The 72,089-nt window shown below is 39.6% G+C and overlaps 2 protein-coding genes across 7 annotated transcripts in view; both read left to right on the top strand.

Annotated features, from left to right (window-relative positions):
• The window catches only part of LOC131138604 (FYVE and coiled-coil domain-containing protein 1-like), a 19,996-nt gene extending 949 nt beyond the window's left edge, over window positions 1–19,047 (top strand). The window contains exons 5-18 of one of the 2 annotated variants that reach the window (XM_058087672.1): window positions 3,941–4,047; window positions 4,746–4,889; window positions 6,573–6,666; window positions 7,366–9,702; window positions 9,776–9,868; window positions 12,732–12,850; window positions 12,976–13,137; window positions 13,235–13,375; window positions 14,384–14,598; window positions 15,467–15,593; window positions 15,770–15,874; window positions 17,188–17,398; window positions 17,463–17,572; window positions 17,660–19,047. In XM_058087672.1, coding sequence (XP_057943655.1) covers window positions 3,941–4,047; window positions 4,746–4,889; window positions 6,573–6,666; window positions 7,366–9,702; window positions 9,776–9,868; window positions 12,732–12,850; window positions 12,976–13,137; window positions 13,235–13,375; window positions 14,384–14,598; window positions 15,467–15,593; window positions 15,770–15,874; window positions 17,188–17,398; window positions 17,463–17,572; window positions 17,660–17,735 — 4,041 coding nt within the window. In that variant the 3' untranslated portion in view covers window positions 17,736–19,047. The remainder of the gene's footprint in view (window positions 1–3,940; window positions 4,048–4,745; window positions 4,890–6,572; window positions 6,667–7,365; window positions 9,703–9,775; window positions 9,869–12,731; window positions 12,851–12,975; window positions 13,138–13,234; window positions 13,376–14,383; window positions 14,599–15,466; window positions 15,594–15,769; window positions 15,875–17,187; window positions 17,399–17,462; window positions 17,573–17,659) is intronic. The other variant, XM_058087680.1, reaches the window with a different exon arrangement.
• A 26,739-nt stretch (window positions 19,048–45,786) lies between these two features.
• LOC131134359 (pituitary adenylate cyclase-activating polypeptide type I receptor-like) lies at window positions 45,787–71,517 on the top strand. 5 transcript variants are annotated; one of them, XM_058079551.1, is made up of 15 exons: window positions 45,787–46,002; window positions 49,866–50,017; window positions 54,954–55,050; window positions 59,438–59,548; window positions 59,624–59,724; window positions 59,796–59,893; window positions 61,256–61,388; window positions 64,795–64,948; window positions 66,112–66,172; window positions 66,262–66,331; window positions 66,415–66,506; window positions 66,737–66,820; window positions 68,911–69,040; window positions 69,171–69,212; window positions 70,688–71,517. In XM_058079551.1, exons 2-15 carry the CDS (start codon window positions 49,874–49,876, stop codon window positions 70,889–70,891), a joined length of 1,521 nt encoding a protein of 506 aa, XP_057935534.1. In that variant the 5' UTR covers window positions 45,787–46,002; window positions 49,866–49,873; the 3' UTR covers window positions 70,892–71,517. The 5 variants fall into 5 exon arrangements, with proteins under 5 accessions (XP_057935534.1, XP_057935524.1, XP_057935566.1 ...); XM_058079541.1 differs by having other exon boundaries at window positions 70,675–71,517; XM_058079583.1 differs by lacking the exon at window positions 66,737–66,820.
• Window positions 71,518–72,089: the final 572 nt, after the last annotated feature.

Genomic DNA, 72,089 nt, shown 5'->3' with positions numbered 1-72,089 from the left:
GTGCACGCCCACACACACACACACACACACCCGCACACACACCTGAGATGCAGCAATGGCGTGCAAGGCAAGTACCGACACAAATACACTGAGCGTATAATCATCTAACTAATCCTGTGGTCAGTCACTGGGCACCACACACATCAATTCATTCGGCTTCTTTCACCAACAACAACTCTTCAAGTGGTGAGCTTCTTCTCTGATAACATATTTCATAGAAATTTCATAGAATTCATCTTGTATTTTTTTAAGCTGGAACATAACTAATGCTTTTCTTGAGATTAAAAGCCGTTACGTTGTCATCTTGTTTATTTGCCCACAGATGATGACAATGACTTATATTTTGGAACTTTAAGTCAACATGGATGCCTCACTTTAAGGCAGTAGAACATTCAGTCAAGAGAGATAATGATAATAATGAAAGGATATATCATGATGCAAATATAATAATAAAAAGTTAGATTTCAGTGTTTACCCAAATAGCAGCCTGCCAATTTTATAACTCATTATAACTCGCTAATTTTACCTTGTTAAACCTATTGGTGTTCGACTTTTCTTACATCTATCTTTACACACTTTGCCTAGCTGTCATTGGCAGCAGCTCGCTAGCTAAAATTATCCGACTAGCTTTGCCTTCAGACTCCAAATATGACCTTTTACCATAACATTTTGTTTTTTTAGAACAAACAAGCAATGTGGTTAGTACAGAGATTGTTTTTGTCCATGGGGAAGTGGATATAATGTCCTCGCATGTGCTAACTTTTTCAAGTGTCACTGAAGCCTTTTGTTCTCTTATTGTGATTGTGTGTGGTTGTGTAATGAATATAAACGTGGTGCAGGACACGTATGAGGACTGTAAGACGGTGTTAAGATGTGCTGTAGGTGTGGCAGAAGAGTTCATGGTGGAGGTGGAACTGAATCAGGGATCAGCTCTGAGCCCCTTCTTGTTTGCTATGATGATGGACAGGCTGACAGATGAGGAAGCGGAACTGGAGGTAGCGGAGATGAGGATGCTGAGGTTCTCATTGGGAGTGACCAGGATGGATAGGATCAGGAACGAGAACATCAGAGGGACATTACATGTTAGAGGCCTTGGAGATAACGTCAGACTGAGATGGTTGGGACATGTCCAGAGGAGAGATAATGATTATATTATTAGAAGCATGCTGAATTTAGAGGGGTGGCCAAGCCTGCAGGGTGATTTAGGGCCATCCCTAGTTTGTTGTGCTCATATCTATTTAATGCCATTTTATGCTCTTAGTTGACCATTGAAACACTCTAAAATTAATATAAAATAACTAAGTAATCTCAAAATATGTTAAGGAAACAGTAAATGGTAATGGTTTAATTTTATTTGAACATGCATCAGGTTATAATGGAATGCATCACATAATCAATTCACAGTTCCACATGTCCAAAAGGAGTAGGAAGAAGCCAAGCTTATTAAATCCTACCCCTCCATCTATTACTTTTACAGTCTGTAACTGTTACATTTGTGATGTCACCATATAATGACACAATGGTTACCATAATAACCATCAAAATAGTGATATATAATAACAAACAAATAAACAGAACATGACTTGTTCAAGAGTCTTCATCCTTGTATTTTGCAAACGTCATCTGCTTGTATTGTTTCTTGAATTTGCTCATCCATGTGTCCATAAGTTCCTTACTCAATCCATTCTATAGTTTGATTCCACATAGGATTTACAGAAAGTGTGCAATAATTATTTAAACAAACGTAGGCATTTGCCTAAATTTGGGCGCGCTTCTTGTTTGAATACCTTTAGCTCTAATTATTGGAATGCAAAATTTGTTCGGCAAGCTCAGTAACCCTTGATCTGCATACACAAATCATGAGAAAGCATATTTCAGGTGGCCAATTGCAATTTGTTCTCCTCTTTGCATCATCATCGAAGAGTAACACCACGGTAGCCTAAAACAACTGCCAAATGACCTGAAAGCAAATATTGTTCAACATCATGGTTTAGGGGAAGGATACAAAAGCTAGCTCAGATATTTTAGCTGTCAGGTTCCACTCTAAGGAACATAGGGATGAAATGGAAGCCCACAGGGACAGTTCTAGTTAAGGCTCGGAGTGTCAGGCCAAGAAAAATCTCAGATAAGCAGAGGGGAAGGATGGTGAGAACAGTTAAACTCCAAATACCTACAACATGATCTTGGTGCATCCTTCAACTATTCAGCCATCCTGGAAAAGTCATGAAGAAGAAGCCTTTTCTGCGTACATGTCATACACGGAGTAGCTTGAGGTATGCTAAAGCACATTTGGACAAGCCAGCTTCATTTTGGTGATGTGGACCGATGAAAGTAAAATGGAGTTATTTGGACATAACAAGAGCCGATATGCATGGCGAATGAAGAACACAGCATTCCAAGACAAACACTTGCTACCCACAGTAACATTTGGTGGTGGTTCCATCATGCTGTGGGCCTGTGTGGCCAGTGCAGGTACTGGAAATCTTCAACTTGAAGGTGGCATGGATTCCAGTCAGTATCAGCAGATTGTTGCCAACAGTGTTCAAAAATCAGTGACAAAGTTGAAGTTGGGGCTGGATACTTCCAACAAACAAGACAATGACCCTAAACACTGCTCTAATTCTACTAAGACATTCATGCAGAGGAACAAGTACAATATCATAGTAATAACTATAAAAGCAATCTTCACTCTAAATGTACTGCAAAAAAGGTCACTAAGGATAATTCATAATGCCGCCTACAGAGAACATACTAACTCCTTATTTCTAAAATCACAAATACTTGCTGATATAGTTCATCTTCAAACAGCTAAAATAATGCATAAGGCTAAAAATAACCAATTAGCTAAAATGTCATCCAATACTTCTCTACAAGAGAGGAGAAATATGATCTCAGGGAAGAAGTACATTTGAAACACTTCTATGCTAGGACTACGTTATGCTAGCCATAGCATTTCAGTATGTGGAATCAAACTATGGAATGTGCTATATATATCACTATATTGACACTTACTATGGTACACATTATGCCATTGGATGCTCATATCACCTCGTACTTTGGTACAAGGTGCATTATTAAAAAAAAAAAAAAAAAAACCCTTAAACTGTATTATGGAAAGCAGGAAGTGAACAAATGTTAGTGATTGTAAAAGTACCAGATGGAGGGGTAGGATTTAATAAGCTTTGCTTCTTCCTATTTAAAGCGGGCTATCCATGCTCGGAAACCATCAAACCTGACTCAACTGGAGATGTTTTGGAAAGAAGAATGGTCAAAAATACCTTCAACCAGAATCCAGACCCTCATTGGAAGCTACAGGAAGCATTTATATCTGTAAAAGGAGGATCAACTAAATATTGATGTCATTTTTTTGTTGGGGTGCCCAAGTTTAATTATTGCACACATTCTGTAAATCCTATAAACTTCATTTCACTTGTCATCTATCACTGTGTTGGTCTGCTATATGATATATTTAACTACAATGGCTGATCCCAACAACCAGTCATTTATTAAGGAAAATCTTGAAAATGATCAGGCTTGCCCAAACATTTTCATACATACATATATGTTAAAATGTCTTCATCAGTTACTCTTTTGGTCTTCTTGTGTTGTGTTCCATCAATCACAAATTTGAAGGACTCTCCAGCTGGTGTCCTGAAAGGAGGCTGTCTTGTTCAAATCCCTCCATCTGCTAACGTGACAGAGACATCAGACTTCCAGGAGGACCTCGGTGCAGTTTTTTTTACATTGAAGGGATCTATTTTGCACAAGCATACATTTGCACAGTTTCATTTTAGATGACAGCTCACAGGCTTAGTCTGTTTGGATTACGGACAAAACGACATCTTGAATACGCCATCTTACAATCAATTGGGGAGACACAGCGTGTGAATATCCAGTCCATTATCTGTGATTAATTATGTTATTATTTGTATGTCCTCAGTTAAAAACGTCGCTGGGGAAAGGAAGGGCCTTCATACGCTACTCGCTCATTCACCAGCGTCTTGCAGACACACTGCAGCAGTGTCTCATCAATCAGAAAGTCACAAGGTCAGTAGAAAAGCATACACACACGTATACAATTTTGTTTTGTGCCATGCGACTGTTTTGTAGGGCTCCTTTCCCATGAAGTGTAAGTCCCTCTTCCTTATTTAAGTATATCTTAGTTCTTCTTTCGCAGTAGAAACATTTTCCCCGTTGACGCCTACAGTGAATACTTGCTTCCCAAACCCAAAAGCCCCAGTTCAATACAGAATAAACCACCATTCAATATGTAATCTACTGTCTGTAATTTGCTGTGGTTGTTTTCTTTTGTTCCATGTACTACAAAGTACAATACCATAACAATACAAGTTTGGTTGCACTAGTTATTCATTCATTCATTTTCTACTGCTTATCCTCACAAGTGGTGCTGGAGCCTATCCCAGCTGTCAACCATTCACACTCACATTCATACCTATGGAGAATTTGGAATCGCCAATTAACCTAGCATGTTTTTGGAATGTGGGAGGAAACCGGAGTACCCGGATAAACCCCACGGGGAGAACATGCAAACTCCACACAGAGATGGCCGAGGGTGGGATTGAACTCGGGTCTCCTAGCTGTGAGGTCTGTGCGCTAACCACTCGACCGCCGTGCAGCCCCTGTGCACTATGTAGTTATAATCACAATAATCAACATTGTTAAATTGCATAAGTAAAGTAGATTGTGTAAGTCTTGTTCTATTTTCTGGGGGTTATATTCCACAGTGACTGGTACTATGCCCGGAGTCCCTTCTTGGACCCCCGCCTCACCTCGGACATCATAAACTATTTGTACGAGCTCAACCAGATCCAATTTGACGTGGCGGCCCGAGGTTACGATCTGGACGTTGACTGGCCAGCTTTTGCCAGGTAAAGACAGGTGCTCACTCATGTTGATAGCGGGAACCTCGACTGAGGCATTGATGTCAATGTAATATGTTTTTTTTGAAAATAATTGTGAAAAGATTTTGATGTCAGTGTGTAAAGAGATGATCTCAATTTGGTGTAAATTAATTACCGTATTTTCTGGACTCGAAGTCGCACTTTTTTTCATAGGTTGGCTGTTCCTGCGACTTATACTCCAGAGCGACTTATAAATGAAAAAAGTGTTTATGTTACATAAAAACTGGACACCTTGTCTGTTCATGTTTATTTGTTGTGTAGCTGAATAAGCATTGTGTTAGCATATCTTACATCTATTCAGCCTGTTCTCTATTCTTTTATTGTTACAACTTGCCTTCCAAGAGGACGTAATATCTGTTTTGGTCAAGTAGTTTGGAAAATAAATTACCCGCAAAAAATGCGACTTATACTCCAGTGCGACTTATGTTTGTTTTTTTCCTACCTAATTATGCATTTTTGGCCTTGTGCGACTTATACTCCAAAGCGACTTATAATTCAGAAAATACGGTAATCAGGTTTTGTGGCTGTGTCTCAGGCTAGCACAGTAATAGACTTCCCTCCCATTCCTCCTTGCAAAAGTCAAGTTGCATCGGGTTTGGGAACAGCTCTTCAAGTCCAACCACCAATTCTTGATTGGGCTTTGATTTCACCACCGTAGAATGTTGCCTTTTTGTCTTTGAACTAGTTCTGTGTGGTGCTGTGCATCCATCCATCCATTTCCTATACCACTTATCCTCAGTATTGTGATATCTATCGTAGTGCAGAATAAAAATATCAACGATACGATATAGTCCTCTTATCGTTTATTTTGTAATTTAAATTTTTATCTGGGCTGTGGTTAACTCAGCTAATGTAACAGCAGCAACACTGCCACTTTGCGGTAACTGGAGAGTAAACCAGCAAAACCTGAGGAGGAATTGGTTCCAACTCCATTTTTTGGACCAAACAACATTGACCATTCATTCATTCATTCATTTTCTACCGCTTTTTCCTCACGAGGCTCGTGGGGGTGCTGGAGCCTACCCCAGCTGTCTTGGGGCAAGAGGCGGGGTACACCCTGGACTGTTGGCCAGCCAATCACAGGGCACATATACGTAGACAAACAACCATTCACACTCACATTCATACCTATGGATAATTTGGAGTGGCCAATTAACCTAGCATGTTTTTGGAATGTGGGAGGAAACCGGAGTACCCGGAGAAAACCCGCGCATGAGAACATGCAAACTCCACACAGAGATGGCCGAGGGTGGAATTGAACCCTGGTCTCCTAGCTGTGAGGTCTGCTCACTAACCACTCGCCTGCCATGCAGCCCACAACATTGACCAAACAACGATAATCTGTAAAACATATTGTGACCAAATCATGACGAGGGATTCGAACTTAAAGAGACAGCATGAAAAAGAAACCCTACATGATCAACCGGGGTTTCAGGCATACTAGCTAGAAAACACAAGACTAAACACACACTACCATTGCTAGATCTGGATCCTGCAGTTTTATACTCCACAGTCTGCACTTTCATACATTTTCCTGCTGCCCTCAGAACACCTTGTTCTCCTCTTTTGTTGTCAAATTGTAAAGTTTTATTTGATGTCAGGTTTCCTGGCACGAGTCAACTTAATTTCTTGCCTTTCTTCACATGGAAGACGGACATTATCATCCTCGTCATCCTTTCGGTGGAGGCCTCCCAGTCCTTGCTCCAGCGCCAACAGTCTGGTTGGCAGCCATTCCCACAGCCAGGTAGACACACAAACAGCAGTGCAATTCCAGTACCATACATATCATATACTATATCTTCAATTAATAAACATGTCAACAATATATGGCGTCTGTTTTGTGCTAATGTAAACAAGGGTTTCAGGATGTTCGCTGATGCCGTGGAAGTTTGGTGTAAATAATTAATGCTATAGGCTACGGCGAGGCAGGTTTATTCATGTCCACGGTCCGTCTCTATTGGCAATTGTCAAGACACCATCTCAACCCACACAACACACTTTGGGCCTTCAAAATAAGAGCACTGCGGGCGGGCTACATTATCTTTACTTTTGTTAACAAAATAAGGGTGACAAAAAATTGCTTACGCCAACGTCGAGGCAGCAAACAAAGTATACTACTTTTCAAAAGTAAACATCTGTTGTGAGAGTGTACTCCTATAAAAAGAAGCTCCATAACATTTATATTCAAGTTTATATTCTGTGAGAAATTCATAGTAAAGTTGATAAAAGTTAATATCATTAAAAAAAATCACGGGGAAGTTCATATATTTCATTCAGAAAGAACTTAATTAGGGGCCTTAATCAAACCATGCAAACTTTTAGGACCCTGCTTCTTAAAAGCATCAGATTTACGTATCGTTAGGATCTGAAGCAGAACTGTAATCGTTCAGATTTAAACAATGCCCCACTCTGATGAAGGTCCTATGTTCCATCTGACATCCAGGATCGGGGAGAAGTCTTCCCTTGCAGTGTTGCAGAGAATCTCCGCCTCAAGCTTGATCAATCTGAACTGAGGCAGCACAAGCTTCTGGCACGGGTGGAGGAACTGGACAAAGAGGCAGCGAAGCTGAAAGATGTCGTAAATAACCTTCATGGCCAGTTGGTAGCAGTTCAGAAGACCGCACCCCCCTCGCTCTCTACAAACATGGATGTTAGTAATCACTATCAGACATGTTGGGAAGGTAAAAGCAATGAGCTTCAGAATAGACTGACTGCTACTGAGAACAAAAACATGAAGCTTCTGTCAAACCTGGATGATGCTCTTAAAGAAAAGGGCAAACAAACAACAAGTTATTGCGACTCGGCCTGGAAGATTCAGGAACTTGTGGAGAAACTGAAGACGGCAAAGGAGGAGAGGCTGGAGGCCAAGCGGGAGGCTGATGACCGAGCCAGACATTTAGAGCATGTGTCTCAGGAGCTGAAAATGAGGGAAGAGGAGTTGAGAACCAGCACGGAGAAGCTGGCTGATGTCAAATCCAGGGCCCAGGACGAGCGTGAAAACACCCTCAAGCGGCTGGAGGAGCTCCAAGGCGCCGTGGGTCGCATTCAGGGAGCCTTGACATTGAAAGAGAAGGAAAGCGGAAACTTGAGAGCGCAGCTTCAGCACCTGCAGTCCTCATTGGAATGCAGAGAACGACAAGCGGAGGAACTGAGGAGGAGGCTGCAGGAGGAACGTGATGAGATTGAGCGGCGATGTAGCATCAGAGATAACCAGAATGAAACCCTGGGGGTTCAGGTGCTGGATCTGCGTAAAACCCTGAATAACAGAGAGCTGGAACTTTCCCTCAACTCAGAGAGGATTAAGCACTTGGAAGAACATCTGGAGAAGCTGAAAATCCAGAATGAAAGTCTCCTTTCTAAACCTGCTGAAGACGACATGTGCGAACAAAGTGGGAACCTTGGGAACTACAAACCCCAGGACTGCAAGCTGATGGAGTTGAACGCCACACTACTGCAAGCTGTTAAAAAGAGCGAGGAGAGCATTGTCGAGCTGACCCACAGCAGGGAAGCCTTGTTAGACCAGCTCACTGCTGTGAGAGTTTCCGAGAGGTATCTCAGGGGAAGGGTGGAAGCTGCTGAAATGTGCGTGGAAGACCGTGAGAAGAAGCTTCTAGATGAAAACCGCCATTTGGAAGAGCTTGTTCAGAAGCTTCTTCTTGAGAAGGAGCGATCAGGGACTCAACTGAAGAGTGAACAGCAGGAAAACGAGGAGCTTCGAGAGGTTCAGTTCTCTTTGAAAAAACAACTGGCAGAAGCCCAAGAGGAGCTGAACTTGCTTTACGCCAAAGTGTCCAATTTGGATGAGAACCTCACAGAGTCCCAAAGAAGTAATGGGGAGCTGCTGGTGAAGCTCCAAGAAAGGGAGGCTAAGCTCAAAGAGCAGACCAATAAATGTGATCTTCTGCATGGTCGAGCAGAAGTGCTTGAAAGCAGGTCCTCAGAAATACACGATGAAAAAGGAGCTGCTGAGAGCAATGAGAAAACGCCAAAACTTCATGAGGAACATCTGACGTCTGAGAGCAAAGAGGCTCCTTTCAGGCTGGTGATTGCTGAGGCTCAACTGGAGCTCAACCTGAAGGAGGTGCACCGGCTCAGGGAGGAAGTGGTGGATCTCAGGGCTGAGCTCCTGTCTGGAACGGAGGAGAGAATGAAAGCTCAGGCTCTACAGGAGGTGACCGAAGCCTCCAGAGAGGATCTTAGAGTCTTGACAGAACAACTCAAGGCTCAAGTGGAGGAGCTCAACCGGCGGCATGTAGATGAGATTCTGCGTTCTCGTGAGCGGGAGGAAATGCTGATTCGCGAGCGAGATGGCGAGGCCCAGGCTCGGGCGGGCCTGGCTGCGGAGGTGACCTCCTCGAGAGAGGAGCTGCACAAGCTGAAGCAGCGCTATGATGCAATGTGCTTGGAAAACAGTGACTCCAGGGAAGCTCTACACCGGGCCAACACTGAAACAGCCGAACTGGGAGTTTGCGTGTGTATGCTCACGGCCGAGAAGGAGGAGGCTCATCTGCGCTGGGAGAGCCTCTCTAGGAAGCTGCGAGAGCTGGAGGACGAGGCCTCCAAGGAGGAGACGAGGTTGAATGCTTGTACTGAGCAGCTCCGCCGGGAGAACCAACAGCTTCTCAGCAAGCTCCATCGCGAGGAGGACCTGTGGGCAACCATGACGCAGAGGCTGCAGGAAGAGCTCAGCGAGGCCCAGGAGGACAGGAGCCGTGAGGAGGTGGAAGCTCTCCGCATGGAGCTGAGCAACCAGGCCGTCATTCACAGCAGCCAGCTGCAGGTCGGACGAACACCTGCAGAGTGGTGGGATATCTTACAGACGAGCTGCATCATCATTTGTGTTGTCTTTTTAGAGTCTGAATGAAGAGTTGATGGATGAGCGATTACAGCTGATGTCCGAGCAAGAGAAAGCTGCCGAGGTGGAAAAGAAACTAAGGAGTTTAGAGGTGAGAAGATCTTTAATGTTCATTAAAGGTCCCATATTATAATATTATTAAACGTCTTAAGACAAAAGACAGATTCTAATTGTGATTGTAGTATTGGTGATCACCAGAACAGGGATTTCTTGTAGGCACAATCATCATTTCTGTCCTGGGGAATATATTTACTGTGACACACATGAGCAGGAATATTAAAGAGCCTTAAATGGCATGTTTACTTTTTTTATTTTACTGGCGAGAGGAAAGCCATTTAAAGCCACCATTGATAAGACTGCCACCGAGGGAAGTACTAAAAAGGAAAAAAACACCAAGGAACGACTAACTTGTGAGTCTGTTGTGTTATCTATGTCATATTTTCTTTTCTCTGATATCGACTGTCTACTACTATATGGTAATGGTAATGGTTTAATTGCATCACATAATCAGTTCACAGTTCCACATGTCCAAAAGGAGTAGGAAGAAGCAAAGCTTATTAAATCCTACCCCTCCATCTGGTACTTTTACAATCACTAACTGTTACATTTGTTCACTTCCTGCTTTCCGAATATAGTTTAAGTTTTTTTTTTTATCACGTACCGAAGTAGGAGGTGATATGAGCCACATTAAAAGGTGCATCATCCATTTTTGAGCAAATTGAAGAATTTGTGCGCCTTATAGTGCCAAAAATCTGGTACATTGATTATTAAATATGATTGCCATATATTATGATTGTAAAAAAACACATTGTCACATTATCTTACCACTTTTCCATGAATTAAAAATCACATATGGAATACAGGAAGTGAATTCATGTACTGCAAGCAACAGATGGGGGCTAGGATTTAATGAGCTCTGCTTCTTCCTACTCCCTTTGAACATGTGGAACTGTGATTTCAATTATGTGATGTAGTCCATTAAAACTTGTATGTAGTATGTTCAAATACATTAAAACATTACCATTGCCAATTTGGTATCAAATTACTATGCAAACCATAGCCAAGACAAAAAAGTGAAGGTCAAATTCAAGCCATTCAAACGGAAGAACGCCAACATCAGAGTGGAATAAACAATATGTAGCATGATTACCGGTATGAAATGAATGAACCAATTAATTATGTTCAATATTTCAAGTTAATGAAAATAATGTACAGCAGTCAGGAGAATGTAAAACATGGGTCTCAAACTCAATGTACCTGGGGGCCACTGGAGCTAGGGTCTGGGCAAGGCTGGGTCGCATCAGGTTTTCAAAAAAAAACAAAAAAACGCGTTTATTAAAAACAGAAAAATATACAAACTTTTTCAGTGCTTTGGTTCCGATTTTCTACAATAAAACCTCTGATAAAACATTCCACTGTTCTCAAATATCTTAATTTTTATTTTTCTACACAAAATAAGATGAAAAATGAATAAACAAATCAAGAATAAAGAAAATCAATCAATCAGTAATAAATAAATATAATAATAATAATAAAACGGCAAATAATAAAAACTTAAGAAACCACATATGGTGGGTAGACAAATTATTTTTTCCAGATTAAAATGAACAAAGCATTATTAGAGCCCTGTAGACATGACAAAACACAACTATAGTCACATTTATACTTTTTTTATTTACAACATATTGCGCAACTGCAGGGTCTTGAGACACATGCTAACTCGCAAACTAGAGAGCTTGCGACCTAAACGGTAGCCTTCAAGTTATTTCCTTTAAACTTAAATAGCCAAAAACTTACCACTTCCACACTGATAGGGAGGATAACTATTAACAGTTATTTAACCTTTAACATGAACATTAATCAAACGTAATATTTTTTTTCTGGGTAGATGATACCATACTTAGAGGTTATCACATGGTTTGTCTGGTATCAGGCCAGGTATCATGCCCCCAAGTGTCAGTATCAGCCCGAGACCGAAGTGATGATCTTATTATCACATACTATTTAATCATGAGCTTATTATCACGTACTTTCGTTTTTCCATCATGTAACGTGCCAGAGAGTTGAATTTTGATTTGAGAGAATCAGGCTCTTATTCATCCCCATTTTCTTTTCTGATTGATAAAATAATGTAGCGACCCTGACGTGTTCATGTTGACATGTTGTGCTCTTGAGTGTCTGACTGTTCCGGGTGACTGTGAATGCACCAGGGGTGGAGGTGTGTGTTGAGGAAGCACTGTTGCGTTGCTGGCGGTGGTTGCAACGGCGTGGTTACGGCCGACAGTAGCCAGTATTGTTGTGTAATAAAAGCTTGTTAGCGATCACAGTCGTGTCCTTTCCATAGCGTCGGCAACGACGTCACAATAAACATAGACACATATTTGTCTAACTCAGGCGGGGGAATACTTTCTACCAGTCTTCGTTCGTTCTTGCAGTTGCAGTCGCCCTTGGTTTTCCGACTTGTATTTGCATTTTTAGTTTTTTCGATCATTTTAAGAGTGTCCTCCTCATTAAAGGTGATAAAACGTTCAATTTCTAATATTCTGTTTGCTATTTTCCCTATTGGTCTTTCGCCGGGAGTGTCAACCGCTGACATGTTGACAGAGCACAGACGGCAGCAAAACAAACGCTCGTGCGCTGTTCTCTGTTGTTTCACGGGCACGATACCAGAGCAGCGCGCTCTGATTGGACAGCTACGGGGGCTGATACTGGACATGGTTAAACTCTATATTTTATCAGTATCACTGCCCTGGGCTTTGACACAGTATCATTTCGGACTTTTCCCGTATCATTCATGGGCGGTTTCTAGGGTACAGGGCCAATTAATACTGTAGTATGTGATAATGGTCATTATCATAATCAGATCCCCTTCAATACGGTGTACCTCTTATGATGTCACAGTAGTTATTTGCATAGAACCAATGTCTCTCTATGATGTCACTTACCGTTGCTAGGCTGAGGCAAAGCGATCCCGCCAGCAACTTGCAGAGAAAAACATCCAGATGACCCAGTCGGAAAATCTCATTCAGCAGCAAAAGGACATGCTCAACCACCTGAGAATTCTTTTATCGAGGTGAGATAAATATTGTTTGTATAAGCCTTTAATATCTTGTGTATCGACAGAAATGCTTCTTTAGGATCATTGTAGGGTTTTATCATTCCTTTTATTGTCACTCATGGATGTGTGTTTGAGTTTAGATGTAAAGAGGACATGGAAGGGCTTCAGGTGGCCTTTCAGGAGCTGAGGAACACTCTGAGGAGGCTCACACTGGACAAAGACAACTTTGACCCAAGTTTGTCCTCTGCAGTTGACTACTTGTACCACATTGCGTCCGAGGAGAGGATGGTGAAGCTCATCAGGTATACAGATAGCCTCCCATTGCTGTAATGTCACAATTAGCATGCCAACCACCTATGTTGCCACGTGTGATGATGTACTTAATGGTCCTCTCTGCAGGAAAATGGACGAAGTGCGGCAGAAGATGGATGCACTGGGGGTTGATAAAAAGCTGCATGACGAAGAGACGGAACGAGACGTCAACGTCTGTCAGAGCTGTCGCACTCCTTTTGGCTGGAGGCACCGCAAATACACCTGCAGGTCGAACACACACATCTAGCCATCCAACCACATTGAGTCAGAGTTCATGATAAGTATAAGCAGTGTACCAGGGGTGTCACATGATCTTGTGTCACAAGATCTCACAACATTAAAACATGACAAATTTTCTTGGTCAGAAAAATATGTTTTTCTGGGACAATAAATACCGTATTTTCTGGACTATAAGTCGCTCCGGAGTATAAGTCGCACAAGGCCAAAAATGCATAATTAGGTTTAAAAAAAACGTACATAAGTCGCATTTTTTGCTGGTAATTTATTTTAGCAAGTTCTAACAATAAAAGAATAGAGAACAGGCTGAATAGGTAAGATAATATCATGTTTTATATTTTATATTTTATATTTTATATTTTATATTTTATATTTTATATTTTATATTTTATATTTTATATTTTATATTTTATATTTTATATTTTATATTTTATATTTTATATTTTATATTTTATATTTTATATTTTATATTTTATATTTTATATTTTATATTTTATATTTTATATTTTATATTTTATATTTTATATTTTATATTTTATATTTTATTTTATTCATTCATTAATTTTCTACCGCTTTTCCTGGGGGAAATGAATGAATGAATGCTATTTAGAGGTTTAAAACCATTTAAATCATTTCAAGTAAGCAAGGCATTCTTGGAACAAGGTTGGAATAGCACATTACAAATAAAATAAATGTCTCTGATGTTAAAATTTTTTGCATGTTTTAGCATCAGCAAACGTGATTAATTAAAATAATAATAACGTTGAATGTACCACAGCAGTATGGTGCTGTAAAAAATAAATAATAATATCAAATATTATTAATAATATTAAAATATTATTAAAAATTATTTAAATATTTAAAAGTGTTACTAAAATTAATATGACAAATTAGAAACTACCTTTCTTTCTCCAGTATAATAAAATACCTGCCCTTAGATGTCTTTGATGAATGACATTGCAATCAATTCATTACTAATGACTATTCTTTTCTAACCAGATTCTGTAGCCTCCCATATTGCCAATATTGCCTGACCAGTGCTGGGATCCACCAGCACGGCGGCGTCAAAGAGCACTGCTGTCGGGACTGCTGCAATCAGCGCTGCATAGAGGCTGAGCGTCCCCTACAGGAGGATGTCCCCAGCACCAGCACGGCGCCGTCGGTCTTCAGTCAGCAGTTGCAGCCTTTGAGAGCTGTGACCAGCTTTTCAGAAGGTGTGGTGGAATTTAAATTAAATACGTTTGGAACATCCATATGGCGGCACGGCGGTCTAGTGGTTAGCACGCAGACCTCACAGCTAGGAGACCAGGGTTCAATTCCACCCTCGGCCATCTCTGTGTGGAGTTTGCATGTTCTCCCTGTGCATGCGTGGGTTTTCTCCGGGTACTCCGGTTTCCTCCCACATTCCAAAAACATGCTAGGTTAATTGGCCACTCCAAAATGAATGTGAGTGTGAATGGTTGTTTGTCTATATGTCTATATGTATATATATCTATATGTGCCCTGTGATTGGCTGGCGACCAGTCCAGGGTGTACCCCGCCTCTCGCCCGAAGACAGCTGGGATAGGCTCCAGCACCCCCCGCGACGCTCGTGAGGAAAAAGCGGTAGAAAATGAATGAATGAATGAACGTTTGGAACGGCGATAGAGTGGTTAGCACGCAGACCTCACAGCTAGGAGACCAGGGTTCAATTCCACCCTCGGCCATCTCTGTGTGGAGTTTGCATGTTCTCCCCGTGCATGCGTGGGTTTTCTCCGGGTACTCCGGTTTCCTCCCACATTCCAAAAACATGCTAGGTTAATTGGCGACTCCAAATTGTCCATAGGTATGAATGTGAGTGTGAATGGTTGTTTGTCTATATGTTCCCTGTGATTGGCTGGCCACCAGTCCAGGGTGTACCCCGCTTCTTGCCCGAAGACAGCTGGGATAGGGTCCAGCACCCCCCGCGATCCTCGTGAGGAAAAAGCCGTAGAAAATGAATGAATGAATGAATGAAGTTTGGAACATCCATACATCTATTTTCTAGTCCGCTAATCCTAAATTTTATCTGACATATTTGGAGTGTTTGTGTGTATTCTCCAGGAGCGGATGACAAACCGGAGGATGGCGTGTTTGACATTACCACAGAGAAATTGAGTGGAGTCTATGTTCATGGAGCTTTTACTACAGCCTGCACTGCTGAACATGGACAGCAGGGGGCAGCACAAGAGTAAGTATCACATTTGAGTTCACTTGTATTGTTCCTGATAAATACCATCTTGAAAACCTTTAAATGGTCCCTGGAACAGCATTAAATACATTACAGTTTCAATTTGAAGGCCCTACAAATGCACTATGTGGACACAAGTATTGGGACACCTGAATATTGTCTTCTAATCCTATCAGAAGCAGCACAAGCACAGGAGATGTCCCACCACACGCCACAGACGACCACCATGGTGGTGCTGTGCAGGATGCAGAAATATACCTGCTCAAGTCTGGAGAACTCACGTAAATGTTTCACTTTTATTTATTTATTTTAAACATATTGCAGTATCCCGCTCACATGATCTCTGTCACGTGTTTGGATGTGGACAGGAAGTTTTGGATAATATTAACATCAAAATGGGAAGTGAGACTTGAGAGGCATGTGAAGTGAAACACAACCCCAAATAGTGATAGGAGCTTTTTTTTTTAAATCAGGTTTTATGCACAGAATACATCACATGGCAGGATATGATTCATCACTGTACTGCCAAGTAAAGAAAAATACATTCACTAGACAATTTTAGATGGATCTATTAATGCATCCCATGAGGCAGATTATAAAAAATAAAGGAAACCAACACTCACCAGACAACTTTAGATACATTTTATTAATGCCATGAGGCAAATTTAGATCTTCTCATTAATTAGTTATGAAATAAAATGAAAGACTATCCAAGTTTCTTTGTAAGTATTTCAACTTTTAACATACATGCTGACAACATGACTTGCAAGTCAGATGTCTTAATCTGTAAAAAAAAAAAAAAAAATATATATATATATATATATGTATATATAATATGTACATAATATATATATATATATATATATATTTTTTTTACAGATTAATGTAAATGTAGATTAATGTAAATGTAATTTATTTATGTAATATAAATATTTTTTTCCTTTATAAGTCGCTTTGGAGTATAAGTCACAGGAACAGCCAACCTATGAAAAAAAAAGTGCGTCTTATAGTCCGGAAAATACGGTATATACTATATATTCTTATATATTATACATATAGCTAATAATGTGACACTTTTTCAGATAAAATTTAACAAATAATTCAAGGTGGATTGTTAGAATTATAAGCGTAAAATACTGTGTGTGTGTTAAATATATATTCTGGCCCCCAGGAAACTTTTGTTAACTCAACTTTTCTTTTGTACTGGACTATGTACGATACAATGACTAGTAATGAACTGGTTGCTCTTGGCATGTAGTTGGGTGCCTCAAGCTGGGTGAGGGTGGTTGGATGTGGGGTTTTTATTCTTGTAGACAAGGAATAAAATATGTTTTGTTGGGATGAGGTTGGAATCTGGGTGTTTAGGGGGGCGGGACTAGATAAGTCTTGACTTCTTCCCATTCCCTTTCGAACAGGTATTTTTATTTGTGTTGATTTATGTTTGGTTTGTTGTGCTTTGAATGATGTTCGAAATACAGAAGGAGAAAAAAATACATGGCCCATGTGTCAAAAAGTTTGCCCACCCCTGCCTTAGACTCTTCAACCATTCTGACATGATGGTACATATGCATTGTTTTAATGCCCTCTCCTTTAGGTTGGCATCTCCCTTCACGGTGGGAGACATCTCAGCATTCGCTGACTCTCCACAGGAGCTTTTCATCAAGGCCAGCTGTTACAGCACCGTCACCATCAGCACGGACCGGCCCGGCGTCACCGTCACCTGGACCTTCACCTCGGAACCTAAGGGCATCTTCTTTAGTGTGGTGTTCCGGGAGAGCTCAGAGACGCCCCTGGAGCAAGCCAAGGTGGTACAGACATGTTCATCTTCAGTTGCTTGTACACTTTGAAACAAATCTTCTTTTCTGTCAGGTTTTGATCCCACTGACTCGCTGTAATTCCCACAAGGAGACAATAAACGGGGAAATGAAAGTTAGAAATCCTGGAGAGTACACACTCATCTTTGATAACTCCTTTTCCAGGTGCTGGAATCACATCTTACACTGATGAATCATCAATAGCTGGAGTAGCACCTTTTTTTTTTTTTAATGTTTTTTCCTGTCATGTAGGTTCATCTCCAAGAGAGTGATGTATCATCTGGCGCTGGACAAGCCGGCGGCGTGTAACAGCAGCAGCCTCTTGTGAGAGGAAGCATGTCAGACAGGTGTAGATATCACCTACATCAGTCAGTGCGGTCGAGATGTTAAGGTAACAGGAGCAGAGTCTACTTGATGTAACGAAACCTCGGATGAGGGACCTTCTGAGCACTTTGACAGCCACAAGAAAGAAAAAAACAGTGAATCAAAATATAATCCAAGAAATAAACATCTAGAAAACTGCATATTTTACAGCATCGCTGCGCAAGTCAACATTTTAATGCTATTTTATACGTAAAAATGCTTAACGTAACAGCACTGCCATGTGTATTCAAACATACAGTAAAGTCTCGTCATATCGATATTGTCGGGAGTCGGAAAAAATATCGATATAACCGGACTGTCGATATATCCGATCCTGCGCCGAACTGCATTAAAAGTGGGCAATAATGCACTCGACATTGTTCTATAGTATAGAACAGGGGTGCTCATTAAGTCGATCGCGAGCTACCGGTCGATCGCGGAGGTGGTACTGGTCGATGGCTGGTCGATCGCGGTGTGACATTAAAAAAATATCATCCCAGCATCAATGCCGTCACTTGATTGATATACAGGGCAGCCATTCAGATGACAACTGAATGTTGCCCTTTGGGTGACCAATCAAATCAAACAACGTCTCTAAGTGCAGCAGAACTTACGATGTCAGCCTATCATCCATCCCCGTTACTTGATTGACATACAGGACAACCAGTCAGATGACAACTGAATTTTGACCTTTAGGTCACCGCTCATGCGTAAACAACGATGCAAAGTGCTAAGCTAGTCGGCGAATTGCGAGATTTTAAGCCCTCGCTAAAGTTTATGGTCACTAAAATGAGTGAAGGAGCTGGACCAAGTAAAAAGGCAAAAACTGGACCAAGTAAAAAGGCAAAAAACATATCACTTCCATACGGATATGGAATATTATACGGATATTATGATACGGATATTATCCATGACTGATAAACATTTGGAAGTGTGCTTGAGGCTGGCTATCAGCAGCTACTGTCCGGACTATGCATCCCTGGCTGGTTCAATTCAGTGCAAGTCATCAAAGTAAACTCAGGTAATTACAAAAAATGTTAATAGTTAATTATGTGTGTTTTGCAATATTGGCTCATTTGGTTATGTAAGGTACATCAACATACATTGTACGTACAAATAATCCTCAATACATTTGAAAATAAATAGATGTTTTGCATTTTTGTAGTGGGTAGATCATTTTGACTCGGTCATTTTAAAAGTAGCTTGCATGCTGAAAAAGTGTGAGCACCCCTGGTATAGAACAATGTCGAGCAGCTTAAATCAATCTTTGCTTAAGGATTTCAATACCAAAAAAGAACACGGCGAACGGCTGCTTCCAGTCAACTTTATTTTTCACACTTCCACCACCAGAGCACAGCACACACACCGATTCCCGCACTTCCTGGTTCACAGGTCATGCTCAACCCACCCCACATAGCTGGCCAAACACATGCCTGCAACAGAAGAACCAACTGCGTTCGTGGTTTCTCTCGTGTGTATAGAATCTATACACACGAGAGAAACCACGAACGCCAGCATGTACATATGAAAAACAGTGATTATTGCAAGCGATAAAAAGATATCTGAATTCAACACAATTAAATACATGTATTTGTACGCTTGTGTCTTCGTTGGAATAGGTGTGTATGCTATGTCAGTTGGTTCTTCTGTTGCAGGCATGTGTTTGGCCAGCTATGTGGGGCGGGTTGAGCATGACCTGTGAACCAGGAAGTGCGGGAATCGGTGTGTGTGCTGTGCTCTGGTGGTGGAAGTGTGAAAAATAAAGTTGACTGGAAGCAGCCGTTCGCCGTGTTCTTTTTTGGTATTGAAATCCTTAAGCAAAGATTGATTTAAGCTGCTTTTGTATCGATATAAGCAGACCAAATTGGCTGGCGGGAGATGAAAAGGGCATTGTAGTAACCGGATTATCATAATAACCGGGTATCGTACTAACGGAACTAATTATATCATAAAAGACTAGAAATTTGCCGGGAAATGAAAATAGTATCGTAATAAGCAGTACTTCGATATAACCGATATCGATATAACAAGACTTTACTGTAATGGTAACGGAAATAGGGACAAAGATGACTTTTCATTCATCAGAGACAAAATTTGCAATATTATTGCAGCATCTACTGTATATCTTATTCAGTCTGCAGTTATCAAGTCGCTGTAGCATGCTATGATAGGCTGTGATAGGTTTACTAACAGTATATACTGTATACTAGATCAGTGGTTCTCAATTGATTTGGCTGTGGGACCCACCATCACACCTTCGATAACAAGCGGTGACCCAAACTGTGGACATTTTTAAACTCGAATATCTTACAGTATATGTCAATGGGCTGTTTGCAACACAGACATAGCAGTGGTGACGCTCTTTCTCTCTTAAGGCGTGCCCTTATCCTGCAGATAGTTCAGACAAGAGCACAAGGTGTATTCTGCTCAGACAAAGAACTGCGTAATGGATTGAGAACCACTGCAGCAAATACCTGCCTATTCATATCCGAATACTTGCGGATTACTTGACTTAAAATTGCAAAGAATTTGTCTTTTTAATGGTCATTTAAATCGAAAGTCATCGATGGTGCTATCTGCTGGTGAAAAAGAGTGTTGTAGCTACGAATACAACAGAGGGTGCCATCTTACAAGTCAATTCATTCAATATTTTCCAGCAAGACGAAGCTTTGACAAGGCGTGATGTTGCATAATTGCATGTTGTAGTACAATACTGTATACCTGTTATAGTTTCCTAATGTGTAAAAATGTATTTATCATGTGTTTGATAACTGAAAACTTTGGAGTAGTATTATTTTGGGGGGGGGGTTTAACAGATGGACTGTTATTCATGGTCGTTCCTCACAATATTGTGGTTTTATTATCACTTCCTTGTTATATCGCGTTTTTTCAGAAATTATATAAATGATCGCTGTTCTGCGGTAGACTGTACTCTATAACAAAAGATTATAATATCATGAAAAAGTTAAATCAACCAATGAACTCAAAACACCTGCAAAGGTATCCTGAGCCTTTATTTAAATGGTTTCTAAGTCTGGGTCAGACGACTACACAACTCCTATAGAGCAGCTACACACAATAACCAGCACAGAAAGTTTTCTAGGTCTAGTCTATTCCAGCTGTATTGTCCAGAAGACAACCATTGTCAGCCTCCACAAGGAGGGAAGGCTACAAAAGGTCATTGCTAAAGAAGCTGCTTGTTCAGAGTGCTGTATCCAAGCACATTCATGGAAAGTGGAGTGGAAGTGTGGTAGGACAAGTTCCATTCAAGAAGCTGGCGAAGTTCTAGAAGTTGGATTGAAGCTGGACTCAACATATCAAGCGCCACTATGCACAGACAAATCCTAGACATGGGCTACAAATGTTGCATTCCTGCATTACTCCTGAACCAGAGACAATGCTAAGGAGATAAAGGACCAGACTGTTGCTCAGTGGTCCAAAGTCCTTTTCAGATGAAAGCAAATTTGGCATCTCATTTGGAAAAATCAAGGTCCCAGAGTCTGGAAGAAGAGTGGAGAGGCACAGAATTCATGTTACTTGAAGTTTCCACTGAGCCATGTCATCTGCTGGTGTTGGTCCACTGGTCAACACAGCCATCTACCAGGACATTTCAGAGCACTTCACGCTTCCTTCTGCTGACAAGCTTTATGGAGATGCCCATTGGTCAGAAAACTCACCTGATCTGAACCCCATAGAGAGGTATTGTCAAGAGGAAGATGAGAGAAACCAGACCCAACAATGGAGATCAAAGCAACATGGGTTTCCATTACACCTAGGCAGTGCCACACGTTGATGGCTTCCATGCCACGCTGCGTTGATGCAGTAACTCATACCCAACCAAGTATTGAGTGCATGGAAATGAACATACTAAAATATATAAAATATTCTTTTTTTCATTGATCTTGTGTAATATTCAAATTTTCCGAGACATTGCATTTTGGGTTTTCATTATCTATAAGCAACAATTATGAAACTTTCAAGAAATATATGTTTGAAATATTTCACTCAGTGTAATGAATATGTATAATACATATATGGGTTCACATTCATGAAATGAGTGACAAAAAAATACATCATGATATGATGTGCACTATCAACATGATTAATGTTCACACATTAATTGACGTGTAACAGAGTACCTTGCCCTTGATGCCCCCATTGGACTTCCTCCAAGGATGCAGAATCAGGGAGGTCCAACAAGACATGATGTCTGTCTCATGCCAATGTAAGACGGGGTTTCAGGATGCCTGCTGAAGTGGAAATTCAGTGTAAATAAAGGACGGGATTTACAGCTCTCTGGTCCTTACAGTCATGGGACCTTCTCAACCCACACAGCACACTTCTGGACTACAAAATAAAAGTCATTAAATAAGTGTTATCATAATTAGCTTACACAAACCATGAGGCAACCAAGTAAACATTCATTTATTCATTTTCTACCGCTTTTTCCTCCCGAGTGTCGCAGGGGTGCTGGAGCCTATCCCAGCTGTCTTCGGGTGAGAGGCGCAGTCCAGGTACACCCTGGACTGGTCGCCAGCCAATCACAGGGCACATATAGACAAACAACCATTCACACTCACATTCATACCTATGGACAATTTGGAGTCACCAATTAACCTAGGGGAGAACATGCAAACTCCACACAGAGATGGCCGAGGGTGGAATTGAACCCTGGTCTCCTAGCAGTGAGGTCTGCGCGCTAACCACTTGCCCGCCGTGCCGCCCACAAAGTAAACATAATATTTATATACAAGTTCGGTTTGATATTTATATGCTGGTTGAAAATAACCCTGAAAGAAATTCATAGTAAAGTTGATAAAAACATCATATCATAAATAAATTAATGGAAAACTTCAGACATTTTATCGCAAAAAAAATTTGGTTAGCACCTTAATTGCACCCTTATGCAATATTATATTATATCGCCTTTTAAAAGCATCAGAATCAAGATTTGTTATGAACCAGAATGGAAACAGGGAATTCATTCATTCATTCATTCATTCTCTACCGCTTTTTCCTCACAAGGGTCGCGGGGGTGCTGGAGCCTATCCCAGCTGTCTTTGGGCGAGAGGCGGGGGTACACCCTGGACTGGTCACCAGCCAATCACAGGGCACATATAGACAAACAACCATTCACACTCACATTCATACCTACGTATGGTAGGTTAATTGGTGACTCCAAATTGGAAACAGGGAATGTACTACCTTATGTGACATTACCTTAACAAAGAAGTCAGCCATAGCATGTACGACAGCATAGAGTCAAAAACATGTGTCCTACCATTATGTGTGGAAGTGGTACGTTTTTGTTTGGGAAGAAAAAAAACTGATTCTAACTCGTTAGCTTGCTAAATTGCTAGCTAGAGGCCGTCTCAAGTTTATAAGAGTAGCAATGTGTTGTAAACAATGAACAATTAGAACGTGCTCTCAGTAATGTTAAAAACATATTTAGACAGTCATGAACATAAACAAATTTCTATGCTCTAACTACAAAAATATAACATTTTTGCAATGCCATAGGATTATGTTCTACTGAGAATACTCATTTATTGTATTTATTTTATTATTATATTATGGTATTTATTGTTCCACTAATATGATAATGTAACAAATCCAGCAACTTAATTTGCTGTCAAATCGATGCCGTTCATCACATTGATGCATAAAAAGCCTTTACTTTTGGATAAACTCTCACTAATTGTGTGTTTATATAAAATGTATTATTTTATATATACATACATTGTTGCCTTTTATAAGGTCAAAACTGACAGGAAATGGCTGTGTTATGATGCAATAATCATTCAGAAAATATTACGTTGAAGAAGCAGCACTGCAAAGATGCTGTAATACCATACATGTGCTACACTGGCTCTTTGAAAATACCGTATTGACCCAAATATAAGACCACCCTCTTTTCCCCTTGATCCTTCTTTTTTGAGACCTGTTGTTGGACAAAATCCAAGACAATTTTTTGAAAACTTTTATTCGACATTGTGTTTAAAGGGGACCTCTTGTGCTCATTTTCAGTCCTTTGTATTGAATTGTGGACTCCTATAGAACAAGCTACACACAATAAGCAGCACAGAAAGCTTTCTAGGTCTTCCAGAATCTGCACCTATTCCAGCTGTATTTCCTTGGATTTCCAAAACAGTCAGTTTTAATTTATTCAACCGATGGCCGGCCTCCGCTCCACCCACTCCGCCGTGATTGGTCCCATTCAGTTTGTACAGCCAACAGCTTGTACCCAGGCATGCCCATATCAGGAAGTCCTGGCTGGATGTTGGAAAAAAACGCTCTGATGCACAAAGCTCACTATCTGAAACTTTGGCATCGTTTAAAATGAGAATACAACATTCTAACTACATTTATTGGTCAGAAAAGTAGATTTTTCTACAATTGTTCGATGCTGCTGCTTCATTGATCACCTTTTGTCTTGAAATTAGCATTATAACTCTTCCTCTGTTGTTTGCTAACTTTTTAACAACCTTTGAAATATTTTTTTTCAAACATGTCGTTGCTTCTTGTCTCTTGTTTGGGAGTCGAAATCTCGGGACCCCCGGATGCAAGACAACCAGTCTTGTTTCAGACATTTTGTGTAGGGAAACATCTTCTTACGTCTTATACTTGGGTCAACGTGTGTTTATCATTTGTATGCTTACGAATACTAAGAATGTGAGTTGGGCTAGGAAGTTAAAGAAGGGTTTATCAAAATGTGCTTTCATTTTATGTACTGACTTATTTTGAGGAGAAATTTTTCCAGAAATGGGACATGCACTACTTTAATTTCAGTTTAATTTCAAGTCCTCATTGATCATGGACCCTCCATACCCCACTTGGGGTTTAGACTACGCTGCCATGCAGGTCATCCAAAGCGCTTTAGAGGAAGGGCATTGTGGATAAGGAACATAATGTTCTAAGGTCCTGGGAGGGCGGTAGAGGGCAATAACAGATAACTACAGCATAATGGGCTTTCTAACTTAAAACTACGTTCACATTAGAATAAATAGAATACCTTTATTGTCACTATACACATGTTCAATTAGATTGAGAACAGCTCATTTAGTGCAAACATAGAATAAAAAAGGAAAGATAAAATACAGTATAGATAAATAATTCGAATTATGGTAATATTTTGCATCTAATAGTGTTTCACAGTACGCAAATTCAATGTATATTTTTGTGTACTGGCTCAAATTACTTTACAAATAGAACCAAAATATATACATTTCGATATGTTCAGGTACTTTTTTGAGGAACCTCTTTTTGTACACTCTCATACGGTGACATATTGCCAAATATATTGGGAAACACATGAAGCCGATTTGTATTGAAAGGCTTTCCATGTTATTTTTAAACTCACAGTTGACTGTATTTTTCCTCTTCCTTGGTTTCCTTACACTGGCTGTGGGAATTATTTTTTAAATTATTGTTGACAATGTTGTACTGAAAATGTTTACATGTTGAATATGTATGGTAGATTATATAAAATAAATAAGTTTGTGTGATAGTTTATTGTGATTTGAAAGTTTTTATAATTCATTCATTATTATTATCCATCCGTTTTCTATGCCGCTTATCCTCACTGAGGTCATGGGGGTATGCTTATTCATCCATCCATCCATCCATTTTTCTATTCTTCCAGCATCTCACCAATCTATCCGATTATTCATCCACCCATCCATCCATCCATCCATCCATCCATTTTCTATTCTTCTAGCATCTCACCAATCTATCCGATTACTCATCCATCCATCCATCCATCCATTTTTCTATTCTTCCAGCATCTCACCAATCTATCTGATTATTCATCCACCCATCCATCCATCCATCCATTTTTCTATTCTTCTAGTATCTCACCAATCTATCCGATTACTCATCCATCCATCCATCCATCCATTTTTCTATTCCTCCAGCATCTCACCAATCTGATTATTCATCCACCCATCCATCCATCCATTTTTCTATTCTTCCAGCATCTCACCAATCTATCCGATTATTCATCCACCCATGCATTCATCCATCCATCCATTTTTCTATTCTTCTAGCATCTCACCAATCTATCCGATTACTCCTCCATCCATCCATTTTTCTATTCTTCCAGTACCTCACCAATCTATCTGATTATTCATCCACCCATCCATCCATGCATGCATCCATCCATTCTTCTATTCTTCCAGCATCTCACCAATCTGTCCGATTATTCATCCATCCATCCATTCTTCTATTATTCCATCTACTCGCTAATCCAACCAAACATTCATTCTTTCATCATCAGGTCATTTATCATACAGCGTACTCATCTACCTGAACATCTATCCATCCCTCATGGACTCACCCATTCAGCCATCATCAACTCTGTCCTTCCATCCTTCATTCATTCATTCATCTGTTCTTCCATCAACTTAACAGTCCCTCTGATCATTCACTAATCCAATCATTCACCCATTTCTTCACCATCTGACACATCCATTCATCCACTCATCTATCCAGGAAAGTATCCATGAATCATTGACTCCCATGTATAGTCATCCATCCATTCATAGTGTTTCATTGTGTAGTGTGTGCTTTCAATAAGCCCCTGCATCTTTCAAGTACTGAATAAAAAGAAATGTACGTTATGTACACATGGGCGTGTGGGCGCATTTATCACCGCATGCTTGACTCTGCGTGTGTGTGTGTGTGCAAATGGAACTCTGGTATTACCCACACGGACACGTATGTGCATGTGAATGCAGCTTCCACCAAGGCGTCAGCATTAACGGAAGAGGAGCGACGGATGTGATAGTGACATGATTTACAATGACATCATTAACCTTGAGAAACCGGAGCGGCGTCTGCGACACAAACACGACTTCTCAGGTGGACAACACACAACACCCCAAACACACAAAATAGGATAGGACAATAGCACATAGGATAGTATAAAGCACTGGAAGCGTATTACATAATGTACAGCATGTGGGGGATTTATCTTGAAAGTGTAAAGTGGGCATCAAGTGGGCTTAAATCACAAACAGTCTGTCCAAGATTTACTAAAAACATCCAAGGATGGAGCTATTTTGATATTTAAAATGTTTATAAACTGGCTAAAAACAATCCAACATACATACTGTATGCTAAGACGTTTTATACGTATATATATGTTAAAGAAAAACAGCTCCCATTTCAGCTTTGTGTGGTAAAACGTTCTAAGGCAGGGGTCCCAAACACGCGGCCCGCGGGCCAAATGTGGCACGCAGGACACTAGTTTGAGGCCCCCACCTTGATATGAAAGTTTAATGTTAGTGCGGCCCGCGCAAGTTTGATATGGATGCTGTATGGTATCATGTACCCAGAAAAAATTATTACGTTTGATATAACTTGGAGGCTACCGTTTAGGTCGCTAGCTCTCTAGTTTGCGAGTTAGCATGTGTCTCAAGACCCTGCAGTTGCGCAATATGTTGTAAATAAGAAGAGTATAAATGTGACTATAGTCGTGTTTTGTCATGTCTACAGGGCTCTAATAATGCTTTGTTCATTTTAATCTGAAAAATGCTCTGTGCCATTGTGCCATGCCATTGCGCCGAACATTGCTCCGTGCCGTTGCTCCGTGCCGTTGCGCCGTGCCATTGCTCCGTGCTATTGCTCCGAACATTGCTCCGTGCCATTGCTCTGAACATTGCTCCGTGCCATTGCTCCATACCATTGCTCCGTGCCATTGCTCCATACCATTGCTCCGTGCCATTGCTCCATACCATTGCTCCGTGCCATTGCTCCGAACATTGCATTTACTGCAGTGTTACTTTTATGCCAGATCTAATGGGACAGACACCGTCCAAAAAGCTTTTGTTTCATCAGACCACAGAGTATTTTCCCATGGGTCTTGCAGATCATCATGATGTTTGCAGGGAAAAACTGAGATGAGCTTTCATCTTCTTTTTGTTCAGCAGTGGTTTTCGTGTTTTGCCCAGTGTCTTTCTCATGGTGCCGCCATGAACACTGATGTTAACTGAAGCAAGTGAGGCCTGCAGTTCTTGTGGGGTCTTTTGTGACCTCTTGAATGAGTTGTCGCCCGATCGTGGGATAATTTTGTTTAGGCCGGCCACTCTTGTGAAGGTTCACCACTGTTCCGACACTTTAGAATGTCTTTAGAACCTTTTCCAGACTGATGGACTCAATGAATCTAACTTAAGTTATGTTTTAACAGGGGGTCAATCACTTCTTCACACAGGGACATATAACTTTGGATTTTTTTTCTTCCTTAATAATGAAAAGTTTCATTTAAGAAACACATTTTGTGTTCACTTTTGTTGTCATTGACTAAGATTTAAGTGTGAGAAATAAGAAATCAATTTTTAGTCTATCGACTTTTTCCCTTGCAAATCCCTCCATCTTAACTCCGAGAATAGAAAACGGTAGGGGTCACAGTTCATGACGGCCTGTCTTCTATCTGGAGGTAAATAATGAAATGGCTGCTTTTAATGGCCACTGTTTCCATGGCGACACTGCAACAGAATCATCAGTATCATCAGCAGTCACAAGGATGCTTGGATGGATGGGTGGATGAATAATCGGATAGATTGGTGAGATGCTGGAAGAATAGAAGAATGGATGGATGGATGGATGGAGGAGTAATCGGATAGATTGGTGAGATGCTGGAAGAATAGAAAAATGGATGGATGGATGGATGGATGCATGGATGGATGGGTGGATGAATAATCGGATAGATTGGTGAGATGCTGGAAGAATAGAAAAATGGATGGATGGATGGATGGATGGAGTAATCAAATAGATTGGTGAGATGCTGGAAGAATAGAAGGATGGATGAATGGATGGATGGATGATGGATGGATGGGTGGATGAATAATCGGATAGATTGGTGAGATGCTGGAAGAATAGAAAAATGGATGGATGGATGGATGGAGTAATCAAATAGATTGGTGAGATGCTGGAAGAATAGAAGGATGGATGGATGGATGGAGGAGTAATTGGATAGATTGGTGAGATGCTGGAAGAATAGAAAAATGGATGGATGGATGGATGGATGGATGGAGGAGTAATCGGATAGATTGGTGAGATGCTGGAAGAATACAAAAATGGATGGATGGATGATGGATGCATGGATGGATGGGTGGATGAATAATCGGATAGATTGGTGAGATGCTGGAAGAATAGAAAAATGGATGGATGGATGGATGTATGGATGGATGGATGTATGGAGGAGTAAACGGATAGATTGGTGAGATGCTGGAAGAATAGAAAGATGGATGGATGGATGGATGGATGGAGGAGTAATCGGATAGATTGGTGAGATGCTGGAAGAATAGAAAAATGGATGGATGGATGGATGGATGGAGGAGTAATCGGATAAATTGGTGAGATGCTGTAAGAATGGAAAAATGGATGGATGGATGGGTGGATGGGTGGATGAATAATCAGATAGATTGGTGAGATGCTGGAAGAATACAAAAATGGATGGATGAATAATCAGATAGATAGGCTCCAGCATACCCCCTGTGACCTTAGTGAGGATAAGCGGCATAGAAAACGGATGCAAAATAATAATGAATGAATAATAAAAACATGCAAATCACAATAAACTATCACACAAACTTATTTATTTTATATAATCTACCATAAATATTATAACATATTATAACATGTAAACATTTTCAGTACAACATTGTCAACAATAATTTCAACGGTAGGGGTCACAGTTCATGACGGCTTGTCTTCTATCTGGAGGTAAATAGTGAAATGGCTGCTTTTAATGGCCACTGTTTCCATGGCGACGCTGCAACAGTATCATCAGTCACAGCATCTGAAAAGATCAGGGATGTTATTTTTAAGATCAGTGGCTATTAAAAAATATACATACTGTATATAAATGAGTTACAGTGTGAGTCCAGGATGAGGGAATTCTTAATGTAAACGTTTGAACAGATCGATACAGACGTCTGATATGAACTGTTATGATATTACAGCAACATATTTTCAACATGTGTTTCCTTTATTGATATCTACACATAATATTTGATGGATGCCCAGCTTGTCGTGATGTCATCACACATAAACCTCTTAGCCCCGTACTCCTCACACCGGGGGGGCGATAGAATTCCAATGCAGGCTCCTCAACGGACAACATTTTGCAGCTTGTGTTTCCACGGCAACCCTCTTCGCTCGCCCACCCCTGCGGCTCATGTCATTGACTACAATTAGCGCAGAAGGCCATTTTTGAACCAGAAGCACATACTTACGTACGTAGAGAGCCACCTCAAACCCAAGTGGAGAGGAGGATAAGGAGGAGACGCTCGGTTGGGGTCCGTATGTGGCGTTCATGGAATTATGAATAGGAGGACCATATCTTCATTATCTTTGATGCTGCAGGTTTACTGAATGATGCCTGATCATTTCAGTACATTTAAAGTATACCTCCTGTGTATGGATAGGGAATTGATATATTACCAAATATTATCTATAACCAAAGACACAAGTTCCAACGAGAAAATGAAGAAAAAAAATGCACAATGGTTTTGGAATAGAACCAATATTTTTTTTAGAAAAAATGGATGATTCAATTGGGCAAGCACCAAAGGATTTACGGCAGCCTCTCAGGGATTACGTCACATGCAACAGAGCGCCCTGATGCCGCTCAATTTACGTCCCGATGTAAGTTTTCAAAACAATAAAAATAAACCCAGGACGGCCATGACAGGATGTGAAACCTGCAACGTTTGGTCAGCCTAATTGCTAGGAACCTTCCAGCAGTTTTGGTACAGTATAGTATATCTATTTATTTCTTTATCTGTTTTAAACACCATCTTAAGTTACCCAATTTATAGTTCACATCCACATAAAGCGGGTATGTCCAAAGTGCGGTCCAGGGGCCATTTGAAGTTACAAGTACAGATGAAAAAAATAGCATAAGTAGGGAAAATATGAGTGAAATGGCATAAAAACCAATAAAAATACACTTTGTCACACATAACATATAGCTGGCATGAAGGCTGTGTTTTCATGAAATAGATATATCTTTATTCTTTAGCCTATTTACAAACTAAAATCACAACTCCATCCTTTTGAATCAGAATCAGAATGCCCTTTATTGTCTTTTTACATATAGTAGAATGAAATTTAATTATCATTATGATTATTATTATGATTATTTCTTTTTCTCTTTTCCAACGATTACAGTTTTGACCTCATGTGCCCTCTTGGAACATATACAACGAACGATACAAACGATATACAATCCTCACTCCCCACAAACGTAAGGATAAAAAACGCATTCAATGACATTAATGAAATGTAGTATCCTACAGAGGTCACTAGGGGTCAGTAATACGACTACAATGTTCGGTGAGAGATGCGAGAACAGGGGTGGGCAAACTTTTTGACTTGCGGGCCGCATTGATTTAATAAAATTGACGGGGGAGGGGGCAGACTATATATTTTACAGCTAACAGTCAACCTGGTATTATTGTATCTGTAAAAGTGTCATGCAATCTGCTTTTATTATTTTATATTTATATTTGAATATTTTATCTTAAAATATTTCATATTAAAATATTTATATTAAAATATTTTTATTTTTAATATTTTCTATTTTCTATTTTCTATTTTCTATTTTCTATTTTCTATTTTCTATTTTCTATTTTCTATTTTCTATTTTCTATTTTAATATTTAATATTTTACTGCTTGTCCTCACAAGGGTCACGGGGGTGCTGGAGCCCATCCCAGCTGTCTTTGGGCGAGTGTTTCAGACCCCCCCCCCTTAGCCTTGGCAGAGCACATACTGTACGTATATGTTTTGTTTTTTTAAAAATAAATTAACAAACTCTTATTCTCACTGCCAAAGTCTTGCACTTCTTGAACGATACAACTGGCCCTTTCATACATCCCATTACATTGCATTTCCTGTTCTATGGTTATCATCACACTTTTTCCTGTTTTTGTACTTTACAGGCCAAAGCGTCAACAGCATCCCTGTTTCGTCTTGAATTTCCCAGCTCCGGCCCCCGTGTTGCCAATCAGAAGCATTTACAGGCAAGGTGGCAGGATGCGCCTTTAAAGTGATTTAACCTTGGCTCATCTCATTACAAACACGCTCCCTGGCTGCACAGCTAATTACGGCAAACAGGTGCATCGCTCAGCCACATCGTCACAGAGTCACAGATTTAATTTAGAGATGCTGCCCGGGATATTAACCTTGCTAATTGCAACAGGAAAGCTTCCAGTCTCAACCGCTGGGATGGAGCAATGCGGACCAGGGGGGGCACAAAAGCACACAATTACTTTTTGCTGGAGTCTAGGGGGAGTGCTGGTGGGCTGGATGTGGTGTTAGCAATGCTCGGAATATGGAGTAATCATTCATTCATTTATTCATTTTGTACCACTTTTCCTCACGAGGGTCGCAGGGGGTGCTGGAGCCTATCCCAGCTGTCTTCGGGCGAGAGGCGGGGTACACCCTGGACTGGTGGCCAGCCAATCACAGGGCACATATAGACAAACAACCATTCACACTCACATTGGTACCTATGGATAATTTGGAGTAACCTGGATTAACTTAGCATGTTTTTGGAATGTGGGAGGAAACCGGAGTACCCGGAGAAAACCCACGCATGCACGGGGAGAACATGCAAACTCCACACAGAGATGGCCGAAGGTGGAATTGAACCCTGGTCTCCTAGCTGTCTTATGTTATGTTGTGTCATGGTATGTCGTGCGTGTGTTGTCTTATGTTTTCTTGTGTTTTGTTAGTGCTAGCAAGATGGAATACATGTGTGTTAATGGAAGTGTATCATGTGGAAAGGAAGTGTGAGGAAGGGGGAGGAGTTTAAGTACTTAAAGTCTTTTTACTTCCTGTTCTGGACAGCGTTGTTATTGTCTCATTAATATAACGATAATGCTACCAAGTGACCAGTGTCGGAAACTACATATTATTACTAGGTCTTTGAATGTGTCTTCTGAATGCCTGGTAGTTAATTTAGCCATTTTTATGTTTGAAAAAGCTTAATATGAGTACAGCATTTGCAGAATTTCATGACATTTACATATTATTTTAATAATAATTGGCCATTTTCCGCCACAAAATGAGTGAAACTGCAAAACTCTAAGCAGGAAGTGGCGAGATATTGCCGTATGTGGACCGTCATTTCATTTTCGGCCATTTTTTGACTGACTATATGAGCTTTGATGTCCTGTGTTGTTCTTTTCTTCATCCATTTGTCGTCCCCGTTCTTCTTTTTTCTTCTCCTCACTCCTCGCCTCCGCACCAGGGAGCTCTGCATCTGACAGGTCTCTCTGTAAACCACCAGCTGGAGTGACAACCAAAGAATAGTTTGTGTGTGCTCGGGGGGGGCAGGAGGAGAGCGTGGGTCACAATGTGCTGACGGCGGCAGCTTCCCAGCCCAGCAGATGGTTACAACAAGACTGGACCATCACAATGTGACCTTTGAGCTGTCGACGGTTTTGAGGACGTTCAGGACTGCGATGAGATAAGGGGGCGCAATTGTTACCGTACATGTTTTCCTTCATCATTCCTTCATTCCCCTTTCTTTCCTCTGTGTTGTTTTCTGGCGGTTCTTTGAAGGAGTCTTGATGGTCTTTGACCGGGTTTATTCCGCATGAAACAACAATATATATATATGAGTTCTGCGTCTACTCTACGAGTTCCCTGCCTCTCCTAGTCCACATCGGCAGCATGAGTGCACAAAAGCCGAGCACATGGTACACATTTTACAATTTTCTTCACAGTTGATGCAACAATGGCATCATACCTGCATGAAACACAACATATATAAGCTGTACGTACCTCTACAAGTTCCCCGCCTCTCCTGGAACTAGAAGGAGAACATACTAAATACAATGCCCGAGTGCCGACACAGAAGAACAGGCCGCTAGCCGACCTGTGTTAACGGAGCTAGCTTCCACTTGCAGGCTATCGTTACACAGAACACCAAACAACAATTCATTCATTCATTTTCTACCGATTTTCCTCAAGAGGGTCGCGGGGGAGCTGGAGCCTATCCCAGCTGTCTTCAGGCAACCTGGACTGGTGGCCAGCCAATCACAGGGCACATATAGACAAACAACCATTCACACTCACATTGAACCGTTGTGGAATTGAACCGTGGTGTCCTAGCTGTGAGGTCTGCGTGCTAACCACTCGACCGCCGTGAGTAATCAGTCATTTGTTCATTCATTCATTCATTTTCTACCGCTTATCCTCATGAGGGTCGCGGGGGATGCTGAAGCCTATCCCAGCTGTCTTCGGGCGAGAGGCGGGGTACACCCTGGACTGGTGGCCAGCCAATCACAGGGCACATATAGACAAACAACCATTCGCACTCACATTCATACCTATGGACAATTTGGAGTGGCCAATTAACCTAGCATGTTTTTGGAATGTGGGAGGAAACCGGAATACCCGGAGAAAACCCACGCATGCACGGGGAGAACATGCAAACTCCACACAGAGATGGGCCGAGGGTGGAATTGAACCCTGGTCTCCTAGCTGTGAGGTCTGCGTGCTAACCACGCTGTGTAACGTTATGTTATGTGGTGCTATGCTGTCTTATGTTATGTTGTGTTATGGTATGTCGTGCGTGTGTTGTCTTATATTTTCTTGTGTTGTGTTAGTGCTAGCAAGATGGAATACATGTGTGTTAATGAAAGTGTATCAGGTGGAAAGGAACTGTGAAGAAGATGGAGGAGTTTAAGTACTTAGAGTCTTCTTTTTACTTCCTGTTCTAGCATACTAGCGTTGTTATTGTCTCATCAATATAACATTAATGCTACGTATGTATGTTATGTAATAGAACACAGACACAGGCTGCACAGTGGTTGAGTGGTTAGCGCGCAGACCTCACAGCTACGAGGTACATTATTAAAAAAAAACAACAAAAAAACCTTAAACTGTATTATGGAAAGCAGGAAGTGAACAAATGTAACAGTTAGTGATTGTAAAAGTACCAGATGGAGGGGTAGGATTTAATAAGCTTTGCTTCTTCCTACTCCTTTTGGACATGTGGAACTGTGAACTGATTATGGGATGCACTCAATTGTAATCTGATGCATGTTCAAATGAAATAAAATGGTGAATATGTATTCAAAAGAGTAATACATTTGCATCATGTAAACACTGTGCAAAAAAAAAGCCCTCCAAATATCAAAATCTTTGACTATGCCTAGCAGCTTGTAACTGTTTAAGGTCGCAATTCAAAGAGCTCTTGACAGAAAGTCATTATGCATGTATACCTGTGAATGAAATAATAATAATAATAATAATAATACATTTTATTCGTATAGCGCTTTTCAAAATACTCAAAGTCGCTTTACAGAAAAAATGGAGTTGAATAAAAGCAAGTAAACAGTAAAAGATACATTAAAATACAACATTCATTCATATGAAATTGTCGTTGAGTAAGTCATCAGGGACTCTGACTGCAGATATTCTGGACATAAGGTACATGTACATGCGTCATCTAACAAGAGTCACCTATATTTCCTGCCTTTTCCATGTTTTTAAACACACACACACACATCGCTATGGCTCCATGTTGCCATGACAATGTGATGATGAGGCTTTATGATTGAGTGGCGAGGCTGCATAGCTACCGCTTTGATTCTCATGGACGCACTGCAGGCACTATTTTTCTGGGTAGGTGGATGATGATGGAATGAAAGTTCAAGCAGAAGAAAAAGGTGTGGTCAGCCACAATGTTAGGTACACCTGCAGTACATACTTGACTTTACTCAGTATAATACATTGAATGTGTACCTGTGTGTGTATATCGTATGAGATTCAGAAAAACTCACATATGCCAAGCAGTTTTGATATTTTCAGTGGTAGTGTTGCATAGATTTTGTGATTTTTGATTTTTGATTTTTGATTTTTGATTTTTGATTTTTGATTTTTGATTTTTGATTAGATTAGAATAGATTCAACTTTATTGTTATTGCTCATGTTACAGGTACAGGGCAACAAAATGCAGTTAGCATCCAACCAGAAGTGCAAATTTATAATTACCTTCACAGCAAATTTCTAGACTTGAAAAATCTGGAGTTAAAGTAAAAAGAGTGAAAGAGTTGAATTTTTGGAGTTGATTTTTTTTTAACTCTGACTACCATATGTGTTCAGGACTTTGTGAGTAACTGTTTTTTTTTATATATATATTTTTGTATTACCCGCCGTATGTGGCTCACAAAAGAAGCTCTAGTTGCATCTGGTAAACGGTTTTTGCTTGGTTTGTTGACAAAAACGACTAACCACCTTTCTGTTCATCATTCACTGTTCCTGAAAATGTTTATTGTTCTTGTCGAAAACAGTAAGGAAAGAAACAATTTCAAGTAGCACCAACGCGGTTATGTGAAAAAGCTTTCTTTTTATAAGTAATGGTAATGGTAATGGTAATGGTAATGGTAATGGTAATGGTAATGGTAATGGTAATGGTAATGGTAATGGTAATGGTAATGGTAATGGTAATGGTAATGGTTTAATTTAATTTGAACATGCATCAGATTACAATTGAGTGCATCCCATAATCAGTTCCCAGTTCCACATGTCCAAAAGGAGTAGGAAGAAGCAAAGCTTATTAAATCCTACCCCTCCATCTGGTACTTTTACAATCACTAACTGTTACATTTGGTCACTTCCTGGTTTCCATAATACAGTTTAGGGGTTTTTTTTGTTGTTGTTGTTTTTTAATAATGCACATGTAATATGTACAGTAGTGCAATGAAGTGACTGGAGGAGGTATTGGGGGGGCAGAGTTCAGCAGGGGGGTGTGAGTAGTGGAAGGGGGGACAATGCGGGGCAGAGTTCAACAATATTTCCATGATGGATGGACGGACGGACAGACAGACAGACAGACAGATAGATAGATAGACTTTCTTTATTGTCATTGCACAATAACACAGCAGTGAAATTGTATAATAATAATAATAATAATAATAATAATAATATAGAATAATAGAAAAATAAGAATAATCATGTGGAGAATAAATAGATGACAACAAATATGAACAATGTACAGCGTAAACAGTAATTTGTACAAATAATTTAAACAATTTTGAATAAATAATAATAATTATATATATATATATAATTATTAAAAATATATAACTATATATATATAATAAATTATAATTTAAATAATTTTGAATAAATAATAATTATATATATATATATATATATATATATATATATATATATATATATATATATATATATATATATATATATATATATATATATATATATATATATATATATATATATATATATATTATATTATATATATATAATATTTGAGCATTGACAGCAGAGCCTTAGACTAGAAGATGTTTGACTGCTGTTTTGTTTGCTGTAATTATTACTATATTAACCATTTGGCAATGTTTTGAAGGGGACCTATTATACTCCTTTTTTGGCCCTTTTTACCGAATTTTGTGTTGACATAATATACAAAGAGTAATAACAGCTTTAATGCATTTCTGATGGAAAGCAGCTCATTAATAAGCTTTCCGTCAAGGCTTCTGTCCGAACTACTTTACAAAAACAGCTAAATGTTTGTTTCCTGTTTTTAAAAAAAAATCATTGGAATCATTTCAATGTTTCATCCACTGGTATTTGTTGTTTTGAAAATTTCAAAGCCAGCCAGTTGGAAAAATAGATTTTTATGGAGGACCAGATGAACACTGTGACATTTCCCCAGGACTGCGTTAGCCTTTAGATTGCTGCTAGTCATCAGACTGCTTATATTGTGCATTTAATGCCACAATTCTAGAATATACTATTGGATGCCGCGCCTCGCTGTGCACAATACATGAACACGGTCATTAAAGTCAGTGTCGACTCGCCCTCTCCTCACTCTGAATCCATCGTCACCCTTCCGCTTCTCCAAGACTGGCCGAAAGGGATGCTGGGTGTCCGCATGTGTCATCCGTTCCTGAACATTTCTGTTTCTGTGACAACCTGCAATTCCATCAGCTCGCAGTCACAAGCAGCAACTTGGCATTAAAGCCAATCAGTCGCTTTTCAAAAGACTGACTCACAGCACTGTGGCGTCACAAAGACCCTCATAATGACCCACTCTTCATGTGTTCCGGATCACAACTCCGAGACTTAAATCTTTCTAGATTGACCTTCATCATTTAGCCCAGGGGTGTCGAAATTACACTGGAACCCGTTTAAGTCGATTCCGTTCATGTTGGTCGAAGTCAGTGTTTCTCAGTTATTTTCTGTCATGCCCCCCCCCCCCCCCCATGTGAATATGGGCTACCTCATGTGTCGAGCCAATCCGAGAGATGTCAACATAAACAAGGTCCCTGTAATTAATTATTCATGAGATAAAGTGTTACTAAATTTATAGTTTGGGATTGCTTCCCAAAATAGCCTGGAATAACATCTGCAAAGTAGCCTTCATTTTTTGTTTTTACAGTTCTATATGTTTTAAGGCAGGGCTGCACGGTGGTCGGGTGGTTAGCATGCACACCTCGCCCTCGGCCATCTCTGTGTGGAGTTTACATGTTCTCCCCATGCATTCGTTATTATATGTAATATTGTTGTTTGGGGGCTGCACGGTGGGCGAGTGGTTAGCAAGCAGACCTCACAGCTAGGAGACCAGGGTTCAATTCCACCCACGGCCCATCTCTGTGTGGAGTTTGCATGTTCTCCCCGTGCATGCATGGGTTTTCTCCGGGTACTCCGGTTTCCTCCCACATTCCAAAAAACATGCTAGGTTAATTAGCGACTCCAAATTGTCCATAGGTATGAATGTGAATGTGAATGGTTGTTTGTCTATATGTGCCCTGTGGTTGGCTGTACCCCGCCTCTTGCCCGAAGACAGCTGGGATAGGCTCCAGCACCCCTGCGACCGTTGTGAAGATAAGCGGTAGAAAATGAATGAATGAATGAATGAAGGTTTTAAGGCTGTAGAACCCTTCACCATATACTTCATATACTTTTCCCAGACAGGCATTAACATTTTCTCACATTTTTCTTTTGTTTAAAACACTCTCAGATTTTGTTAAAGCTTTACTGATCAATCTACTGGGTTTTTAAAGTGGACCTATGATGCTTTTCCCACTTTTCTGACCTATAAATGTAGTTATAATGTTGTATTCTGGTGTTAAACCATACCAAAGTAAGTAGTTTCAAATGTACTTCTTCCCTGAGATCATATTTCTCCTCTCTTGTAGAGAAGTATTGGATGACATTTTTAGCTAATTGGTTATTTTTAGCCTTATGCATTATTTTAGCTGTTTGAAGATGAACTATATCAGCAAGTTGAAGTATTTGTGATTTTAGAAATAAGGAGTTAGTATGTTCTCTGTAGGCGGCATTATGAATTATCCTTACTGACCTTTTTTGCAGTACATTTAGCGAGTGAAGATTGCTTTCGTAGTTATTAGCCCATATTTCTACACAATATTTTCGTCTAGATGTTTCCTGCTGTTAATCATCCAGCCATTGAGCTCAACTTAAGATTTGGCTCCTGAAGTGTCATAGATTATGGCATCTTAGTGGACCATCTCAGGGTTAAGGTTCTCTTTATCGTAAATTGACAGACAGGGGGACCCCCCCCCCCAAACAGCATCTTGCCCAGAGCGCCCCCACAAATCTTGAAACGGCCCTGCTCAGTGGGAGATAGAACAGGTCTCTACCAGCCCCCCCACTTCACCCCGCAGAGATTGCTTAGAGGCGAGGTAGGCGGGCAGGTTCGGCGCTGAACCACTTGATGCTTTCCTCCCACATTGTGTCTAAGAAGAGACATGACCTGTTGGTTGTAATAGAGGCAGCCTGGAGGGGGGGGCCTGAGTGGGCCCGTTGAGAGCCTCATTGAGTGGAGATATACCGCCGCTAAAATGTCATTTAAGTATCACATGCGAAATCTGAAGCACATTGATGTATCAGCTAACTAGAATAGCGCAGACAACCGCCAAGGAAGCCAAGAAAAAATAAGGAAGCCTGCCCCTCTGTGACATCACAAAGGGGCAGTTTTACCACGCCTTCTGAAACCAAGCGTTTTTGAGGCATCCCAAACTTCTTTCAGGGCTCACTTTCAAATACACAAAACTCATTATCTGAAACTTTGGTATTGTTTAATATGAGACTACAACATTCTAACTACATTTATAGGTCAGAAAAGTGGAAAAGCATAATAGTTCCACTTTAAGTCATTTTTGAAAAACACAATCTGTGCGAGGAAGCGACAATCAAACTGCAATATGACTCTGTATATAAATATATGTAAATATAAAACAAAACTTTGTTTTATTATTAGTTATTAATATCATTCCAGCTTCTTCTCTTTACATTTTGCCTTTTTGCTGATCTAGAGAATTAAGTAATGGTAATGGTAATGGTTTTATTTCATTTGAACATGCATCAGATTACAATTGAGTGCATCCCATAATCAGTTCACAGTTCCACATGTCCAAAAGGAGTAGGAAGAAGCAAAGCTTATTAAATCCTACCCCTCCATCTGGTACTTTTCCAATCACTAACATTACATTACAACGTTACATTTGTTCACTTCCTGCTTTCATAATATAATTTAATATATATATATTTTAATTGTTTATTTTTTTAATTGTTTATTTTTTTAATCGTTTATTTTTTTAATTGTTAATTTTTTAAATTGTTTATTTTTTATTTGTTTATTTATTTTTATTTTTATTTTTATTTTTATTTTTATTTTTATTTTTATTTTTATTTTTATTTTTATTTTTATTTTTATTTTTATTTTTATTTTTATTTTTATTTTTATTTTTATTTTTATTTTTATTTTTATTTTTATTTTTATTTTTATTTTTATTTTTATTTTTATTTTTATTTTTATTTTTATTTTTATTTTTATTTTTTTTTATTTTTTTATTTTCATTTTCATTTTCATTTTCATTTTCATTTTTATTTTTATTTTTATTTTTATTTTTATTTTTATTTTTATTTTTATTTTTATTTTTATTTTTATTTTTATTTTTATTTTTATTTTTATTTTTATTTTTATTTTTATTTTTATTTTTATTTTTATTTTTATTTTTATTTTTATTTTTATTTTTATTTTTATTTTTATTTTTATTTTTATTTTTATTTTTCAAATGCTTGTATTGCTCATCGTTGTGCATTGTTTGAGGTCCTTACTCAATCCATTCCATAGTTTGATTCCACATACTGAAATGCTATGGCTAGCATAACGTAGTCCTAGCATAGAAGTGTTTCAAATGTACTTCTTCCCTGAGATCATATTTCTCCTCTCTTGTAGAGAAGTATTGGATGACATTTTTAGATAATTGGTTATTTTTAGCCTTATGCATTATTTTAGCTGTTTGAAGATTAACTATATCAGCAAGTTGAAGTATTTGTGATTTTAGAAATAAGGAGTTAGTAGGTTCTCTGTAGGCGGCATTATGAATTATCCTTACTGACCTTTTTTGCAGTACATTTAGCGAGTGAAGATTGCTTTTATAGTTATTGGCCCATATTTCCACACAATAAGTAAGATATGGTAGAACCAGAGAGCAATAAAGAGTGTGGAGTGATTTCTGATTGAGAACAAATTTTGCTTTGTTCAATATTGAATTATTTCTGGCCACCTTATGTTGTATATTTGTAATATGAGGTTTCCAGATCATATTTTCATCTATTGTGATCCCCAGAAATGTATTTTCCTTCACCCTTTCAATGTCTACACCGTCTATTTGTATGATTTTAGTTTTACTTAAGTTCAAGGACAATCTATTATCATCAAACCATCTTTTTTAGTGTGACCATTTCTTCTCTGACCTTTCTAATGATTTCTAATGTCATAATATTGCAAGAATAAAATTGATGTCTCCAGGTAATGCTTGCGTTCCTGTAAGTAACCAGGCTGCCAATCACCAGCAGGAGGCTGCAAAACAGGTTCTGAGGGGGGTTAGTAAAAACTCAACATTGACACTATTTTGGAGTTGCTGTTTTTTCCTTATTTCCGTGGAACTTCTACAGGAATTGGCTGTCCAAATGCGGCACTAAAAAGTGAGTCACGCTCATCGAGGACGCAGTGCAATTTGCACCCAGCAGGGAATCGGACTCTGTGCCTTCTGGAGCGTCTGAGTGAGAGGAGGATATTAAGTTTGTGCGATGTTAGTGTGAGATGGTGAAGTTAGTAGGGTATGATGATAATGTTATGTACTAATAATGATGGCTGTGCTTTTTTTAGTGGGACCTGTGGATATCCAGGTATAGTAATCATGTGTCCCATGCACCTTCACACACACACACACACACACATATTTTGCCTTTTGCACGACCCCAACCTGAAATCAATTCTTATGTCCCACTGTCAGTGTCTTTATCTTTTTGTCTGTCTGCTTATATGTCTTTATTTCAGATCCTGGATCTGTTTTTCTGTTTGATCGTCTCCTCTGCCTGCCTGCCTGCTACTTTGTTTTTCTGTCTGATTCGCTGTTCCTTTGATAGTCGGTCCATTTGTTTGTCTGTCAACCTGCTGTTTGTCCATCCGGTTTGTCTATCTGCCCTGCTTCCTTACTCTTTTTCTGCTTCTTTACTCCTAAGCTGCTTTTCTGTCCATCTGACTTTTTGCCCTTTTCTATGTCTTCTACCAGGGTTTCAGTCAGGTTTACGTCTGACCATACATTGGTTGTGCAGACAGTGAAGTTGTTTTAGTCCATATGTCTATTGCGTCTCCGTGTAACCAAGTAACAAAGCTTTATGTGCTACTCCCAGCCGAAAAACTCACCAGCCGTCACTCCATTACTGAGTGATTGACAAGTCACTCCCCCTTCCCCTCACAATTTGCATGCACGTCCTTGAGGCAAGTCCCGTCAGTGTGAAAAACTTCCCGTAAAAATTAAAAGGACATGAACGTCATGGTCTTCATCCAATCACAGCTTCTCTTTTTCTTTTTTTTTTTTTTTTTTTTTACTCTTGATACAATTTGATGGCTGTGTTGTCCCGAAGGCTCTTTTCTATTTCCTGTTTGCTTCTCCTGCAGTTTATTGCTGTTATTTTATGCAGCACTCATTGATTTATGGCCGAACCATCAGAAAGCATCAGCTGCCTTTTTCATCACCGTCTATGTGCATGTACACTGTATGGGCAAAAGTATTGGGACACATCCATGAGGGCTTTTTGTGCATTTGTTCATCCCAGGGGGGCGGCACGGTGGGCGAGTGGTTAGCGCGCAGACCTCACAGCTAGGAAACCAGGGTTCAATTCCACCCTCGGCCATCTCTGTGTGGAGTTTGCATGTTCTCCCCGTGCATGCGTGGGTTTTCTCCGGGTTCTCCGGTTTCCTCCCACATTCCAAAAACATGCTAGGTTAATCGGTGACTCCAAATTGTCCATAGGTATGAATGTGAGTGTGAATGGTTGTTTGTCTGTATGTGCCCTGTGATTGGCTGGCCACCAGTCCAGGGTGTACCCCGCCTCTCGCCCAAAGACAGCTGGGATAGGCTCCAGCACCCCCGCGACCCTCATGAGGAAAAAGCGGTAAAAAATGAATTAATGAATGAATGTTCATCCCAGGTGTGTCTTCCAAGCACATCTTTATGAATCGTCATTGTGTGTCCCAATACTTTTGTATGCATAGTGTAAAAAAAAGTGCAAAATATCAAAAATACTTCCCTGCATTTTCTGTATATGGCCCAAGGTGGAAAACGTTTGGCTAATGCTTCAGGGCTGTGATGCTGTCCGTGGTGCTGAAAGTAAACAAAACAATATCACCTCCAATGGATGCCAGCCTCGATGCAGTCAGGCTAGGTGTTGTTTAGCAGGAGGACACGCAAAGGCAGGCGTTCATATCCAGAGAAAGGTGAGTCACACACCCACTCAGCACCTCGTGGAATTGTACCCAGCAGGGAAGCAAACCTGCTGCCTCGTGCACGGGGGCGCTTGGTAAATGTCACCAGCAGCCGAGTGAAGAGATTTTTATCAATGGTTGCCTTCAAGACATGAAGACATGAAACATTTGTGTTTTTTGTAGAGTTTAATAGAATTCATTTGAAACATGTTCAAAAAGGAGTAGGAAAAAGTAGATCTTAATTAAAGGTGGACTCAAAGGGTGTCACAAGACATGTCAGGATTGTCAAATTAATATTGTGCTGATGAATTAATTCTGAGATCAATTATAATGAACTCAATCATTTTGTCAGCTTCCATGTATGTCATATTGTCATTTTCCTCACCTCTTGAATCCAAACAGGCAGGAAGACGGTTCACTCTGTGGATTGGTTCAGGCCCCTACATGCTTAATAGAACATTGGTGTTCCATAAAACAACGGCAAACAGAGTGAGACTTCTTATCAGTCATACAGTCACTTTGTCTCCAGGGGAGGAGGCGGGTTGTCCATAGGTATGAATGTGAGTGTGAATGGTTGTTTGTCTATATGTGCCCTGTGATTGGCTGGCCACCAGTCCAGGGTGTACCCCGCCTCTCGCCCGAAGACAGCTGGGATAGGCTCCAGCACCCCCGCGACCCTTGTGAGTATAAGCGGTGGAAAATTAATGAATGAATAAATATAACACAATTAGGGCCCTGTGATTGGCTGGCCACCAGTCCAGGGTGTACCCCGCCGCTCGCTTGAAGACAGCTGGGATAGGCTCCAGCAACCCCCACGACCCTCGTGAGGATAAGCGGTAGAAAATGAATGAATTAATAAATATAACACAATTAGGGCCCTGTGATTGGCTGGCCACCAGTCCAGGGTGTACCCCGCCTCCTGCTCGAAGTCAGCTGGGATAGGCTCCAGCATACCCCATCCATAACCTGCCAACATTTCAATTGTACTTTATTTCCAATGATGAATGACATATAATAATTGAGAATCACTGCCCTAGAAAGTCACTGGAGTCAGGCAAAATGTGTAAACAAAGATGGTAGAACAGTAGAACTTGGAATACACACGCTAGCATGGATAGACTGCGACAGCTGGTGTCAACAGACTACACATTTCAAATGTGGCTATTTTTCATTGTCACGGTAAAAAGGGACGTCCCTGGTCAGGTCAGATCTGATTGCACAAACACAAGTAGATTAGACCCAGACTCAGTGTCAAACTGTGGGACCTGCATTGTTTTGTGATGCAGTTCAATGAAATAGGTGGTTTCTATAACCATATTTTTCTTGTGCTTTTCTTAAAATGTATGCTTGAGGGCTGCACGGTGGTCGTATGGTTAGCACGTAGGCCTCACAGCTAAGAGACCTGCATTCAATTCCACCCTTGCGTGGGTTTTCTCTGGGTACTCCGGTTTCCTCCCACATTCCAAAATCATGCTAGGTTAATTGGTGACTCCAAATTGTCCATAAGCATGAATGTGAGTGTGAATGGTTGTTTGTCTATATGTGCCCTGTGATTGGCTGGCCACCAGTCCAGGGTGTAGGGTGCGGCTGGGATAGGCTCCAGCACCGACTCCGTCACCTTCATGAGGATAGGCGGTAGAAAATGAATAATGCTTGAAAAATAAAGAACAAGAATGAATACGAATGCATAATAAGTAAACATATTATTATTATTATTATTATTATTTAAATAAAAATAGTAATAATAACAGTGAAATGATCAAAATCATTCATTCATTTTCTACCGCTTTTTCCTCACAAGGGTTTCCCAGCTGTCTTTGGGCAAGAGGCGGGGTACACCCTGGACTGGTGGCCAGCCAATCACAGGGCACGTATAGACAAACAACCATTCACACTCACATTCATACCTATGGACAATTTGGAGTCGCTAATTAACCTAGCATGTTTTTGGAATGTGGGAGGAAACCGGAGTACCCGAGAAAACCCACGCATGCACGGGGAGAACATGCAAACTCCACACAGAGATGGCTGAGGGTGGAATTGAACCCTGGTTTCCTAGCTGTGAGGATCTAAATCATAATATTAATATTAATATTAATTCTGTATGTTATTCCAGCAACATGAATCTAATATGCTTTTTTTCACGAGTTGACCCCCCCAGATCCAGAAGGAAGTGACACCCCAACACGCCCCCCCCCCTCCACTCCACCCCCTTCACCATCCTCCTCCTCTTCCTCAGCAGCAGCAGCAGTAGACGTGTTGTGAGTGCAGCAGCACAAGCAGAAACGGCACCTGTCATTTTATTAGGAACCCTCACCGTAGCCATTTGTTTGTAGATTTTGGGAGGAGGGAGGGGGGGCGGCAAGGACCTCGAAGATCCACACAGTGCTGCACACCTCATGGCGTCTTGTGCAGAATCTGGCGGCTGTGAGCGTTACGCGTCGGTAAGTTCCTGTGATTTTTTTTTTCTCGCCCCACAGCGCGCCTTCACTGATGTAGAAGATCAATGAAGACTGACGTGGAAAAAAAATGCTTTTAGCATTCATGTGAGTGGATGTGCTGCCGATTGTATTTAATGATAAGGTCACCAATGATCATTGACATACATGCAAATTGTCTTTTCTGCTGCTTGTGGGAGCTAATGGATTCGAACTCATGCATGTACACGGGATTCCAGTGGAACCAAAACCCGGAAAAAAAAAATATCCCTGCAGGGTTTCTTACTGCATTGGATATCCAGTTATTGACAAGCTGCTTCTGTTCGGATTTGAGCTTATCCTTGCAAATGTGCTTCCCATATGGCCCATATTAGAGTGTCAATCAATGATGCTCGGGTACTTGAGTACAATAGCATCTTATAGTATATATATAATATAATATATATTATAGTGTATATATACAATAGTATCTTTTCTTCATTTGAAAGACTTTATCCCACAGTGAGTCACTTCTTTCATTCCTGCTCCCCTCCCTGAAGATGCTTCTTTTTTAAAATCAAATTCTTAAAGAGGCGGAACAGAGAGAGGGGGGTGGGGGGGGCAAACAATAGCACTGACATGGATGGTGACACTTTTGGCTGAAAGACACGGAGACAAAGCCCCCCGCTTCCTATGCGTCATGTTGCTACCATTTGGATGTATTTTTTCTCAGCATGTCTTCTGGGGTTTCATATTTTTGAACCCTCAACCTCTTCCTCCGTCCCTTGACGTATGAGTTGGTGAAACATCTGGGAGATGCTACAGTGGTAATTGGATTGGCTATGAGAGGGCGGGAGAGAAAGAGAGGGACATGGCGTGGAATTTGTCTGCATGTGCATGGATTATCTCATGAGGGAGATGCAGTCCGTGTGTGTGTGTGTGTGTGTGTGTGTGTGTGTGTGTATGCACTGGTACTGGCAAGTGTGTGTTTGTGCTTGCAATGATTCACTGCTGTGTGGATGAGTAAGACTTAAAGAGGAGGCAGGGGCGGGGGCGGTTCTTTTATTTATTTATATAGTTGATGTTTTCTGTCATTGCGATCCTTCCAAATGTCTTGTTTTTCAATGTTGTCATTGCTTTTATTCTGTGCTGCTTGGATTCAAAAGCATTTTTTCCTTGATTTTCCCAGAGATGACGTCCTGTTTTTGTAGCAAGATGCTCAAAATATCCAAGAAAATTGATCAAATAGATTAAAAATTAGATGGGACTAGATTGTTGCATTTTATTTTATTTTTTCTTTAGAAGAAAAATGACATGGGCTGCACGGTGTAGAAGTGTTTAGTGCTCAGACCTCGCAGCTAGGAGACCAGGGTTCAATCCCACCCTCTGTGTGGAGTTTGCATGTTTCCTCCCACATTCTAAAAACATGCTAGGTTAATTAGCGACTCCAAATTGTCCATAGGTATGAATGTGAGTGTGAATGGTTGTTTGTCTATATGTGCCCTGTGATTGGCTGGCCACCAGTCCAGGGTGTACCCCGCCTCTCGCCCGAAGACAGCTGGGATAGGCTCCAGCAACCTCCACGACCCTCGTGAGGAGAAGCAGTAGAAAATTAATGAATGACTGATTAAATGGAGGCTGCATGGCGGTCTAGTGGTTAGCGCGCAGACCTCACAGGTAGGAGACCAGGGTTCAATTCCACTCTCGGACATCTCTGTGTGGAGTTTGCATGTTCTCCCCGTGCATGCGTGGGTTTTCTCCGGGTACTCCGGTTTCCTCCCACATTCCAAAAACATGCTAGGTTAATTGGCCACTCCAAATTGTCCATAGGTATGAATGTGAGTGTGAATGGTTGTTTGTCTATATGTGCCTTGTGATTTGGCTGGCCACCAGTCCAGGGTGTACCCCACCTCTCGCCCAAAGACAGCTGGAATAGGCTCCAGCACCCCCCGCGACCCTCGTGAGGATAAGCGGTAGAAAAAATGAATGGATGAATGAAAAAAATGACGTCTTTTTTAACAGTGATGATGCACATAACAGTTTCCATGGCGACAGTTGTCAAATGGTGATAAAAGAACATGCCGTCCTAGATTTATTTACATTTTAACCCGGGCTAACACTGAATCTGTTACTCAATTGTTTTAGGCCAAATTATATTATTAATTAGCATATTATTATTACTATCATCATTATTCTTCTTCTGATTATTAATAATATTAGCTTGCTTATTGGCTTGCTTATTAGCCTGCTTTTGCCCTATTATAAGAAATTTGTCAGAGATTCTTTTTGTAAAAAAGAAGCCTATTTTAGCCTATTCTAAAATAGACCTAATGATGCCACTAGCAGTTCCCTTTTAAGGTTGAAAATTATGTTTAATACGCCTACAAATCACATTGGATCCCATTACAGGTACATACACCTTACCAGGGATGGGTGTAATGGTCAAGTGTAGGGCTGCAACTAATCTGTTGATGAATCTTAATCGAGTAAGCAGTTAGACCCTAGACCGACCAAATCAATGAGAACCAAACACAAACACTTAGTAGTTTGGTCCACAACACATGGGTAAAAATATCCATCACTGCTTTCCAAAGTCAAAGCTGAACATCTTGTTTTGCCTCAAAAGGAAGGAAAATACATTTCTGGGGATCACAATAGATGAAAATATGAGCTGGAAACCTCATATTACAAATATACAACATAAGGTGGCCAGAAATATTTCAATATTGAACAAAGGAAAATTTGTTCTGAATCAGAAATCACTCCACACTCTTTATTGCTCTCTGGTTCTACCATATCTTACTTATTGTGTGGAAATATGGGCTAATAACTATAAAAGCAATCTTCACTCGCTAAATGTACTGCAAAAAAGGTCAGTAAGGATAATTCATAATGCCGCCTACAGAGAACATACTAACTCCTTATTTCTAAAATCACAAATACTTCAACTTGCTGATATAGTTCATCTTCAAACAGCTAAAATAATGCATAAGGCTAAAAATAAGCAATTAACTAAAATGTCATCCAATACTTCTCTACAAGAGAGGAGAAATATGATCTCAGGGAAGAAGTACATTTGAAACACTTCTATGCTAGGACTACGTTATGCTAGCCATAGCATTTCAGTATGTGGAATCAAACTATGGAATGTATTGAGTAAGGACCTCAAACAATGCACAACGATGAGCCAATTCAAGAAACAATACAAGCAGTTGATGTTTGCTAAATACAAGGATGAAGAGTCTTGAACCAGTCATGATGTGCTATATATATCACTATATTGACACTTACTATGGCACCCATTATGGCATTGGATGCTCATATCACCTCCTACTTTGGTACGTGAAATTTAATTTAATTTAATTTAATTTAATTTAATTTAATTTAATTTAATTTAATTTAATTTAATTTAATTTAATTTAATTTAATTTAATAGGAAAGCAGGAAGTGAACAAATGTAACAGTTAGTGATTGTAAAAGTACCAGATGGAGGGGTAGGATTTAATAAGCTTTGCTTCTCCTTTTGGACATGTGGAACTGTGAACTGATTATGTGATGCATTCAATTGTAATCTGATGCATGTTCAAATGAAATAATACCATTACCATTACCATTACCATTACCATTACCATTACCATTACCATTACCATTACCAAAACAGATAATAGGTCTGCTTTCATTGATGACGAAGGTAATTTAAAAATATGCTTGGCAACAGGGATTCCACTGGGAAAAAGAAATCAAGTCAAATTTGGAATCACGAAGAGTTAGTGAGTTTTGGTGTTTTTGTTTGGTTGCATCATCCACGCTGTTCTTAGGGAACACGTTTGAAGGGCAGTGTGTCAGTGTGTTTGTGTTCTCAACACCTATGGGATGTATTTTTTTTTCAGGACCCTTGATGCTAAAGTGTGTCTGCAGAGGAGGCAGTGCATCGTGGACAACACATACCACCACAGGGACACGTGCACAGAGAAGGAGATCTTCAGAGAACACAATGAGAGACTTGGTCCTGGCTGTGATGCTCCTGCTGCCTCTGACTCCTGTAAGTGTGCACGTGGCGTATGTGTGCTGTGGAATTATATTTGGTTTATGGATGTGGAAGTAAATAACATGGCTCATGTTTGATGGCAAAATTGACGTGAACACGTTAGCAGTGGAGCTAAGGTTCAGGCTAAGGTAGCTGCTTTAACCTTCCTCTTGCGTTAGCTTTCTGGTATCATGTCTTATGTTACCGGGTCGGTTTTGACCCATGTATTAAATCAGCTATAAAATACACTAAAAACAATAAGTTACTATCAAATTTGCTTCTCATGTCTTGGTTACCTTCTTAGGCTTCCTCATCCATGAAAATGTTGGTTTTAATACTTTTGGGGTGGGCATGGAGGCCTTTTTTGTCACTGTACCCCTCCATTTTAATTCCAAAAAATGTCAAATGAACCTCAAAAGAATCATATTCATAAATTGAAGGTTCTTTTGTTACCTGGATATTACTGAGGGATATAGAACATATCTCTTAAATCATTCATTCATTTTCTACCGCTTTTTCCCCACAAGAGTCGCGGGGGTGCTGAAGCCTATCCCAGCTGTCTTCAGGCGAGATACTTCACAATATTTGTTTATTTGACGTAATAAAGAAAGTTCCCAAAACAAAGCAATAAGTCACGTGAACTTGATCTTAAATTCAAATTACCTGAAATAATTTGCTAGATTTAATCCAAATTTTAAGGCAGCGAGGTTACAAATTTTTTTAAGTTGAGTCAACTTGGATTTTTTTTTACAGTGTATTATCCGGACAATAAGTCGCACTTTTTTTCATAGGTTGGCTGTTCCTGCGACTTATACTCCAGAGCGACTTATAAATGAAAAAAGTGTTTATGTTACATAAACACTGGACACCTTTTCTGTTTATGTTTATTTTTGTGTAGCTGAATAAGCATTGTGTTAGCATATCTTACACCTATTCAGCCTGTTCTCTATTCTTTTATTGTTACAACTTGCCTTCCAAGATGACGTAATGTCTGTTTTGGTCAAGTAGTTTAGAAAATAATTTACTCCCAAAAAATGCGACTTATACTCCAGTGCGACTTATTTATGTTTTTTTTTTTTACCTAATTATGCATTTTTGGCATACTGCGACTCCGACTTATGTATACATATTTTCCTTATGGGGCATGCAACATAGGGGCAGACATACAATCATACATCATCATACATGGTAGTGGAACCTATTATTAGCAAAAAAAAAACAATATTCACTTCAGTTGTGGAGATACTAAATCCACAACAGTAACAAATGCACTTGTTTTACAAGCATGTCAGTCACTCCACCCCCTTAAATCCCCCCCCGACATCTTTACACGCCGATGTGGTCCCCGCCTGACCTTCAGTTCCTGTTGTCAAGTACTTGGCGTGTGTCAAATGGGTCTGCGGCGAGGGCCACTGGCCTGCACGTGGCACTTTTATTATCCTCGGGTGCTGTGAGGGGGTGGCCGAGTTAACTGGCCCTTGAATTTAGCCTTGGGGAGGGACGCCGTGTTGGGCAGCTTGCAAATGGGCGACCTATCGGACATCTGCTTTTTTGGTGGGAGAGCTTGGAGCTAACGTTTGGTTACCTCATTTGGCTGCTTTTTGGTGCTTTTGTGTGTGTGTATATTTACAAAAAATATATGAGTACTTACGTATGTCTGTTATGCAAGTCCAAATGATGTACCGGTACCTCATTCTATAAAACACATAACATATATACAGTGTACAATCTAACCAGTAAAATTTGAATTATCATTGTAATTATTCATGATTAGTATTTTCACATAGGCTGCACGGTGTTCTAGTGGTTAGTGCGCAGACCTCACAGCTAGGAGACAAGGGTTCAATTCCACCCTCGGCCATCTCTGTGTGGAGTTTGCATGTTCTCCCCGTGCATGCGTGGGTTTTCTCCAAGTACTCCGGAGTACTCCTCCCACATTCCAAAAACATGCTACATGCTAATTAGCGACTCCAAATTGTCCATAGGTATGAATGTGAGTGTGAATGGTTGTTTGTCTATATGTGCCCTGTGATTGGCTGGCCACCAGTCCAGGGTGTACCCCGGGATAGGCTCCAGCACCCCCACGACCCTCATGAGGATAAGCGGTAGAAAATGAATGAATGAATTAATATTTTTGTAGTTAGAGCATAGAAAACCTGGTTACAACCTTCTAAATACATTTAACATTATTAGAGCCTGAAGACAGCTGGGATAGGCTCCAGCACCCCCTGCGACCCTCGTGAAGATAAGCGGTAGAAAATGAATACATTATTAGAGCCCTCCAGAGTTGCCCTGGGTTACAGTGTGACGCTTGTGTGTCACATTTATTTTGAAATGAAATGAAAACTAAATAAACAAATCTAGAATAAAGAAAATCAATCAATCAGTAATAAATAAATATAATAATAATAATAAAACGGCAAAAAATTAAAAACTTAAGAAACCACATATAGTTGGTGGGTAGACATTTTTTTTTTCAGATATATTACAGCCCTGTAGACATGACAAAACACGACTATAGTCACATTTATACTCTTTTTATTTACAACATATTGCGCAACTGCAGGGTCTTGAGACACATGCTAACTCGCAAACTAGAGAGCTAGCGACTTAAACGGTAGCCTTCAAGTTATTTCATCAGCGTTCATTGGGACACACGTCCAACTGATGGATACCGACCGCTATAACACTAAATAAGAAAAAGACATTTGTAGATGGTCCCTGGTGGTTCTCATAGAAATCAATGTAAGTCAGCCTGCACAGAAAACGTCTCGTTTTAATTAACCCTTATTGATCCCGAACGTTTGAATCTGTGAAAATGATTCTAACTGTACCGCAGTAGTTCACGTTAGCCGCTACAAGTGAAAGGATACGTTTGTTATCGATATTAGCATCTTAGCGCTGACTTAGTTTATCCCCTAATCAGGATACCAAAGATGAAAGATGCATTTTTGTAAAATACCAAATGAACAACTTAATCATAATTTTGTTCAACTCTGTGAGTCATCTGCATCCAACATATATACAGTATATAGTATATATAAATACATGTAGTATTCTTACTGGAAAGGCTCCTCCTGCCTAGCAACATGTAATTGCCTTCCTTGAGAGCACAGCCAGGCGTCGGCGTGATGATCAAAAACAGCAGCAATAAAAGCAAACAACCTGCTTCCTCCCGCCTTTTAAAATTCAGCCCTGGCGCGGCAAAGATGGAGGCAGCGGATCCCATGATGGCCGTGTTCTCAGTAAGTCACTTATCTCATGTGGCCAGCGAGGCCTGAGGTGAATTCATATTAGCGAGTGATGAGTCAGCCAAAGACCCGCTGCTGCGTCCATCACTTCATGCGCCAAAACAAAGACCGGCCAGCCTTGCGTTTTTGGTCTTTCTGTTTTATTTGGCAGCTTAGATATGAAAAATACTCAAGAGATTAATTACACTGATTAAAATGTGATGATCCATTTGAAATAAGTCATTAAATCCACAGGAACTATTTGTTTCATGTTCGCCGGTCGCGGTACCTCAGTTTTTCCTGATTGTCATTCCAAAGTCAGACGAAACCCAAAATGGATGAAAACCAAAATAATTTTCCCATAGAAAATAACCCTAAAACAGTGAAAGATAATACATGATGAATGGAATGAACAAATGCAGCCACTGTGCTGGACTGTCACAGGGTTAGGGTAGGGTTAGGGTAGGGTCAGGGTAGGGTAGGGGAGGGTAGGGTTAGGGTAGGGTTAGAAGTTAGGATTAGAAGGTTAGGGTAAGGTTAGGGTAGGGTTCGGAGGGTTAGAAGTTAGAGTTAGAATTAGAGGGTTAGGGTAGGGTTAGGAGGGTAAGAAGTTAGGGTTAGGAGGGTTAGGGTTAGGGTTAGAGTAGGGTTAGAAGTTAGGATTAGAAGGTTAGGGTAGGGTTAGGAGGGTTAGGGTAGGGTTAGAAGTTAGGATTAGAAGGTTAAGGTAAGGTTAGGGTAGGGATAGGAGGGTTAGAAGTTAGGATTAGGAGGGTTAGGGTAGGGTTAGGTGGGTTAGGGTAAGCTTAGGAGGGTTAAGGTATGGTTAGGAGTGTTAGGGTAAGGTTAGGAGGGTTAGAAGTTAGGATTAGAGGGTTAGGGTAGGGTTAGGGTATGGTTAGGAGGGTTCGGGTAGGGTTAGGAGGGTTAGGGTATGGTTAGGAGGGTTAGGGTATGCTTAGGAGGGTTACGGTAGGGTTAGGGTATGGTTAGGAGGGTTAGGGTATGGTTAGGAGGGTTAAGGTATGGTTAGGAGGGTTAGGAGGGTTAGGGTATGGTTAGGAGGGTTACGGTAGGGTTAGGAGGGTTAGGGTATGGTTAGGAGGGTTAGGGTAGGGTTAGGGTATGGTTAGGAGGGTTACGGTAGGGTTAGGGTAGGGATAGGAGGGTTAGAAGTTAGGATTAGGAGGGTTAGGGTAGGGTTAGGTGGGTTAGGGTAAGCTTAGGAGGGTTAAGGTATGGTTAGGAGTGTTAGGGTAAGGTTAGGAGGGTTAGAAGTTAGGATTAGAGGGTTAGGGTAGGGTTAGGAGGGTTAGGGTAGGGTTAGGAGGGTTAGGGTATGGTTAGGAGGGTTAGGGTAGGGTTAGGAGGGTTACGGTAGGGTTAGGGTATGGTTAGGAGGGTTAGGGTATGGTTAGGAGGGTAAGGGTAGGGTTAGGGTAAGGTTAGGAGGGTTAGGGTAAGGTTAGGAGGGTTAGGGTATGGTTAGGAGGGTTAGGGTAGGGTTAGGGTATGGTTAGGAGGGTTAGGGTATGGTTAGGAGGTTAGACATTTTTGTCAAAAACTGGAGTGTCCCAAAACCGAGGGTGGACAGTAACAAGAACAATTGCAGTATAAAATGTATCTCTGTAGTTGATTTAAGAGAGATCTTTTTATTCATTCATAGATCAATCCATTTGTGATTTCTTTATGATGGTTCACATCGGGTGTGTTTTCTTCAGGTGGCCTCGGAGTCGGAGCACTGCATCATCATGCGAGAACATGAGAAATGCATGGAGAGGATGGCAATGCACAACCCCAGCGATGAGGTGGACTTGGGTGAGTGTGCATGAATGTAGTGTACGAGTCCAAGTACAAAAACACACCTTGAATGAGTCGGAATATGTTCATATTTTTGCCTTGTTTAAAAAGGCTTGGTGCAACCCTTGGCAACGGTGGCCTTTACGTGTCAGCATACGTGCGACAAAGAATCAACTTAAGCCAAATCAAAATGTTATGGATTGTTATATCCATACTTCTGGGTGCTACGTTGCTCCCTTTTTTTAATTTCTATGAATGCATGAACGCCAAGAAGCAATAAAGTGTCTTGTTCAGCTCTCACAGTAAATGTCTACTTACAATGTCACGCTGAGTTGCCTCCAAAAAGTCCTGCAAATTTGCCGTATGAATCCTGGAAGCAATTATTTTTTTGGCTGAGTCCGCCATTTTTCATTAGCAACTTTTTTAGCCTGCAAGTTTGAGACTGCAACTCCCAGAGTGCACGGCAGTGACTCACACATCAGCGGTTTGCTAAATACAAGGATAAAGAGAGTTTTGAACCAGTCATGATGTGCTATATATATCACTATATTGACACTTACTATGGTACCCATTATGTCATTGGATGCTCATATCACCTCCTACTTCGGTACATGACAAAAATAAAAAAAATTAAATTAAATTAAAAAATTAGAAACACTTAAACTATATTAGGAAAGCAGGAAGTGAACAAATGTAAGAGTTATAGTTCATCTTCAAACAGCTAAAATAATGCATAAGGCTAAAAATAACCAATTACCTAAAAATGTCATCCAATACTTCTCTACAAGGTAATAATAATGATAATAATAATAATAATAATAATAATAATAATAACAATACTACTACTACTAATAATAATAATAATAACTATATTGGCAGTTACTATAGTACCCATTATGTCATTGTATGGCCATACCACCTTGTAAAAAAAATAAAAAAATAAAAATAAATACAAAAAAATTAATATAAATTAATAAAGTAATAAATAAAGTTTTTTTTAACTTTAATTATATTAGGAAAGCAGGAAGTGAACAAACATAACAGTTAGTGATTGTAAAAGTACCAGATGGAGGGGTAGGATTTAATAAGCTTTGCTTCTTCCTACTCCTTTTGGACATGTGGAACTGTGAACTGATTATGGGATGCACTCAATTGTAATCTGATGCATGTTCAAATTAAATAAAACCATTACCATTACCATTACCATAACGCGTTAAAACATCATTTCTAACTGCAGAATTTTAGCCTCAATATCTATCGACTGAGCGGTTTTGAAGAACTATCTTAGATTTATGCTGAGCACAAATAGAAAAATGCAAGGTTTGCAGAAATCAGAGCTGATGGGAGGAGGGGGGACGCCCAAAAAGACAGAGAGAAAAATGAAAGCAAAACAAAGGAAAATTGTCAAAGTATCACATTGTGTGAGACAGCGCTCTTGGTTAAAGCCGTAAAATTCATGGCTAAATAAAATTGAATAATGAAATTATAATTCACATATAATGATATCAAGTATAATGGTACAATCATGTATAATCTGATCAATGGGAGAACAAATTGTATACTATACAGTATATTATATTAATATATAATTAATTACATATAATTATTTGGTTAGAGTACAATCATTATAAATATTTAATTATACAGGGTGAAAAATCGCAATATTGAACTACTTGTGTTTTTTTTTTAATATTTATAATTTATTAATTAACAATGACTAACTTTAAAAAATGTTTCCAAAAATAGATGAGAGCAAAGCGATTAGCATGAGGTTTTATTTATAATTCCATATCAGTAGCAGAACTCACTACCAGCTTCTCAAACCGCCCAGAAATTGTGTGAACTGATTTTTATCAGGAATTATTGCAGGATGGACGCCAAAATTTTATTTTTGTGAACAACATAAAAATGTTGATTTAAAATAAACCAGTGAAGAAAATTAGAAGAAATAAATAATACCATGTAGTTAGTAGTGGAAATGAAATAATACATGACTTAATATTATAAATACGCTGTTTTGTTGTGTATGCAGTACGTGGCCACTCCTGGTAGTATATAGGCCGTCTTGCAGAAAGTGCTTTATCTAAGCAGTTCCCTTCGTAGCGTCAGTGCGGCTCATTTGACTCAGATTTGCCCTTTAAAAGTAATTGGCTTCCTGTCCGGCTCAGCAGACACAACCAAAACACATTAGAGAGCCACATCTACTCTCTGCAAAATCACCCTGCTCCACGTCAGGCTATGTAGTCTTTGTTTATCATATTATGCTCATATACTGCATGGATACAGTACATAACACACTACAGCCCTGAAGCGTGCATGATAGAGAACATCTGGAGAGATAGGAGGAGCTGAATGTGGAAAAACATGGAAGAAAGGAGGACAAGAGACTAAAAAGACAATGATCAATGGATAGGCAAGATAGCCTTTTCCGACTATAAGCGTACTCACCCGGATGTCGGAGATGTCATGTGCCCATCCCAAGCTTGCATAAATGGCACGGCTGCGACTGGAAGGGAATCTGGCGTAAAAGCTGGGCCACATCAATCATGCAGGCTGTGGTGACCCCTTGCTGGAAAAGCGCAGAGATAACATGAAAGTAAAATTCATTCATTCATTAATTTTCTACCGCTTTTTCCTTACCAGGGTCGCGGGGGGTGCTGGAGCCTATCCCAGCTGTCTTCGGGCGAGGTACACCCTGTACTGGTGGCCAGCCAATCACAGGGCACATATAGACAAACAACCATTCACACTCACATTCATACCTATGGACAATTTGGAGTGGCCAATTAACCTAGCATGTTTTTGGAATGTGGGAGGAAACCGGAGTACCCGGAGAAAACCCACGCATGCACGGGGAGAACATGCAAACTCCACACAGAGATGGCCGAGGGTGGAATTGAACCCTGGTCTCCTAGCTGTGACGTCTACGCGCTAACCACTCAACCGCTGTGCCGCCCCTGAAAGTAATATAAAATTTAAAAAAATATATATAATACACAGTAATTCTTCATTTATCGCAGTTAATTGGTTCTAGGTCGGACCGATAAGTGAATTTCTGCAAAGTAGGATTTCATTCATTCATTCATTTTCTACCGCTTATCGCTTAGCCTATCCCAGCTGTCTTGGGGCGAGAGGCGGGGTACACCCTGGACTGGTAGCCAGCCAATCACAGGGCACATATAGACAAATATGTATACATATATATATATATATATATATATATATATATATATATATATATATATATATATATATATATATATATATATATATAACAACCATTCACACTCACATTCATACCTATGGACAATTTAGAGTTGCTAATTAACCTAGCATGTTTTTGGAATGTGGTAAGAAACCGGAGTACCTGGAGAAAACCCACGGGGAAAACATGCAAACTCCACACAGAGATAGCCGAGGGTGGAATTGAACTCGGGTCTCCTAGCTGTGATGTCTGCGCGCTAACCACTTGACCGCCGTGCAGCCCCAAAGTAGGATTTCTTATAAATAAATGATTTTCATAGATCATAGAAAACCTGTTTACAATCTTCTAAATACAGTTTTTAATTATTATAGTTGAGATCATTCAAAATGCAATAAAACTGCAATAAAAGCATGTTGCTTTGGCGATCAAGTCTCGCTGACTTGTGGTGGTATATCACAACATATACAACATTTCACATCTTTGAATGTGTCTTGTGAATGCCTTATATTTCTATTTTACTTCTTTTAGACATTTTTAGCATTGAAAATACTGAATTTAGGCAAAAACACGTAACGTATGTTTCAGTATGCATATTTTTGACTAATAAAACAGCATAATTTATTGATACATTTTTGATAAACCTTAATAGAGTGAAGCTGCTAAATTTGGCAAGGGACGACTGTAGCAATAATAGCATACTGATAATAAATTCATAAATTTCTCTTATTCAATTGACCGAAAAAATACAAAATAACAGAATAACAAATTCCCAAGACAACACGCTTGGAGTCCCACTCTCGTTGGGATGGCTGTATCTTCCAGCACGAAAAAAAATACTGAGCATTTTGTTTAGTCTTGGTTGCAAAATTGAGAAATAGCGGTATCTCTCTTCCGTCTGTTTCGTTTGTGAGTGACGCTGAGACTAGCATCTAGCGGCTAACTCCAGATAAATAGAATTATTAGCTGCTACGGTAAAAATATGGCTATAGCTTGGTTAATATAGTATAGTTATGTAAATAGAACACTATTGGCATTTGTTGAGCTTTTTTTGTTCGGGCATTAGCGCCAAAAACATACCTTCCATGAGTAGCATTGTTAGCTAACTTATACTAACTCAATAGAATGCACAGAAAAGAAAAAGAAATGATGTGAATGATGGACAAAATTGGCAAAATTCGCATCACCCATGTTTGCCTGCAGTTTGTCCTTGGCTGTGGGACAACCTGACCTGCTGGCAGGCGGCCAGCGTGGGTGAGGTGGTGGTGGTCAACTGCCCAGAATTCTTTCACGACCTCATGGGCCCAGAGGACGGTAAGCGGCACAGAAAATTCTCATCCAATGAAAGTATGTGGACTTTCATCTTTTATCGTCATGTCTTCCTTCCAGAGATGGGGAAGGTGAGTCGTAACTGTACCGAGGACGGCTGGTCTGAACCGTTCCCTCACTACCTGGATGTCTGTCTCTTCTACGACAACGCCACTAAACCTGTAAGTCCAACTCGTTGTATGATGTCCACACGTAGAAGAATGCTGATGGACACGATGTTATACACTTTTAGGACATGTACTACGCCTCCGTCAAGGCGCTGTACACGGTTGGCTACAGCACGTCTCTGGTGTCTCTGACCACAGCCATGGTCATTCTCTGCAGGTTCAGGTGAGCTTGGCAATACTGATTATGGTTGTGGTTGTGGTTTAGTTCAGGGGCGTCCAAACTTCTCACCAAAGACATAATGAAATCAAATAATATTTTCCTGTAATACTGTAACTTTTTTCCAACCTAACTTTCCAAAAATTTCACAAAAAAACTGTATTTGTATTTTTATATTAGGACTTTAAAAGGTTTTCTTTCATATTTTAACTCAAAGCTACTAAAATGACATATTTCCCTCACGTATTATGAGTTTCGCTTCCTAAAATCGTCTTGTAAAAATATATGTTTTTCTTGTAATATTTTTATTTTACTCTTTATTGCTTTCTGGTTCAAGGTAATACTAATAATTATTATAATAATATAATATAATATAATATAATATAATATAATATAATATAATATAATATAATATAATATAATATAATATAATATAATATAATATAATATAATATAATATAATATAATATAATATAATATAATATAATATAATATAATATAATATAATATAATATAATATAATATAATATAATATAATATAATATAATAATAATACATTTTCATTTTAAATTTAAATACATTTTTTACTCTACTTTTTTCCTCACAAGGGTCGCGGGGGTGCTGGAGCCTATCCCAGCTGTCTTCGGGCAAGAGGCGGGGTACACCCTGGACTGGTCGCCAGTATTAATAATAATATTTTTTAATTAATAATAATAATAATAATAATAATAATAATAATAATAATAATAATAATAATAATAATAATAATAATAATAATAATAATAATAATAATAATAATCACTATATTGGCAGTTACTATAGTACCCATTTAATATAAATTAGTAAAGTAATAAATAAAGTTTTAAAAAATAACTTTTATTATATTAGGAAAGCAGGAAGTGAACAAATGTAACAGTTACTGATTATAAAAGTACCAGATGGAGGGGTAGGATTTAATAAGCTTTGCTTCTTCCTACTCCTTTTGGACATGTGGAACTGGGAACTGATTATGGGATGCCCTCAATTGTAATCTGATGCATGTTCAAATGAAATTAAACCATTACCATTACCATTACCATTACCATTACCATTACCATTACCATTTTATTTGCATGAAATTATGCTGTTTTGTTTTCATTTCTGCTATAAATATTGTATAAACTTTGACTCCTATTGTACCACATTGTTCTATGGCATTATCACTTTCCTGTGCATTTAAAAATGGCAAAGAGTCCATCTGGAATACAGGAAGTGAACAAATGTACTGCAACTCTACTTTTTGATGTATTGCAATATGTTCAAAAGACATGAAACCATATAGATATAATAAATACTGTATAATACAAGCAATCACGTCCCGTTTATCAGGAAGCTCCACTGCACCAGGAACTTCATCCACATGAACCTGTTTGTGTCCTTCATGCTGAGAGCCATCTCTGTCTTCATCAAGGACGGCGTGCTGTACGCGCAGGAGGACAGCGACCACTGCTTTGTGCACACGGTCAGTCAGAGCGAATTTCCTCTTTTTTTGTTTTTTTAACGACTGTATGTTTGTGTTTGTGTGACTCGTCGACTCCTGAACCGCTGCACCCAAAAGGAATCCAATTAACTTGAAATTTCTCCCACTGTATAGCTCTGTGACTTGAGGGTTTTTAACCAATCACCACAAAATTTGGTGCACATCTTTAGGGGGCTGAAAAGTACTTTTGTTGGAATCATTCACAATCCTTAAGTGAAACATGAACACATATTTATTTCCGTTGTCTCTGTGTTCTAACGGCCAAAAAAAGAGTTAATATGAGCTAGCTAACAATGCACGTTATTGGGACACACTTATTTTGACAACAAAGCCCTCCAAAAAAAAAAAACTCTAACAACATTTTATCGTCGTGATCATGCAGGAACAAGTACAAGTACATGTAAAACTTACAGTATCTCACCATATTTTGATGTTTTCAAACATTACCGGATCATCTTTCCAAGGCACATTAATTTCACATACCCATTGAACGGAACTAACGCTACTTACGTCAACTAGGTAAGGTGCCTCCTTCCCCCTGGTAGAGAATCAACGGTTACTTACAATGTATGCTCTCATTGGGATACCGACTGATGTAGCTGTATCTTCCAGCACAAGACGTGTGATCCCTATTGAGATGCTATAAACTATATAACTATAACTATGTAAACTAGCTATAACTATGCTATGAACTATAAAAGCAATCTTCACTCGCTAAATGTACTGCAAAAAAGGTCAGTAAGGATAATTCATAATGCCGCCTACAGAGAACATACTCACTCCTTATTTCTAAAACTTGCTGATATAGTTAATGTTCAAACAGCTAAAATAATGCATAAGGCTAAAAATAAGCAATTACCTAAAAATGTCATTCAATACTTCTCTACAAGAGAGGAGAAATATGATCTCAGGGAAGAAGTACATTTGAAACACTTCTATGCTAGGACTACGTTATGCTAGCCATAGCATTTCAGTATGTGGAATCAAACTATGGAATGGATTGAGTAAGGACCTCAAACAATGCACAACGATGAGCCAATTCAAGAAACAATACAAGCAGTTGATGTTTGCTAAATACAAGGATGAAGAGTCTTGAACCAGTCATGATGTGCTATATATATCACTATATTGACACTTACTATGGTACCCATTATGGCATTGGATGCTCATATCACATCATACTTCGATACGAGGTACATTATAAAAATTAAACTTAAACTGTATTATGGAAAGCAGGAAGTGAACAAATGTAACAGTTAGTGATTGTAAAAGTACCAGATGGAGGGGTAGGATTTAATAAGCTTTGCTTCTTCCTACTCCTTTTGGACATGTGGAACTGGGAACTGATTATGTGATGCACTCAATTCTAATCTGATGCATGTTCAAATGAAATTAAACCATTACCATTACCATACAGTGACCATATAACCTAGCATTAACTTTTCAGATCGAACACCACAGTACCGGCACTATTAGGGAGCGTTACGACTGAGTAGCATAGCAAGACGTTGTGTTATTCCGTCATAAATATAGTACCCCGCGTTAGTTGCTACAAAAACAATACCGCTGTAGCTCAGTCGGTTATGGAAACATAACTTTTTTGAAAGTTTTTTTGTTTGTTTTTTTGAATTTAGATCAACAATACTAACTGCCCCGATGACTGGACGGGACACACAAAAAACAAAAACAAAAAAATTTTTTGTTAGGACAAAGTAGCTGTGTCCCGATGATGGGCATTTTAGCTAGCTGGTATTAACTCATTTTCTCACGTTACAATGCACAGAAAAGGGAAAGAGATATGTGTTCATGTTCCACATAAAGATTGTGAATGATTCCACAAAATTCCCCAAAAAGTGCAGTTCCCCTTAAAATCAGAGCAAGATCTGTGGGAAAAAAAGAGGCGGGACTTAGCAGCTAATTTTTGGATTTGTCTAATGATGAAAAAACATTGCACAGTTGTGTGCTATCTATAAGAAGAAATGTTACACCCCTGTCTGCTTCCATATACAATTTTTCTTTCATGTTAATTTAACCAAAACAATAGCGCCGATTCGGAATGCATCAACACATCTCTCACTGTTGTTAAGCAACAAGACACCGTGATGAATGCCGTTAATTAAGGTGCGCTAATGGCCTCAGCAACGCCGCTGAAAATCTGCTGCTGTAGCCTCTGATTAACATGTCAACCAAGCAAAGTAAGGCCTGGCGCATTGTTGCCGTGGCAACAACAGATCCTGACACTGGAATCATGTCTGTCGTGTAGTTGCATGACCCGCACACAAGTGAACATGATGGCCGTGGGGGGGGATACATTTTAAAGACAAATTGCATTTTTATCCATCTTCATAGAAGACTTATTGAATTACAGATACATTAAAAGTAAAATATATATATATAAATTGCAACAAAAATGTAATTTAAAATTTTTTAAAAATCATTATTATAACAGTAATTTACAGTAATATATGAATTCAAACATTGTAACAATAACAAAAGTGTAATTCATTACAAAGTATCATTTTTGAATTATTATTAGATGTATACAATTATTAAAGACAAATTGCATTTTCATCCATCTTCATAGAAGACTCATTGAACTACAGACACATTAAAAGTTGTACCAATTTCAGGAAAAAATATATATACATTGCAATAAATATGTAATTTTAAAATTTTTTAAAATCATTATTTATAATTTAACAATTTTATTTAACAGTAATATATAGAATTTAAACATTGTAACAATAACAAAAGTGTAATTCATTACAAAGTGTCATTTTCAAATTATTATTAGATGTATACAATTATTTAACATTATAATAATAATAAAACTCTTAACTATAGTATTATGGGTTAGCATGTTGGCCACACAGTCAGGATATCGGGAATACTTGGGTTCGAATCTCTGTGTGGGTTTTCTCCGGGTAAAAAACATGCTAGGTTAATTGGCCACTCCAAATTGTCCATAGGTATGAATGTGAGTGTGAATGGTTGTTTGTCTATATGTGCCCTGTGATTGGCTGGCCACCAGTCCAGGGTGTACGAAGTCAGCTGGGATAGGCTCCAGCATACCCGCGACCCTCGTGAGGATGGATATTTTTCCACTATATTTAAGTGCTTTTGCTGCCTTATAGTTAAACAATTAAAGTAATTGCCCTTTAAAGGAAGGAATAAGTGATGAGATGCAGCCTTGTCACCATGGCAACCATGGCAATGTTTTTATTGGTGCTTTAAAGAACGATTTTGTGTTTAGAAGTTGCCGCTTAAAACATTTGACAATGGAGGATGAAGTTAGAGATTGTTACGGATTGCTACATTTGTGATGATACTTTGATTGATTGATTTTGATTGATTGATTGTCTTTGTCCTCCTGTGTGTCCTCCCACAGGTGGCTTGTAAAGCTGTGATGGTTTTCTTCCACTACTGTGTCATGTCCAACTACTTCTGGCTCTTCATCGAAGGCCTGTACCTCTTCACGCTGCTGGTGGAGACCTTCTTTCCTGAGAGGCGATACTTCTATTGGTACACCATCGTCGGGTGGGGTAAGTCTCGCATTTAGTTCCGTCAAAAAGTGAATCAAACTGCAGTACAACGGTGTGGAATTATATACTCGGCAGATTTCCCGACCGAAAACCGGTTGAAATATTGATAAACGCCAGGCGAAAGTTGGCTGAATCTCCTCTTACAAAGCGCTGAATGGAGGCTAGCAGGGGTTAGCTTAGTTTAGCAAGTGGTTGTGTGTGCACAACTCGGGTTCGAAGAATATATTTGTGTTTTAGGGCTTTAATGTAAGGAACGTTTTAAAAATACCCGGTGATGAAATGAGGATTCTGATTCATCTTAGACATAAATACGCAGAATGCTGTCCAACATTAGCAGCTTTGTGTGCAGAGGCAGATATTATATTAATTAATTATTATAAAATATGTTATTATATTATATTAATTATCAATTAATATTATGTATTAATTCGTGTATTATGTATTAATTATTAATTATTATTAATGATTATATTATATTAATTAATTATTCTAAAATATATTATTATATTTGTTATTGATTAATATTATGTATTAATTTGTGTATTATGTATTGATTATTAATTAGTATAATTATTAATTAAAATATAATTATATTATATTAATTATTAATTAATATTATGTATTAATTTAGTTTGCTGAATATTTTGTCTCCCCTTAAAAAAAATCAGACTCTAGATAATTACAAAATTTTTTGTTTAATTTTATTTTTTTAAGACAATATTGCAGTGTTTTTTATACAATATTTTTGTGTTTATTTTGTGCGGAGAAAGTATAGTAAAATATATTATTTCAATGTAAATACTAATATCACTGATTTTCTTTTGTTTAATTTGTATTGATTGACCCAGAACTGTCTTTAAAAAATGAAATTGAGATACCGTAAAGCTTAATTTTAATTTTAATTAGTACTTATTTGTCACACAAATTAGTTTAACTAACATAATAAAATTGTTTTTTGTAAAGTGTAGTTGTCATGTCACAAATGTAATCATTCATTGATCATTGATGATCAGATATTTAGGTATTACTACTGTAATAGTAAGCTTTCATTACGTTTTCTTTTATACATTTTTACTAAAGTACATACTACATAAATTACTACAATTATTTCAATGAATGATCCATGAAGTAATACTAGCTAATATTCCAACATTCTATTATAGGAACTCCCACTATTTGTGTGACCGTCTGGGCTGTACTCAGGCTCCATTTTCATGACACTGGGTAAGCACGCTTACAATAAAAAACAGTGTCAACAACACATAACACAGTGAAATAAAGTATATATTCTGTACTGACTTCCTGTTCCACAGATGCTGGGATACAAATGAGAACACTGCCCTCTGGTGGGTGATCAAGGGACCAGTCGTGGCTTCCATCATGGTAGCACAGATTGAGTTGTTTCCAGAGAATGTTATGTTTCAATATCGACCTTCTACAAATACAGGTTTTCACTTTTTTTCTAGATCAATTTTGTTCTCTTTATTGGAATTATCATTATCCTGGTCCAGAAGCTTCAATCTCCCGACATCGGCGGCAACGAATCCAGCATTTACCTGTAAGTAAACACACCTCAATTGTTTATTGTTTATGACATCACAAGAAGAACCTGCATTTAGCTCAGCTTTTTAAGAACATGAGCTTGTCCACTTCCTGTATGTGCATGTGTGTTTGTCCACTGACTGACTGTATGTGCATTTGTGTGTGTGTGTGTGTGTGTGTGTGTGAGAGACGACACGTCTCTGTCCCTAAAGTCTTTGTTGTGTTGTCTTTGTTTGTGGTGTGTAGCAGCTGTGCTCAGAAATGCTTCAGTGAGCCCTCACAGGCTGTTCAGCATTCGTGCAGGATGTCAGAGTTATCCACCATCACACTGTAAGTGTGTGTGTGTGTGTGTGTGTGTGTGTGTGTGTGTGTGTGTGTGTGTGTGTGTGTGTGTGTGTGCATGCGCACGCCCGTATGACCTGCGGGCTCTTCAACTTTGTTAAATGTTGCCCAACACACACGCACACACATCTGCACTTTTGTAGTGGTGACATCGTGCATCACCTGCTGTGATCTTTCACTTGATGACCCATTTCAACTACAACGTCTGTCTCGGAAATTCTCCTGACCTTCAAGGAAAAGGGCGGCTTTACCAAACATGCTGTTTTCGGGGACGTAATGTACTTTTTTCCTTTGACATCAACAAGGTTAAAGTAGTGTAAAGTAGTACTTCCATTAGGCAAACGCTGTCTTCTCACTCGTACTTAAACACCCGCCCACCCAAGTTCTCTGATTGGATGAAGACGCAAACTTACTAAACCTTAGCCAATCCTCATTACTATGTGCGCTAAACACCCGCCCACTCAAGTTCTCTGATTGGCCGAAGACCCAATTTTACACCTGCTCACCCAAGTTCTCTGATTGGCTGAAGATGCATCTTACTAAACCTGAGCTAATCCTCATTGCTTATGTGCTATAAACTCCCGCCAATCCAAGTTCTCTGATTGGCCAAAGACCCAATTTTACCAAACCTTAACTAATCCTCATTGCTTATGTGCTCTAAACACCCGCCCACTCAAGTTCTCTGATTGGCTGAGGACGCAATCTTACTAAACCTTAGCTAATCCTCATCGCTATGTGCGCTAGACACACGCCCACCCAAGTTCTCTGATTGGCTGAAGATGCAATCTTACTAAAACCTGAGCCAATCCTCATTGCTAATGTGCTCTAAACACCCGCCCACTCAAGTTCTCTGATTGGCCGAAGACCCAATTTTACACTCGCCCACCCAAGTCCTCTGATTGGCTGAAGACCCAATTTAACTAAACTTAGCCAATCCTCATTGCTTATGTGCTCTAAACACCCGCCCACAAAGGTTCTCTGATTGGCTGAAGACGCAGCCCAACCCTAAGTTAAAACTCTGCTTTGAAACCCCAACGGTACTTCCTGTCCTCCACACACAAGCACAAGTTTTATTCCTGTCTTAAATTTTCTCTTAATACAATATGCATACTATGTTGGGTAACAGGAGTGTAAAGGTGACTATGGGGTTGTTATGTCATGTCTAGACAACTCTAATAATGCCATAACTCATATTCAGAAGGTTGTAAACAGGTAAAAATACTCAATTTATCAAGAAAGAAAATACCAGGAGGTGGCTGCACGGCGGACGAGTGGTTAGCACGTAGACCTCACAGCTAGGAGACTAGGGTTCAATTCCACTCTTGGCCTTCTCTGTGTGGAGTTTGCATGTTTTCCCTGTGCATGCGTGGGTTTTCTCCGGGTACTCCGGTTTCCTCCCACATTCCAAAAAAAACATGCTAGGTTAATTGGCGACTCCAAATTGTCCATAGGTATGAATGTGAGTGTGAATGGTTGTTTGTCTATATGTGCCCTGTGATTGGCTGGCCACCAGTCCAGCGTGTACCTCGCCTCTCGCCCGAGGACAGCTGGGATAGGCTCCAGCACCCCCTGCGACTCTTGTGAGGATAAGCAGTAGAAAATGAATGAATGAATGAAAATACCAGGAGGTTTGCCACCAGCTGCTTATAATTATCTGCCAAGAAACTCTGATCACAGAAGTCGATTTCTGCTACCGTTCATGACATTTCTTTGCATGCAACTTACTTTTCTTTATTAGTGACCTTTTCTTGCAGACCAGTGTTGTGGGTATTTGTACTAAATAGTCATAGAACAGTCATAGAACCCACAAGTCTAGAATGCACAACATGATCAGCTGCTTACTATACGTATGTATTTGTGTTCCATTATTGCTATTATCAGTCATCCATGTTTGTCCTTTGTGTGTCTGGTTGTGTCGCTTCTGTTCTCCACTCTGCATACCAAATTCAGTCAAAAATAACAACTTTAGATTGACATTTCTGTAAAAATGTGTTTATTATTGCATCATACATGTTCCTAATATTGTGTCTTTGTGATGTAGCCCGACAAGGTGAATGACAATGTCGTGTGTCATGTAGGCGTCTGGCTCGTTCCACCCTCCTGCTTATCCCTCTGTTTGGAATTCACTACACCGTCTTTGCCTTCTCCCCCGAGGACGTCAGCAAGAGGGAGCGTCTGGTCTTTGAGCTGGGACTGGGGTCCTTCCAGGTAAAGACACAAACAGTCGTACCGCTGTCATGACCTCTAAAAGCCACCATAGTCATGTTGGTGAGGATGCAGTTGTCTTTTTCTATGTTGCATCTACGATAGAATTATACGTCTTTCTCTCCCCCTTCAGGGTTTTGTGGTGGCTGTCCTCTACTGCTTCCTCAATGGAGAGGTAAGCTTTGATGCTCTTTTATGGATGCATGGATTGTAAAGCACGGTGGACAAGTGGATGGCATGTTGGCCACACAGTCAGGAGATCTGGAAGATCTGGGTTCGTATCTCAGTTGGGGCATTTCTGTTTGGAGTTTGCATGTTCTCCATGGGCTGCACGGCGGTCGAGTGGTTAGCGCGCAGAGACCTCACAGCCAGGACACCTGAGTTCAATCCCACCCTCGGGCATCTCTATGTGGAGTTTGCATGTTCTCCCCGTGCATGCGTGGGTTTTCTCCGGGTACTCCGGTTTCCTCCCACATTCCAAAAACATGCTAGGTTAATTAGTGACTCCAAATTGTCCATAGGTATGAATGTGAGTGTGAATGGTTGTTTGTCTATATGTGCCCTGTGATTGGCTGGCCACCAGTCCAGGGTGAACTCAGGTCTTCCTGATCCCCGGATGTACCGTGAATGATTATATTGTGTCAAAACTGGTGAAAAACATAAAATAAATCCTTTTAACAAAAGTGGAAAAATAGTAGCACATATTCTTTTTCCTTTTGATATATTTTCCGAAGCTTGTGAGGTGAAAATATCACAGCACTTTGCAGTTTAGTAGTTTTGTGTTTTGTCCCTATGTTATATTTATGGTAATGGTAATGGTAATGGTAATGGTTTTATTTCATTTGAACATGCATCAGATTACAATTGAGTGCATCCCATAATAAGTTCCCAGTTCCACATGTCCAAAAGGAGTAGGAAGAAGCAAACCTTATTAAATCCTACCCCTCCATCTGGTACTTTTACAATCACTAACTGTTACATTTGTTCACTTCCCGCCTTTCTGATATAATATTTTTTGTAATTATTATTATTTGGTGTATATATATATATATATATATATATATATATATATATATATATATATATATATATATATATATATATATATATATATATATATATATATATATATATATATAATATTATTATTTCTTTATTTCTTTATTTTTTGTCACATACCAAAGTACGAGGTGATATGACCATACAATGTCATATTGACATATAATATGTTCCTATGTCAGCCAAAAGGCTGCTTCCTGAACTCTACCAGCGATTCTACTGTGGCTGAAATGTCAAAAAGAGGTTTTTGCTTGTTGTAGTACATCTATAGTCATATTTTAATAATTAAAGACCAGTGTTGGGAGGAGCAGCATTACAAAATCTTCTTGTTCTTGTTGCCAGTAACCAGTAATGTAATTACTATCTAGGTAGTCAACACTAGTTGTCTCTCAAAAATTGCTGACTTCCTTGGTAATAATGAAGGAGTAATTCCATGACTAATTCAAACGTCAATCTGCCAACCCTGGTGAGGACACATGACTAAAACACGCTCTGCAGACTAACCAGGGTATGACTAAAGTATGGCTTTGTTTGGGATCTAGTGCGGCCTAAAGTACATTAAAAATGACCTTGTGAAGTTTCTCCCTGAAGGTGCAGTCAGAGATCAAGAGGAAATGGCGCAGCTGGACCGTGAACCGGTACTTTGCTGTGGACCTGAAGCAGCAGAGGCACCCTTCGTTGGCCAGCAGTGGAGTGAACGGCGGGACGCAGCTCTCCATCCTGAGCAAGAGCAGCTCCCAGATCCGCATGTCCAGCCCCCTGGCGGAGAGCGCCAACATCAGCCTGCCAACCTGAGTGTGTGAGCGTGACGTCGCTGTGACGACAAGCCGACACAGTCTTGAATGATGAATCCACACTGAGGCAGAAGAGACCAAAGTGCCCCCCACCCACACCCACCCACACATACACACACACATACAGTACTTCTAACAGCATTTAATGACAGAATTTCTTTACTTTTCCTGATTTAACCATCCTTTTTTTAGCACTTAGCAATCAAATCACATCCCTCCATTCCATTTTGGACTACTGAGGATTTAGAAATCCACTTTTTTGTTCCATTTTTAAAGCCATTTTAATGAACTGTGATGATCCAATATCGTACTATAGGGGTCCTGTTTTGGCTTTGTGTACAGTCGGTGTGCTGCAAAGTGCCATAGACGTCGCCTGAATCCAAAGGTTTAAAAACACAAAAAAGAAACATCAGCCTTGCTTGTATGTACATATAATGCTCATTGTTTCAATGTTGCATTCTACTTTTTTCTACAAACAGCCGTAAAGTACCGAGTATGTCAAAAGATAGTGGGATATCAAAACAAAAAGCCCAACTCACAGACTTTGTAAATAGATTTCGTTATTTATTTTTTGCGTTATCATGTCATGACATGCAGTCCAAATCTATAGACTTCATCAAGAAATATCGACAATATTCTAAATCAGGAGTGTCCAGACTTTTTCTACCGTATATTGATGGTGAAAACAGTGCTATAAGTCAAAAAGCCCATCCATCCATCCTTTTTCTATATACCGCTTATCCTTACAATCAATTCATTTTACAGGTCCTCAGTTCTAATGACTGCATGTCAGTCAAAAAACAACGATGACACAGTCGTAGAAATGGCTCTCTTTCTCCGTCACACTGCTTAAGTTGAGTTTTAGTGTCAGCACCGAAGTCACTCACACTGTGCACACTGTCTACACTATTATATACTAAGGGGACGTTGCAAGGGAGGGAGAGACAGCTTTATTGGGAAGAATGACACTGTTTATTGATTCATTCATTTTCCTCATGAGGGTTGCGGGGGGTGCTGGAGCCTATCCCAGCTGTCTTTGGGCGAGAGGCGGGGTACACCCTGGACTGGTGGCCAGCCAATCACAGGGCACATATAGACAAACAACCATTCACACTCACATTCATACCTATGGACAATTTGGAGTCGCCAATTAACCTAGCATGTTTTTGGAATGTGGGAGGAAACCCACGCATGCACGG

Source organism: Doryrhamphus excisus, chromosome 1 (assembly GCF_030265055.1).
Source record: "Doryrhamphus excisus isolate RoL2022-K1 chromosome 1, RoL_Dexc_1.0, whole genome shotgun sequence".
Classification (NCBI taxonomy): Eukaryota; Metazoa; Chordata; class Actinopteri; order Syngnathiformes; family Syngnathidae; genus Doryrhamphus; species Doryrhamphus excisus.
The sequence above is the reverse complement of the archived record's forward strand: the minus strand, read 5'-3'. Positions and strand labels throughout refer to the sequence as shown.

Excerpts from the sequence above, each read along its gene's own strand:
- LOC131134359 (XM_058079541.1), top strand. The coding sequence starts at position 49,874 with ATGCTAAAGTGTGTCTGCAGAGGAGGCAGTGCATCGTGGACAACACAT. Across the intron at positions 50,018-54,953 it reads TCCTGCTGCCTCTGACTCCT|GTGGCCTCGGAGTCGGAGCA; the intron begins GTAAGTGTGCAC and ends TGTTTTCTTCAG. Across the intron at positions 66,821-68,910 it reads GAGTTATCCACCATCACACT|GCGTCTGGCTCGTTCCACCC; the intron begins GTAAGTGTGTGT and ends TGTGTCATGTAG.